The 58729-nt window shown below is 35.6% G+C and overlaps 5 protein-coding genes across 27 annotated transcripts; 2 read left to right on the top strand and 3 right to left on the bottom strand.

The window, feature by feature from the left end:
- Nucleotides 1-4063: 4063 nt before the first annotated feature.
- LOC128860234 (RNA polymerase II-associated protein 1) lies at nt 4064-10026 on the bottom strand. Of its 2 annotated transcripts, none has more exons than XM_054097615.1 (16): nt 9641-10026; nt 9284-9564; nt 8970-9207; nt 8394-8892; nt 8112-8322; nt 7771-8048; nt 7548-7714; nt 7330-7493; nt 7182-7264; nt 6033-6252; nt 5816-5967; nt 5218-5758; nt 5020-5155; nt 4723-4953; nt 4370-4557; nt 4064-4317 (listed from the first exon to the last, which is right to left on the bottom strand). In XM_054097615.1, exons 1-16 carry the CDS (start codon nt 9765-9767, stop codon nt 4153-4155), a joined length of 3681 nt encoding a protein of 1226 aa, XP_053953590.1. In that variant the 5' UTR covers nt 9768-10026; the 3' UTR covers nt 4064-4152. The 2 variants fall into 2 exon arrangements, with proteins under 2 accessions (XP_053953590.1, XP_053953589.1); XM_054097614.1 differs by having other exon boundaries at nt 4065-4317; nt 5020-5158.
- On the top strand, nt 6345-7295 carry LOC128860235 (general odorant-binding protein 69a). The gene is made up of 5 exons (XM_054097616.1): nt 6345-6466; nt 6559-6637; nt 6687-6778; nt 6845-6947; nt 7015-7295. Exons 1-5 carry the CDS (start codon nt 6398-6400, stop codon nt 7113-7115), a joined length of 444 nt encoding a protein of 147 aa, XP_053953591.1. The 5' UTR covers nt 6345-6397; the 3' UTR covers nt 7116-7295.
- Nucleotides 10027-13190: 3164 nt separating the features above from the next.
- Nucleotides 13191-14075, top strand: LOC128860786 (tigger transposable element-derived protein 6-like). Its single transcript, XM_054098531.1, has 2 exons — nt 13191-13791; nt 13849-14075. The coding sequence occupies exons 1-2, from the start codon at nt 13191-13193 to the stop codon at nt 14073-14075; spliced, it is 828 nt and encodes a 275-aa protein (XP_053954506.1).
- Nucleotides 14076-20998: 6923 nt separating this feature from the next.
- LOC128861301 (SET and MYND domain-containing protein 4) lies at nt 20999-25864 on the bottom strand. Its single transcript, XM_054099342.1, has 5 exons — nt 25313-25864; nt 25041-25223; nt 24590-24929; nt 22721-22842; nt 20999-22097 (listed from the first exon to the last, which is right to left on the bottom strand). Exons 1-5 carry the CDS (start codon nt 25671-25673, stop codon nt 21154-21156), a joined length of 1950 nt encoding a protein of 649 aa, XP_053955317.1. The 5' UTR covers nt 25674-25864; the 3' UTR covers nt 20999-21153.
- Nucleotides 25865-28027: 2163 nt separating this feature from the next.
- On the bottom strand, nt 28028-57534 carry LOC128862446 (calcium-binding mitochondrial carrier protein SCaMC-2). Of its 22 annotated transcripts, none has more exons than XM_054101068.1 (10): nt 57442-57520; nt 55077-55276; nt 54176-54256; nt 53538-54109; nt 52478-52604; nt 52317-52404; nt 51342-51453; nt 30319-30477; nt 29667-30234; nt 28028-29591 (listed from the first exon to the last, which is right to left on the bottom strand). In XM_054101068.1, exons 4-10 carry the CDS (start codon nt 54030-54032, stop codon nt 29365-29367), a joined length of 1776 nt encoding a protein of 591 aa, XP_053957043.1. In that variant the 5' UTR covers nt 54033-54109; nt 54176-54256; nt 55077-55276; nt 57442-57520; the 3' UTR covers nt 28028-29364. The 22 variants fall into 22 exon arrangements, with proteins under 22 accessions (XP_053957043.1, XP_053957047.1, XP_053957042.1 ...); XM_054101072.1 differs by having other exon boundaries at nt 55077-55242; nt 57442-57494; XM_054101067.1 differs by lacking the exon at nt 57442-57520 and adding an exon at nt 57150-57435.
- Between the last annotated feature and the right edge of the window lie 1195 nt (nt 57535-58729).

Below are 58729 nucleotides of genomic sequence, written 5' to 3'. Positions count from 1 at the left end.
GCGATGCCGGCTTGACCGAATGTTTTTTTGAAATGTCAAATTCATTTCCACCAGAGTTTGGCTAGCTGACGTCGGGAAAGGACGATACCGTGAATAGTTTAAAACAGATTGTGAGTACACCATGACTGGGCATCAGCTGAACTGTGTTCAAAAATATTGCACGTAATTCATGAACCATTAAAAACCAATAAAGAGACAAGAAATCGGATATTAAATTTCTTGAGCGCCAATTAAACAATTAAACAGAGGCAAAATAAATTAAAATTCGTTTCTGTGGCATCAGTCACGATGTCAGCTCATCTTCCGGTGAAGTTTATCAGAAGTGAACTGACCGACTCACTCATCATTATTATGTACCCTTATAGCGTTCGTAAAGATGGTAGGAAAAATGCGCGTTAGTGACGATGAAAATTGCGAACGATGTAGCGCTTCTTGAAGTAATTGAGGAATAATCTTTACTTGATAATTAAGTTCAGTATCTGTCCATGGCGGCTGCCGTAGCCGAAGGGGTGGTGCGTGACTACCATTCGGAATTCAGAGAGAACGTATGAAGAAAAAGTTTTTTTCTAATAGCGGCAGGCAATGGCAAACCTCCGAGTGTATTTCTGCCATGAAAGAGCTTCTCGTAAAAAATATCTGCAATTCGGAGTCGGCTTAAAACTGTAGGTCCCTCCATTTGTGGAACAACATCAAGACGCACACCACAAATACGAGGAGGAGCTCGGCTAAACACCCAAAAAGAGTGTACGCACCAATTATATATATATGTATGTATATGGGTATATCTATAAATTAGGATAAAAAAACAAGACAAACTGTAACTTGGACTAGTAATAAAAACGAAAGTATTGGGTGTTCGTGAAAAAACTAAGTTTTATTAAATGCCATTAAAAACAATGTTTTTGCTGGTACCAGCCCATTGTCAGGTCCAAAATACAATTCCACATCATTACTAAAGATGAATGAATACGGGCAGTGGAAAACCGCTCCCTATTCTCCTCCTTATGTAATTTGCGACCTATGACGGAATTCGCCGCTAAATATAGCATTTAAGAAATGTAAGTATGAAAGTCTAGAAGGACTCATAATAATAATTTCGCACAATCTCAATTATTGGAGGCAAATACATTAAGTTTTAGTCTTCACGAGTTTGATCAAATAATAAGCTTCTTTGCCGTATCAAATCTTTCTTTCGAGATGGGCTCCTACATGTAAGCCCATTTTCATAAAAACGCTACGAATGTACGCTAGTAATTATGCAAGGAGTGCTCTGATTTGCACAGGGTTTTTGGTATTTTGTAGCTTATCTCTCCTTCCAAAATACAAGCTTATTCCTCAAAAGTGATATTATCGCCTTCAAAGTAATCTTCATCAATTGCAATGCATTTATGCACTTTCTGGAACTCTATTTTCAGTATAGCCATTAGGGGCATCTTCGGTTTCTCCATTAACAGAAAAAGTTCACAGGTTCACACAAAAGTTCATGGTGAAAAATGCACGAGTTGTTTACCCACAAATCCTTTGTTTTTTGGTGATTGTCTCATAACGCCCAAACAATAGTCCTCATTAACTGTCTGGCCTTATGGCGAAAATCCGTGATATACAATACCATTGAAATCCATGAAATTCGTGAACATCGATTTCTGTTTTGCCTGTAAACGACGTGTTTTTTGTCTTAGTTCTTTCGGAGCTATTCACGCACTCGCCTGAAGTCTGCATTGCGTGTCGTACTTAGAAGCTCATGTCTCGCCTCCGGTAATGATGCGTTTTGGAAATCATGTCTTTGGCGATATCAACACGGTCCCTTTTTTGTATGAAGTTCAGATCCTTTGGGACCAACTTTGCAGCAGCATAGCGCAAACCGAAATCATTAACCACAATGTCCTGAACGGATCAATAAGCAATGTTCAACTGTTATTGATCAACTTTCATTTTATTTATGTTTTCAAAAGTGTTCGATGCCGGCGGCCTGCCACTACATTCGTCATCCTCAACGGATTCACGAACTCTTCTGAAGCGTTTATGTCACTTGTAAATGGCTGTTTTCTTTTGAGTATCATTGCCGAAACAGTTTACCAACATTGCTGAGGTTGGTGCGAAAACCTGAATGAATCCATTTTTAACGCAAAATTTAGTACAAACTGGTTGTTGTAAAGTCAAATCCATTACGAAGAAGAAAATCAAAACTGTAAAAAATACCTGCAGCGGTAGATTTACTGAAGACATTTTACAAAGGTCAAACAATGAGAAACAGCTTTTAACCTAAAAACCAAAAGTAAGAAAAAATCTTACAAAAAAATTGTTTCCAAAAATTTTGAATAAAAATATATACTTTTTCCTCAAACAAGTTTTTAAGTATACCTTATCCTAAAACATAATACTTAAAAAAGAAGTTAAAGAGAACCGTAGATGTCTCACTTCAAAAAGCTGTAAAATTATATAAAAAATTCCTAAACTATCAAAATTTTTGTTAGTTTGCTTATACTCAAGAATTTACAAAACCCAAAATAATTGGATCGCTTGGCACGGAATCCCTCATCTGTTGATCTATTGTGTTGCTCAATACTCTTTCGTGTTTGGGTGCTTGGCCGAGCTTCTCCTCCTAGTTTTAGTGTGCGTCTGCTTTATTATGTCCCCTCGGCAAATTAGTTTTATGAGGAACCTTTTCATGGCAGAAAAGTATATATATACAATACTTTACATATACATTCATATGTGCTATGATCAGAAGAAATTTGTGTGCATATATTTACATTAAAGATATGTATGTAATTATGTCATTTAGGCCGAGTTATTGACAAGGAAATTTGTGCAATTGGAATATATTAGATATCATGAAGATTTGGTGCGCTAAATGAATTCGAGTCGAATGTAACGCATGGCGCCTTGGCTTTCCATACTTCTCCCGGAAGATTTGTTCTCGCGTGTATATATATGATCTTTGCTCTTTAGCTAAAAACTGTACTCTAGGGTCAATTAATGTCAATTACTAATTGCCACTTAAAAAATCGAAAGAAACTTTTCCAACATACTTACCACGCCAACGCAATAATAATTAAATTTTCTTACAAGTGACGGGCGCATCTACAAGTTACACAATTAGAAAATACATGTGCAACTAATTAAAAAAAAAAAAAAAAAAACATTTAAACAAGTACATCAAATTGTCCATTTATGTTGTAACCAAAAGTTAATATTTCAATTTTTTCAAAATCAATGTATTTCTCAACAAGAATCAACATAATTTTATATACGATCAGTATGCGCCTTTATACAAATTTACTTTTAATCCACTTTTTAGTAAAATAAGCAGTTCTAGAAAATATCTTACATACATATAGTGTAGGGACCAGTATGCAAAAGCTCTTAAAAAATCGAAGTACACCTGCAAAAATTTTAAATGGTATATTACGGGAAGCGGCCGCCGTAGCCGCATGGGCTGGTGCGTGACTACCATTCGGAATTCAGAGAGAGAACGTAGGTTCGAATCTCGGTGAAACACCAAAATTAAGAAAACAAAAAGTTTTTTTCTAATAGCGGTCGCCCCTCGGCAGGCAATGACAAACCTCCGAATGTATTTCTGCCAAGAAAAAGCTCCCCATAAAAATATCTGCCGTTCGGAATCGGCTTAAAACTGTAGGTCCCTCCATTTGTGGAACAAAATCAAGACGCACGCCACAAATAGGAGGAGGAGCTCGGCCAAACACCCAAAAAGGGTGTACGCGGAAAGCCCGAAAGCGTGTTTTGAATTAAACCTCAAGTTTTTGCACATGGAGACTCTTTGAAATGCAGTTTTACATTAGAAATCAAAAATCATAGAAAAGTATATCGATGATAAGCAGACGCATGGTCTGGTATTTGAAGCGTGAACTCGAGTTCGTTGCAAATTCGAACTTGAAATAACAAATTTCGGCTGGCGGTGGTAATTAGAGACATGTATAAGATAATTTTTAAGCCAGGGCAGACACTTATGCTGTTAAGTTGTCTCTCAATTTCTCAAACCATTATTTACTTTTGAAGTACACGAATGTTTGTCGCTGTACTCGTAATGAGAAGCATAACAAATTAACATTTAGAACGGATCTAAACTATTTATTATCACTTTTCAATATATAATATAGTATATTGTAAAAAATTATGTGTAAGAGTTCCTTACTTATTAGAACCCGCTTTGAAATGTTCTACGTGGTATTTTGCAATCTTATATGGAATAGTGCCAGGACGCACATCGTTTGTAGTTAAAGCAAATGCATACGCTTTTATTAAGGATGTGTCTTCTTCGAAAGGCTCCAAGTAGGATCTTAAGCCATTAATGAGCTGCAATGGATTGAATTAAAATATTTGAAAATTGTACATGTCAACTATTTACCAAAGACTCATCACAGTTCAGGTAGCATAACGCCGGGGCGTAGTCCGACCACATACGCCTACGCCATTTGCTGTCATACTTCTGTGCCATTGGTACCAAAACTAAGGAGCCGAATAATTCGTCGCCGTAGCTGGTTGCTTGAAAGTGATCGGCAAATAAAGAGTACAGACTTTCGAATTTGCACTTTCCTGTAGGAAATTATTTGCAAGTAAATTATATGTTAAAATAGGTATAAGAAAATAGGTATGTGTAAATGCTAATTGAAATTAAATTACAAAATAGCTAACATTTCGAATACAGAGACACCATTTTATAGCCGGTTATTCATTCAAAATACAATGCTGATCTCTTACCTATGGAAGCCTTTTCAAAATCAAATTTCTGGTTTCTGTGTTTTTCATACAATCGCAGCAAATGTTTCCGCAGCAGGGGGCGCATCCTGTCTGTCAAAAATTCAGATTCGGGACCCATAAATGCAGTCATAGCGTACATTAGCTCTTCGGTAGGCGTTACAATTTCCAAATTGGAGCTCGACTCTTCCAGCTGGGTAACGAGGGTAAGAGTCATTTCTAAAACTTCGCGCTCTAGACAGGTAAATATTTGATAATACAAATCAATTTCTGTAAATATTTTTTTTTTTTAATAATTACCTGAGAAATCAACCGTTATTTTGTTTGGTGCATTGTCAATGTAGTTCTGTAGAATAATTTTGAAGAAAAAGTATGGCCAATCGTGTGATAAAATAGCACTTGTTTGCATTGATTTTGACAAACTCAAATTTGATGGCTCCTAAGTATATTTAGTCACTATTTAATTAATGAAATATTTTATAGAGCTTAAATACTCACCACAATAATGTAGTGCGACTGAACCAAGCCGATGAAAATTGTCTTCCATTTATCTAATGCAGACTCAGACACATTTATATATTTAGGATTAAATATAATCCTATCAAAAAGTTGTTCTATTTCTGAAATGTACTCCGCACCGAGACAACATACGTAACTATACACCAGCTGCAATATTTGAGACGAGTTGAAATGCGATAGCAAATTGCTGCAGCTTAGCAACTTATAAATGAATTTCACTTCAATTTTGGAGAAGAAATTGCTGCTGAGGTAATAGTTCAAGCCGGTAGACAGCAATGAGATATACTGTACAAAGGAATCCACTACTTGCGGTGTCAACAGAGCATCCATCAATAGTGCATGGGTTTGACCAATTTGAAGTTCCAAAAGACTCCACAAAGTGGACAGTAAATAAACAGCGTACGTTTGCGGAATAATCAGTTGTGGCCCATCTTCGTGTAGCAGTACTGCGCCCACGTTGGGTAATGCAGAATGCACAAAACGCCGATCGCCTGATTTGCGTAGAATTACTGAGGAGGTGCTGTTTGGATATAACACTAATTAAATTTCTTTGGTTAGCAAAATTAGCTTTACATACTTGAGCTGATATACACATTTTTTAAACGATTCAGAATGTAGAAAATCACGCAAATATTTCGCAATAAATTCCTGAAAGTACTTCTCTTCATCCCGTCGTAGGCCCCATATCACTACATTGAGACATGCGCTCAGAAGTGTAGCTTGGGAAAACTGGAACAAACAAAGTAAGTAAAAAGTATACCATATAAATATAGAAATAATAAACTAAATAATACCTCAGTCACATCACTTCGTGTTGCACGATAATACCAGGCGCAGCAACATTTGTTCAGCATTTCACTTAATATGCGATTTGACTTCGCACTGCAAGGCTCGCTGCTAATTGCCATTAATAAAGCAGACGCGTGTTGCCGAATCAAATATGGGCCGCCCACTTCGAACTTCAAGTAATTGCAATGCCACTGCAGCATATAATAAAAGGCGGAGTCCAAACAGCTATTCGAAGTAAAACAAGTAAAACCCGTTAAGTAACAACTGTGTGAATTTTTCATGATTTACTGCAATATATAAGAAAACATTTTAAATCGAAACACACAGCTTTGCTATCACAACCCACGTAAAATTTGCTGCACTCGACGCGATGAACTACAAACAGACACTATTTTTACTACTTGTTTACCAGTGCTACTTTTTGGCAAGAGTTAAAGCTGTGAGTGATTCTTTTTCAAATAATTGCAAGCGCCAGAATTAGAATTCTATAAATTAATAGGGCTTTATTTATTTTTCCCTTCTATGCCATAGTTAGAGATACCCCCACATATGAAGTCGGGCGCAAAGAAATTGTCCAATATATGCATGAAGGAAATGGGGCTCACGGAAGGTTCGTAGACATTTACTTGAATGTACAATTATTTATATCTCTTTGGCAGACATGTTTCAAGAAGTCAGGAAAACCGGCCAATTGCCCAGTGACAGCCGATTCAAGTGCTTTTTGCATTGTATGTTGGATAAAATTGGTTTGGTAAGTCATTTGATCTCAAAATAACATCTGAGCCCTATTTGTTAAACAAAGGTCGTGCATTCTTAGATTGATAAGGAAAATATTGTTCACTTGGACAATATTTTGGAATTACTACCCCCTGAATTTCTCCCGATAATAGAACAACTGCATACAACCTGTGGAACTAAAAGTAAGTCCATTGACCATAGCCAATATTTAATTTAATTAATTAATATTTCCTTCCAATTCCAAATAAGGTGGAGCCGATGGCTGTGAAACGGCGTTTTTGACAGTAGAATGCTACATTAACACGAATCCAGTAATTTTAAAACTTGTATTCGTAACCTTCTCCGATTGACATGCAAAGTTTAAGAAAGTGTGGATAAATAGATTAATGTAAATTTAAACTAAAAAGTATGCTCACCCATAAAGAGAATCGTCAATACGCAATAATAACAGACAACGTACAATTCGTAAACACTCAATTTGCACCTTTATCATCATATCCTTAAATATAAATATACAAATAAGTATTCTAATGCATATTAAATAGTTATTGGGAGTCAACATACTTGAATATCACCGCGGTAAGACAAATAGTTAGTCAGCATTTCAGAAAGCTTCATATTCATCAGTCTAACAGCGATCCCCAGATTTTGTGTAATTAAAACTCTTAAAAGTTTTAGACATAAGAATTGAGGACGATAATACAACTGTGACTCATCCACATTAGCTTCTGCAAGAATATTTTTAAAAATATTTTATTTGTTGTTTTGGAGAAAATACTAACCAAGACGTCCCAAGTCCGGCAAAAAATATTCAAACAGAGAATGCATCAGATCTTGGTTGGAAACAATTTTTCCTGCGATATCCTTGCTCGTTCGTGCCAATCGTATTAGAATTTGTAAACAAGAGGAAACTGTGCTGTTTTCGGGCTTGACGGCATGCAAAATAAAACTGAACACAAACGGTTAGCTTCTTAAAATGGTTGTTCTGAATCATCTTATACTCACTATATTCGTTGCAAAATGTTTGCTCGCATCAGACATTCGATTAAGTTTGTTTCTGCCAACTGAAAATCGCTCATAGAAGTATTACTATCACTTTCGTTTTCTTCGAAATCGGTTTGAAAAATTGACCGATTGCCTTGATCATTCATCTGCAATTGCTGCATTTGCTTTTGCAAGCTCTCTAAGGCATTTATATCTTTCATATCAGTCCCTGCGTCCACAGCATCTAATACGGGCTGCCAATGACAACTTGGATTGTCGAAGATGAAATCGAGCAAAATCTAGTTGTTAAAAGAAGCGTTCATGCAATTATTGTATGAATTCGAATTCGTAACGCAAGTTACCTCATCAGCCTCATTATAGAACAGACGCGCCAGAGCCTTTGAAACGATTTCGAGCATAGCTGGTGTGTTGTCATCAAATCCGAAGCGCAATAAAAAAAATATTTTGGAGATAGGTAATTCCAAAACACTGTCATAAAGGCCTTGATTGTAAATATTTAAGATACCCCCAATGGCTCTGAATGCATATATGCGTTGTTGCATAATATTTGATCTAGTTAAACATTGTATAATTATTGGATGTTATCAATGCAGGATGCAGTGCTCAATAGTCAACTGAATTACCGTGCTAAGCGAAACAATTCTTGAAGAGTGTACCCTGGTCGATTAGGTTCTTCTCCGTGAAAATAAAGTTCTCTATCATCCTTTTGAATCCCAGGTGTATTGTCTTCTGATGAACTTTTAGAAGCGGTTGTTTCAAGCAGGTATGGTAAGAGCACTCCCTTCCAATCGAAGCGAGCTTCAAACTGATCACCTGGCTTTACATTCGGAATGTGTTCTTCTATATCTCGCATCCACTTTAATTTATCTGTCTCAACCACGTCGAAGTGAATCCACTTTTCTGTGTCACTTTTTTGTAATATTTCAAGCGCAGCATTCGATGGAGACAGTACTGAGCTTATATCCATGTCGTTATTGTCGTTATAACGGTTCTTACCCATGTCGTCTTGCATATCCGTTTTTTCAGAGGCGTTACAGACAGTGGCAGTACTTCCACTTGCTTGATTGAAACAATTCAGCTTTTCTTTACGCTTTTTCCTCAATAAATCCAAAAGTGTGGGATCTAATGAATAGAATAAATAAATAAATTACTATTAGTTTTTATTAATGTATAAGCTCTTATGGAAAAATGTCAAATACCAATGGAATTTAAAAGCTTTTCTCGTTCAGCTAGTATATTATCTTCATTCATCTTGCTAAGAACAGCTAAATTTTCTTTATGAACTTCGGCCCCAATACTCGAATCACTGACTATTACACTTTTGTCTCCATAAATCTCAGATAGATCTTCAGGAGCTACCGACTCGTTGGTATTGATAGGCTGCTTTATAGCTCCACGATTACTCGCAAATAGACTCTTACCACATTGTAAAGGTTGCTAAAATAAGATAATTGCTTTATAAATAAAGCTATGGTTTGGGCGTCAGAGTGCAGTGTTATGACTTATGACTTACCTCTAAAGTGGCACTTTTTACTGTCGGAAAGCCAATCATTTCTTCACTATTTATTGTGTAGTTTTGCTTTGGAGCATTATATTTTTTTTCTACTACATCGCCAAGCACAACGTCGCTAAAATTATCTACCCTTTTTTCATCCAGATTTCCAACAATTTTCTCGTGTATTTCTCCCATGATTTCCTGTTTTACCGATGAAAGGGGCTGAATGTACTTAGGCAATTGTTGTACACTATCTTCCGCCATTTCTCTGGCCCTTAAAAAGAATGATTTCTTTGCATCTAATTTTAGGAATGGAGAGCAAATTATTTATTTTAAGTAAATACATACAGATGTATATATTTCACTAATATCTACCTCTTTTGACTTGGACACACTGTGCAGCCGGTTGCAATTTTGGATTCTTAGCGCGCTGTGATAAAAATTCATTCTGCATGCGCAATATATCATCTTCGGTTTCACCTCTCTGTGGTCTTTTTATCATATTTTCGCGACTTTTTAAAAAAGCAATATATGAAGATATTTCCTAAATCTCTTGAACCACACACCAACTATTCAAATAAACAAATAGCATATGGTTGCCTGGAGCTGCCAGATGTATTTTGTTCTAACAAAAATGTAAATATAAAATATGTAAATGTAGAGGTGCCATCCATAACGGCATACTTAACCGTAGTATTAATCATAACGATATTCTTGTCATCAAATATTGGTGTCATAGCAATAAGCAGCTGATATTTACAAATACTATCACTTATTTTTGTGATTCGAAGTGCAGAAACTAAAGAAAAGATAACAACATGTGTACCACAATACAACACAATGCAACTGGTTATGGTTATGGTTACGGCGAAAAATCAAAATTCAATTGGTCTCTACAGTTATAGTTATGACTACGGCGTCATTGCTGCAGTGCTGCCCATATATTGGTTGGACCAGCATATTTGGCGTTATGAGCCAAAAACCCGCTAACACGTAAGCCCGAGTAAGCAGATACAATATATCTTACCCATTGTACAGATACGAAAGTAAAAACGCTCTTAGCTGGTTGTCAACAAGAAAGATTAAATTTCGTAGAAAATCGTATCAAAAAGTTTAAAAGCATGTTATAATATATAGGAGGAAAAGAGCGTTTTTACATATATTTTTGTACATTCAAGTAAATACTAACAAAGTAGAAAATCTGGGAATTTAGATTTTTTCCGTATCAGCTGATTTCTTCTGTGCAGTCTTCTGATGCTTAAAAGTTGTAAGTTCCTAATACGTTTTAAAAATTAGAAATTGAATATGGAAGACCTTATTTTTTGAAGAATGAGTAGTTTATATTTAGGTTTTCTTTTAGCTATGAACATATACCACCGAGCTACAAAAATCAATGTTTTTTGTTAGCAAGGAAAAATTTTTTACTTAAAATATACCTTTTATATTCTATTATAGGCCTCTTCGTTTCATCCAGCGTTACCAAACGGCGAATGAATGAAGTAGTAGCTATAAATAAACATATCCTGTCAGCTGCCAAAAATTACATTTGTTTGTAAAGTAGTGAGTTATATGAGCAGAAGAGGACGAAAAATTTCCATATGAAAGCAACAACAGAGTTAGCGAGCAAGATTCGCCGTTGCCTGTTCTGAACGGCAAATGGTTTTTTTATGAAAAGGTATTTCTCTGCCTTTTGCTGGTTTTGTTATGCAGCGGTTTTCAGAAGACGCCACCTTTAGTATTCTGTTCACCGTCACGTGGCAGTCGAAGTTATTGTATACACACATTATCGACGGCGCTTCACAACGTAGGGACATCCAAATTTTTCGTGTCTGCAAATGTTGACGTAAAACCAACTTAATAAATATTTTGAAAGCGACAGCGACATTCATTAGCGACAAAACAGCTAATTTTGAAGAAATTAAACATGAACGACCAACAACGATTGCTAAAAATATAGAGATAACAAACACAGTTTATGAAGCGTATAACGAGCATGAATGGAGTGTTCGTCCAATTTATAAGACTCGGGAAAAGAAGGATTTTTCAGTGGAGGACTGCCCACTTCCTCCAACAAAACTTCACCTATATCCATTTTTAAGTCTGAAATATATCTTTGAAATTGTTAGTAATCTATTAATATATTGAAATTTACAACTAGCATATTAATAAATTTGGGTGCAAAATTACTAAAAACGGTAAGGTACATAAGCGCGATAAATAAATTTTAATAAAATAAACAGTTGTTCGTTTTGGCGTACACTTTTCAGTTAACATCTCTCCCCTTTCAAATTAAGATATCTCGTTTTAAGCAAAATCGTTTTTTTTTTTTTAGAAATAATATTATTTTATATGTTAAGATTCATCGAGCATTATTACATTTAAGTGTGCATAGTTGTTTTATCCTGTTTTGACTAAATAACGTGAGACTCATAAAAAGTTTTGCAAAATGCCATATTTCCTACTTCAGTGGCAACACTACCTTTTTGAGTTGTCGCTAGCAAAATTAGAAATAGATTTAATCCGGCGGCAACGACAATTTGCAGTTGCAGCCTGAAGTCGTGTTGCCGCTGCTGGTACCTCACATAAAAAATAATTTTTGTTGGAGATTTTGACTATATTATCACTTACTTAATGGCATAAGCTAAGAACTTCGTTCTAAATGTCTCCCATAATTTTTTTTAATGTCAAGGCAGGGAGTTTATCAGTAACTAGCATTTTTCAATAAACAAATATTCAAATAAGTTTTATCTTTTTCACAAAAAAATTACGATTGATTGGGTGCTTTTCTTTGTTTTATTACTTACTCAATGCTTCAACTAAACGTACGATTGGCTTGATTATGGCTCGATATGCCTCCCATGTGCAAACGGAGCCAAAACATATGCCTGTTCAAGATGTAGTCAAATATTTCACGATCGTTTTTTATTCCAGAGAATTATGTTATAGTATTTACGTTCCTTATGGATGTATATGCATGTATCCAAAGTTAGCAAAAAACTATTAGTACTAGTCTGGAACATTGAAATACAGTCGAACTTCTCTACAGTGAACTTCCATATAATGAAGCTCTCCTTATAATGAACTGGTTTCGAAGACACTGCTTTTTCGTTCTACTTTCGGTGTATTTTTGTCTCCTTATAATGAATTTCTATATAGTGAAGTTTTCTATATAATGAACAAATTTTACAGCTGGAAATTCAAGCGTCCTAAGTTTTTGTCTCCATATAGTGAATTTTTTCAAAAGTTTTGTGTTGCAAAAAATTACAGTTAGATGTGGACAAACTGTAATGAGGGGAATCCCAAAATTAAAACAGAAAAAGCTGAGCTATTACAGTTTTATTCAGTGATTGAAGTTAAAATGAGGCATCGAAGCAGCATTTCGCTTGAAAAAAAGTTATTAATGATTAACAAAGTTAATGAAGGAAAGAAAAAAAAAAAAGATATTGCCAATGAATTCGGAGTTCTTCCCAGCACTTTATCAAATATTTTAAAAAATAAGGAAGTGATTTTAAAAAATGCGGAGGATTTGGCAGTAAATACCAAACGCGAAAGACTTCGACCTTGTCATTTTGAGGATATTGACGAAGCAATGCTGAAATGGTTACTCGTTGCACGTGGTAAGAATCTCCCTTTATGTGGACCATTATTGAAGCAAAAGGCCAAAGATTTTGCGGAAGCACTAGGACACCACGAATTTGAGGCTAGTACAGGTTGGTTAGACAAGTTCAAAAGTCGGCATGGCGTTATTCAAAAGACATTATGTGGGGAAAGTGCTGACGCCAACATAGAAAACCGTGATGAATGGGTAACGAACGTCTTACCGAAATTAATTGAAAATTACAACATTAACGACATTTTTAATCCGAGGTGCTTCAAGGGAATAAAATCTTTAGGTGTCGATTATGAGTTTAACAAAAAAGCATGGATGACCAGTGAGATTTTTACGAAATGGATTGTAAAACTCGACAAAAAATTTTGTGATCAAAACAGAAAGGTGTTGTTTTTTGTTGATAACTGCACTGCCCACCCTAAAGATGTAAGAGACAAGTTGAGAAACATTCATCTCGCTTATTTTCCTCCCAACATGACTTCGTTACTGCAACCAATGGACCAAGGCATTCTCTACAATATGAAACAACATTACAGAAAACGAATTTTAACGAATATATTGACTCAAGTGGATGAGGGAAATTCTGTTATGGCCATAGACTTGCTGCAAGCAGTTCGAAATCTTAGCAATGTATGGAATGTCTATGTTAAACCAGAAACAATTGCCAACTGTTTTAAAAAGGCTGGATTTTCAAAAGATGCTATGCAGATTCCATTTGAGCATTGGGCTGAAGAGGACCTTCTTTCAATATCAGATTTGGCTGCTTTACAGTCTTCATTTAAAAAAGTAGCAAATATCGAAGCATCGTTTGATGACTACGTAAATGTTGATAATGGTGTGCAGACTTCGGACAACCCATCCGAAGAAGATATTCTCAACAGCATTTTTGAAAGTCGCGGAGTTCCAGCTGAACCTGGTAAGCATTTATCTTTTTATAGTCAAACAAAAATTTAATATGTAAATATTATTTCAGATAACGATGAACACGATTTGACCGTTGAAAAATTGGCAGAAACTGAGGAGGCATTACCTACGTTGATACAAGCTGCTTCATCCATTAGCGTAATTAGAACCTTTGTGGAAATGAGGAGTGACGTGCCGATTAATGTTTTCAACTCTCTACATGATTTGGAAGCTTTTATTGAAAATGAAAAATGGAAGGCTGTAATTCAAACCAAACTCACTGATTATTTTAAATAAAATTACATAAAAAATCAATGTTTCTTTATAATGAAGTTTCTATATAGTGAAGTGATTTTCAGGTCCCGTGCGAATTCACTATATGGAAGTTCGACTGTATATACATATATATTTTTGTTAAGCTCTTGTTAGGAAAGATATTCATATATGTACATACATACATATGTTATTCTTTTTAAAACGGAAGTTATTTTTGTTTTTGGTTTTTTTTATTATAATCTAGAAGATAATTTCATGGCATTTAATTTTTGAATATGGTATCCGGCAGCGACTTACAAGGCCCATTCGATTAGTCCAGTTTTGTCCGTATGACATCAATGGTGGCTTGAATATTGCAATAAATGGATTGTTTACGGCGCTGTATGGCAAGTTGTTCCATCTTGTTGGAACCAACTGTCGTCGATGTTTAACTGATTAATTTTTGGAAACGAAAATTCAGTCAGTATGGTTTTAAAGCGCTCGCCATTCACCGTAGACCGTAGCAGCAGATCCTTGCTCATTTCGAAAGAAATAAGGCCCGACGAGGCCAGCGTATAAACTGCAAGTAAAATTAACTACGCGAACAGATTAATTTTTTTTAGTAAATTTCCTCAATTTGGAAGCGATGTTATGGTCTTAAACGGCTTATGTTGACTTACCACACCTAACTGAACAGAAATGTCAAACCAGTTTGCCATCCTCAGCTGCTGTAGAATCGATATCGATAGTTTTCTGCGGCTAAAAAAATGTCCTATACATGTATGTATGTATATGTAAATATTTTTTCGTAAAATTCATATTGAACGAACTTTCCTAAGACGTTAAAAAAATTGTTCAATAAGTGAAAATAATTTAAATCAAGGTAAAGGCGGCCGCCGTAGCCGAATGGGTTGGTGCGTGATTACCATTCGGAATTCACCGAGAGGTCGTTAGTTCGAATCTCGGTGAAGGCAAAATTAATAAAAACATTTTTCTAATAGCGGTCGCCCCTCGGCAGGCAATGGCAAACCTCCGAGTGTATTTCAGCCATGAAAAAGCTCCTCATAAAAATATCTGCCGTTCGGAGTCGGCTTGAAACTGTAGGTCCCTCCATTTGTGGAACAACATGTGCCCATTTACACGATGTCTCCTCTGGAAGGGAAACATTTTATTCGGGGGTGAAGGACGGCCGCGGAAGAGAGAAGGGAATTTGTCTCCTGTACTGGCGACACGCTTTGTGCTTCTTATTCGTATTTCCAATCTTAAAGCAATTTTTGACAGTTGCTTCATTCGTTTTCTTCTTTCGTGGAAGAAAGTTCTAAGTTATGTGTTGGTTTTCAAGCAAACGGAAGATAACAACGATGGCAAACATACGAACGCTGCTTGGGAAATGCACAATTATTTTTGCTAGTAAAGTAGTATAATTTAAAATAGTTATGGGACATGTTTATGTTGATTTCTAATTTTTCGCTGCATTTCTAGATACTCAGTTTAATTTTAAGTTAATTATTTACATATGAAGTATTTTTAATTTAATTTTTTTTATTCAAGTATAAGAATTTATAAATATATTTCAATAAAAAAACAACAAATTATTTATTATTTAACCAGTTTGCATTTTTCATTCATATATTTAAGAAACTGTTGTCGAACGCTCTCTGCTTTACATGTAAGCGCGTGGTAGAATACATCCGAACCAGACGATGCTAAAGTATTAAATGTCAAAATGTCGCCGAAAACAATTTTGCCCGTGTGTCCGCGAATGAGACATGAAAAGAGAATTTCCAGTGTCTCCATTCCAGATGTCTCCGTGTGTAAATGGGGTGCATCAAGACGCACACCACAAATAGGAGGAGGAGCTCGGCCAAACACCTAACAGAAGTGTACGCGCCAATTATTTATTTTTTTTAAAGGATAAATACCTTTAAAATCTAAGCTTTCGTCATATTTAAGTTTGTTTAGTTTTAACCCATTAAATCCCAACCTTATATAAAACAATTTGTTTTAAATGCGTTTATAAAACGTTTATTGAAATAGTGTAATTAAGCTCCTTAAAGAAGAAAAACACGAAAAAAATCAAAGAAATACATTTTTTGGGCTGTACCCAATCGAGTACAATGGGGTAATATGTATATACATTGCCTGTATATGAAAATATGGAGTATTAAATAAAAAGACACTTTCAAAGACTTCCTTGGTTATTAGTTCGGTTAACAGTATGGAAGTTTTTGAAACATTCTCTCTCCACGCAAGGGGCTACATTGCATAACTCGCAAATCCATCGAATTCTTTGGTGACACTCCCTGCACCTCAGCTGATTCGATATCCTCTTGGGAAAATGGTTATATGAGGAACCAGCTATTGATGCCGTTGTCGATCGTTTTGAAGATATGTCCAACCAACAATTTCACGTTGGTATTGCAACAAGTTGCATTGACTCTTACTTGCCATTTTATAAAGCTTCCATGCGTTTACTACGCACGAGCTTATCATTGTGGTGAAAAGAGGCCACCACCATTTCTTTCCTCTAAACTTTATATAGTAAGTATTCAAAACTTGGTCGTGGAGGTCAACTCCTCCCATTTCTTAGTTGTATTACGCGGTGATGGGCATTCACCTTGCGCCTCTCTTGTCTTGACCATCGTTTGGCAGTATGTAAAGGTTCGATTCTATCAAAGTTTGTTCCCACTGTCACAACGCTATTGTCATTCCACTTCACAAAAAGTATTCCTGAGTCAGAACACCTACAAAATTTGATACAAAACAATTATTCAAAAAATCATTATGATAAACTTACATAAAATCAAACTCTCCCCGTTGCTTCTTTTGCAGTTCCTTGTTCGTTTTCAGAGGACATTTTTTGGTCCGCCGTTCACGAACAGTCCCAGTAGCCTTAAATCCTTGTTCTTTCAAAATTCTAAGAGGTCATATAATGTAAAAACGTTGTCGAAAAATACGATGTGATCGGTCGGATGTGGAATGTTTGCCAAAATATCAAGGACGACCCATGAACCTAATGGGAGACTTTCTTTCTGACGTTAAACCGTTTTCGCACCGCAATATGTGTCGAACTCATATAAATAACCACAGCTACTCGTGACCATACAATTTTTGAAACCAAAACGAACTGGCTTACCTCTTATGAATTGTTTTGCGGAATGGCTTCCAAAATACCTAACCATAGATTCGTCAACAGACAGCTTTTGGTGCATATAACCAAACTGACAAAATTGTTTACATAAAATTTGAGAGAGTGGTCTTTTCTTTGCCATTTTATCGCTAAAATCTAAATTAGAGTTATCAGTAAGATGCAAAAACTGTTTAGTTTTTTGAAAGCGATTTCGCGACATATTGTTGGCTGTAAAAGGTGTTCTGGTATCTTCATCCAGTTGCCAGTACATGCGTTCTCTTGGCATTAAGTGATAGGCCGCTATAGAGTAAAATTCCGATAAAAATTTTAAGATCCTCCTCATTTGAACAAAAATCATGCTTGTTATGCTGCAAGGCATATATTTTTGTTTGATCGATTATTAATTTTACCACCTCATCGTCAAAAATAGTTTCAAAAATTTCAACTGGGTTCTTAGTTACCAATAAAGAACACGCTTCAAGTTGGGATTGTTCGTAAAAATGCGTTTCTGGAATTCCCGCACTTGTTATTCTCTTTCTCCATTTTGGATTTAGATCTTTTGACAACTTTTGCCTTTTTTGTAAGCTTGCAAGTGGAATATCATCATCACTGTCACTGTCACTGCTCAAAAATAATTCAACTTCGCCCGGAACATCCCTTGGAATATCATCACTCAATATATTATCCTCTTCAATGTCCTCCTCATCTGTGTCCCAGTGGGTATTTGGCGGTATAATAGCGAAGTCGAAGTGAAGGTTGTGAAACCTCTTTCCGTAAAATTTTTTTACATCCATTACCAAATCTACATGAAATATGCACACAAAATATATATTAATGTTCCCACTGTACCCATGCGAGTACACTAGAATATAAACCTACCGAAATGCACTTTTCCACAACTTTTTTCATATTTTTGTTATAAAGTATACAAATTATATGTATTATGAATATTTCAACACTGAACTTTTTCCGTGATAACTTTAATTTTGTCAAACAGAGAGCTTATTGCAAACTAAACCATGAAATAATCAGATAAGCCTCAGCCGGCAACAGCCCTTATTGATAGAGGCAGTTGGCAGAGCTGCTACACCTTCTCGGCATGACTGGTTCGTTGCCAGATCTGTGGTGAATGAGGCCGCCATTCGATTTGCCATCAAATCTTTTGGCGACTACAAGTCGCCCGGACCAGATGGCATATTTCCTGCCATGCTGAAGGAGGGTGCAGAGTTCGTGACAGCAGCCCTGAAGAAAATCTTCTCGGCATGCCTGGCACTGGCTTACATACCACGCTCTTGGAGGATGGTGAGGGTCGCTTTCATCCCAAAGGTTGGAAAAGACGACTACACCAGCCCCAAAAGCTTTAGACCAATCAGCATGACCTCTTTCATGCTGAAAAGTCTCGAACGACTGGTGGAACTGCGCATACGTCAGAAGTCGCTGAAGGCTCACCCTCTATCTCTATTTCAGCATGCCTATCAGAGTGGAAAATCCTGCGAGTCGGCACTGCAAAACCTTGTTGCTAGGGTAGAGCTGGCCATCGACAGGAGGGACTACGCTATGGGTATCTTTTTAGACATAGAGGGGGCGTTTGATAATGCCACTTTTGATAGTATGTGTAACTCTGCTAGTAGGCACGGTGTAGACCGGGTGCTAGTAAATTGGATTCGTTCGATGCTGGCCCAAAGAATCGTTTCGGTGCGAGCAGAGGAAGATCTGCAGGTGTCATCTGGGGTTAACAAAGGCTGCCCCCAAGGCGGTGTGCTGTCTTCATTACTCTGGTGCATGGTAATCGATCCTCTACTCACCACCTTAAACGAGTCGGGAGTCTACGCACAAGCATATGCGGAGGATGTTGCTTGTTTGGTAACAGGCTCTTCGCTTATGAATATCTGCAGGAAAGTGCAGAAAACCCTGGATCGGATTGACACTTGGTGCTGTGCGAACGGGCTGTCGGCAAATCCCGCCAAGACTGGTATTGTCCTCTTTACCAGAAGGAGGAAGCTTGACGGACTCGTTCTGCCAAGGCTAAAAGGAGTCACAATCCAGCTATCCAAGGAAATTAAATATCTAGGAGTAATCCTCGATAGTAAGCTCCTATGGAAATCACTCGTTGAGACAAAGGCATCCAAAGCGCTGACAGCTTTCTGGCAGTGCAAAGGTGTCTTTGGGAAAACGTGGGGTCTCTCTCCTAGCAAGGTCCTATGGATCTATACGGCTATGACAAGACCCATTATTACCTATGCATCAGTGGTCTGGATGAGTAGACTATCCCTAGTGGGAGTCAGGAGGACCTTATCGAGACTACAGCGCACTGTGGCCATCTGTTGCACCGGAGCTTTTCCGACTACTTCAGGCCCGGCACTAGATGCTCTGATTGGTTTACCACCACTTGATGCTTTCATCCGAGGAGAGGCCCTGAAGGCCATCTGCAGACTAAAACACAGTGGGAACTGGTACGGCCCTTGTCCGGCATTGGAATACAGAGAAGGCATGGACATCGATCCAACGATTCTCTCCATGCCCCTTGACTCAATGCCATCAAGAGTCGTACTTGAAAAGAGATACAGTGTACTGCTACCAGAGGCTCAGTTGTGGGGAGACTCAGAAAATGAGCCCGGCAAACACTGTTTTCGCATTTTTACGGATGGCTCCAGGACCGAGCATGGCTCCGGCTCTGGGGTCTACGTGGAATCCAGCGGGACAAAACTGCACTTTGCTCTTGGAATGCATGCATCTGTGTTTCAAGCGGAGGTGTATGCAGTTCAAGAAGCGATGAACTTTGTTGTGGAAAAACGATGGAGAGGCAGACCAATATGTGTCTGCAGCGACAGCCAAGCAGCGCTTATGGCCTTAGACAGCCCTCAAACCACATCAGGGGTAGTGAAGTCCTGTAAATCCAGGCTGAACTATGTCGGCAGACATAATAGCCTGATGCTAACATGGGTCCCGGGACACGTGGGTATCGCGGGTAACGAGACCTCTGACTCCTTAGCTAAGATGGGCTCTGAAGCCAACTTCTTTGGCCCAGAGCCCGCTTTGCCACTCCCCTCTGCGGCCATCACGGCCACGGTTAGCAAATGGGTAACTACTACCCCCAAGCGAGCTTGGCAGGCTGAGAGAGGCTGCAGATGGACAAAACTGATGTTACCTGTCATGTCCGATCGACTGTCGCAAACCCTTCTGTCATTAAGCAGAGGGGAGTGCAGACGGCTGGTTGGACTGATGACGGGCCACTTTCTGTGGGCAAAGCACATGGAAAGGTTGGGCATCTCAGACAGTGTACTCTGCCCAGCTTGTGAAGAGGAGGATGAGACGTCGGACCACTTCCTGTGTGTCTGCCCCGCCTTCGCCCGAATCAGGTTTGAGGTCTTTGGCACTGATGTGTTAAGAAGCAGCCATCTTGGCTCCTTGGCACCACAAGATCTACTCAGATTTCTTCGGAGATCGGGTAGATTTAAAGAAAATTAAAAGGGAATCCAAGTGTAGTACAATGGACTCAATTAATGTCTGAGTGCTGCACTTGCTAGTTGTCCCGACAAAAAAAAAAAAAAAAAAAAAAAAAAAAAAAAAAAAAAAAACCATGAAAAGAAGAAAAAAAGCAAACGTGCACGAAAAGACAAGTGAATAACGGATAACGGGACTCAAAAAAAAGAAGGAGAAACATGTGTATTCCTTCTCAACATTGCTCTGTATTATAAAGTGGCGAGTACATTTAAAAATTTGTAAGCGTTGGCTTTTGACGTCGTTTCGAAAAAGATGCTTTTTCTGTACTCAAGCGAGTACAATGGGATCAAATGGGTTAATTTCAAGAGCCAAAAAAGTTTATTAGTTTTTAATTTTGTTATTTTTGGTCCAACATTAGAAATCTGGCTTAGTTTGAAATAAAGTTTATTTTACTGTTACTGTTATACACCGATACATATATTTTGATCTATGTTAGCATATACTAAGTACAAATATTTTTTAATTTATGCAAATGCACTTGACCGCTCATTTAAATGTATTGCCTCCATCAGCGAAGCACTTAATTAGTGAATGTTGTGCAATTATTGTGTCCTTGTGAGGTAAAACCGCGATTTCAAAAAACATTTCAATGCCTTCCTTAAATTGCTCAATTGCTTCCTGTGTCCTTTGATTGTGCATAGACTCCGCAGCTTTCCGATATAACTCTTCTATTTGAATCAGCTTTGCTACACTGGCTTTCAGTGAAATATTTTTTCGGCAACGTGGACACCTTACGTCCTTAGATATATCTTTTGGGAACTTTAAAACATTAATGCAATTCGCCGATGTGCATTTGAATCTGACCTGCTTATCAATTTTGTGTATTGTGGGCCAATTCTCTTGACAGGCCATGCATTTGCAGTCAAACAAGTAGCGCGCACGCAATGAACGTTGGCGCTCCTTTAAATTTGTTTTAGTGAAGATTGGACCGTAATTCTCAGCTATCACTTCGTTTGGTTGATGCGGCTTAATGGTAGTCAAAACCAATTTTTTCCCAAGGAAATAACGTGCAACACTTGGCCAACACTCATGATTGAAGTAGGCACCAGTGGCATAGATTGCCGCGCCAACATATACCACTTTAGAACCTTCAAAGCGGTGTTCATCGGTCACTTTTGTCTCAAAAACTTCATGAGCATTATATTGTAAGACTTGCAGCAGTCCAAGCAGAGCTGTGCCAACCTTCAATTCTACCGCTGTTGGATTCACACCCTCGCTTTTACGCCGCCCAAAGTATTCAGCCTTCTGCAAGCAGCGAAGTAAAAAGCCCGCCATTAAAGAACGTTGCAAGTAGTCTTCAGCTTGTCGGCTCTCAATATGGGAACACAGATTCTCATACATTGATGTGGCATCGCAAAGGGCTTTTTCTACATTGGGTGCTTGTGTAAAAACTCGTAAAGCCAAGTAGCAAAGTATCGACATGCCAGAACCTTTAAAAATAGTCGAGTGTTAAATGTATTTATGTACGAGTATGAATTGGAATATGAACTTTTGATAAAACAACTTATTTCGACATACTAAATAGTGTTCTCTCGCAGTCCGGCACAAAGTAGCTGGTTACCATATTTTATTCAGAGTTATGGTTTCAGAATCCACTTCAACAAAAATTTAAAAGAAACAAGCAGTACTTATGCATAGGTACATATGTATGTACATATACATGTGGATGTATCTGAATTCGGATGAAATCGAACCTAATATGTTCAAATGTGATTATGGATTTTACAAAACTAATATCATATCTACACAATATAATGCTACGCAATTTTTTAAGATCCAGAGCACTTACAAGATATTAACATATGTATGTATGTATAAGTAGTTTTGTTCAACTGAGCGGATTTTTCATTTTGAGAGCGGGCATTCCTGTCGGTCCCTAAACTATGTTGCACGTCGTTTTGTTAAAAGTTCACAGATTAAAAACAGTTGGTGAAAGTACGTGTACAAGTGGAATAAGAAACATTCACAACCACTGACATTGTGAACGAAATACAGGCTGGATGATTTGCATGCATATCTTACTTCGATAGAATTTATTTTTCATAAAACATACCTATAAAAAGGTCCATAAACTGACATTCAAAACGATGGTAACTGTCACATGCCTCTCCCATACACTGAGCTGAGCAGAAAGCAATCCCAGAGCAATGGACACATGGCACTGGAATAGTTAATCTGAAAATGTATGCGAGATATGAAAGATGTAAATATATACAAAAATATATTCACTAACACCAGTGTGTTCAGACAATCTAAAACCGTATCAGAATTGGGGCAAATAGAAATCTGGCGCGTTTAAATTCAGTTCTATTCAAAGATGACAGCATGACAGATGACGTGTCAGCCAGATAGTGGAAAATAAAGTTATTCCTTTTAAAATAACACAAAAATAAAAAGCAAAAATAATATACACTTGAAACCCAGCTGTCAAGAAAGTCTTTAATTATGTGTTTTAAAAAATGAAATGTGAATGAGTACTTTGTATGACTACCTATAATAGCTTGTGGTTTGCTTCTCATAACATGAATACATTTTCGAGCATCGAAGTCTTGGGGGATCTTGTGCCATAATCCATAATGTTTTTGAGCTCTGCTCGATCTTTTGAGTGTTTTTTGCAACTTCTTTCTTTAAATATGCCCACAAATTTTCTTTTAATTAGTAATGACAAATCTTCGATTGTATTTTCGGCATGAAAAAGCTCCTCATAAAACACTAAATCACTCACTCTCTTGCTGGATATGCATCCCCACACCATGACCGAGAGTTTGCCATACCATTGCTGTCGGTATAATATTCCACACTCTATTGGGAGCATCAGCATATCATATCATCCCAGCAGCTATCTGGTTGAGCTAGGTAGGTTCTACCAAAGGCTTCTTTCGAGCAATTCAATTTCACTTTTGATTGTACTTTTGCAAAACTTGCCGTACTGTTTCATGTAAACTTCGCCCCCACACTCATCTCTAAGCTCACTAACGCGATTTCTTGTCGTAATCTGCGAGCTTGCGGCTACTTTTCTCAAAATACGTTCGGGGCGGTCAGATATTTCCTCCACTCGCAGATTTTGGCTGCAGCCTTCCCCCCCCTCCCCACTTTTTATTATGTTATAAATAGTTTGTCGGGTTAAATAAAACATTTCTGATAACTTTTCCTATTGTAAAATTTGTAAAATTATATTGTAGTAGACCGACTGAGTCACCTCAAACGATGTCCGCTTTTCAGGCATTTTTGCCCTCGTTATAATTTAAGTACGATTTGATATTTTGTTCACCGATTCACTCTTATGATCATTTTATGGCCGATTGATGACTAATGCATGTGTTACAACTAAGTGAAATAACGGTATATCAAATCATCTTAGCAAACGATGCCGAAAATGTTTAGATATTTAAAAACCCTTTCTTGACAGCTGAGAGACGTACTTGTTTTGTTTCTGCATCTTTGTTTTTGTTTGCGCTGATGGACTCCAAAAGTTTACCGTTACTGCTAACTATGTACATAAGTTAATGAAATAATTTTGAAAGGATCTCCAAATTCAATAAGGAGCGATGGTTTTAGTGAAAGAAATGCAATGACTTGAATATTTTAGTATGTCAATACATTTTCTTGAACACTGTATGTATTTAGACAAGGTGATGAAAAATGTCTATTTAACGGCGCAAATGTTTGTTTATTTACTCATAAATCATCGCTTCTATGCAACTTGTTAAAGTGTGCTCAAAAAGTCAAAGCGAATCTTTTATAGGTGGTGTTGGTAAATCAGCTGATTTGTTTTTTTTTTTTCTTTCGCCGTGTCCATGTGGCTGTCACCCCGGAATGAAACAAGGTGAATTCATTATTCGTTTTCTAGTTTCCTAATACTTTGCTTTGACAATCAAACGTACAGAACATTATTGTTGGCCTAGCAAAATGTTGTACATACCTCTGAAAGCAATGATGGCAATGACTACCAGAAAAAGATGGCGACAAACATGCGGCAACTGGGTTCTCGTACAACACAACGTCACCCGTTTTTAAATTATCTCCAGCTACAATAAAACGACCTTTCTCCTTTGTCTCCACCAACTTCACCATATTAGAAGCACCACGCAAAGCGGGATTGTCTCCATTAGCGAGTGTTGGTGTTGCGAACACATCGTTTTTTTCGCACCGCTTTATGAGTGACAGTTCGGTTCCGAAGGAGTCTCGTAAGGAAATATTATTGCCCGACAGTTTCTCAGCAATCTTCAATGATATTTCGGATCGAGCCGATTCGCCCATTACTGAAAGGCAACATTACTAATGAGAATTTAGTTTAAGGAATAAGCGTTTATAGTTACTTAATTAAGACACTTCTTTAGATTTGACATAAGATGAGGAGTTGTGGCACTTACAAGCATAGGCTTTCGCCATTTTAATATAATAGTCCACGTTCTCCTTCAACTCCAGGCCATAGGAAGCAGCTAATTTGAGGTCATTTAGTGCAGCCTGACCATCTCCCAAATTAATTAGAACTGCGGCTCGGCAACGATAAGCCAAAGGCAAACTAAGCCCGTCATCAACACCTAGATCAACATCTATGATACAAAACAATAGTCAAATACATGCATAAGCATCTACATACATACACATATACATAAGCAGTATAATTGCAACACATGCTAACCTTTGGCTGGTGCACGCATAACGGCCAAATTAGAATGCATCAAAGCCTGTTTGAAATCACCCAACAAGTTGAACTTATCAGCTTGAACACGTCTTTGAACCGAAAATAGTCCATCTTTTCCCTTGTAGACGGGTGCAACATTTTCCAGCACGCCCAGCACCGTATCACAAACCTCCCGATCGCTGAATATCGATAGAATGCGTGCCTCGTTTGACTTTAATTGGCTAAAATAATGCTTCAGCCACTTTTCACTACAACCTTCTTTCACCTCTAAGAAGAACTCGTTGAAGAAACCCTTCTGATCAGACTGGACAGTGCGAGCACTGCATAACTGTTGGTAAGATGTATCTGCGATATCCATGCCCTCAGGTAGACAACACTTGTGGAATTATTGATATTTAAATCACTTCTCGAATTGCGAATATAATCCCTGACGAATATTTTAACTAAATTGACTAAATTAGCTATTTAGTAAGAGGTCAGCTTCACAGCTGCTTCTTTTGGCTTTCTTACTCAACTTCTGACATGGAAAGGCATGCACTTGCGTGTCTATGTAAATATCTAAAAATAAGTACGGTGCTTCGCGTTTGAAATTATTGTAAGCGAAATCAATTGTGAATAGAAAGATCTCCTAATTTATTCACAGATCCTAATTTAAGAGAAAATGCTGCTAAATTTTCGAAATAATTTGAGATTTAACTAAATTTGCTGTGTAAATATGTGCATGAAAGGTCCCGACTATGTATGGCCGGTATGAAAAGCTTTGCCAAATTGTGCCTTTCAGTTTTTAGATTCTACTAAAGTTCCGTGTCACCTACGAATATAACGTTTTTTTACAATTAAATTTCAATTTGAGAATTTCGAAATTCATACACCAAAAAGGCCTGATATTACTTGGAAGAAAGGGAAACAAAAATATTAATATTTCTTATAATGGAACATTGGCTGGGAGTCTATCACTTATTCTTAATTGATATGGATAAGTTTGCTACTATTAAAACTTGCGTTTGCTTTGGTAAATTTTTTTTTTAGTTAAGAATGCATTGGTAGCGTAAAAAGTTAAGACTTATTTCAAAAGGTGGTAAGAATATTGAAAACTGTTGTCGTAAAAGTTGGCCACTCGTGCGATCTGCAACAATCGCCTTCCTTTCTTCCTTTGTATGTATGTACGGTCTGTCTAATGGAAGCATGACCGTCATAATTTGGAAACTATTGTATTTGACCATTTCTATTATAACAAAATGCATTGTATGGGTTTATAACATTTATTATAAGCAAAATATTCAATAAATTGTATAGTCACCACCATTGGCTTGATGGCTTGACATCTCCGAGCTATATTTTGTGTTAATTTCTATGCAAGTGGTGGAGGTAATCGCTTCCAAATCAGACAAATTTGTCTTGATAAGCGTCCATATTTGTTTTCCTTTGAGTTTTTGCTCAACTATTGCCAAAAATTTTCAACAGGGTTGGCATCAGGAGACGACTATGAAGGCCAATATTCAATCTCATGTGGCTGTTTTCACTTTACACATCTTCGGCTTCCATGCTTGCGATCGTTGTCCGCATGTAAAATCCAAGGTTGGCTAATTCTTCTAAACATCTTCGCAGCTGATAGCAATGATGCTTTTTGGTAAATTTTATTCATCAAAGCTGCATTCAAATTGACGGTAAACACAAATAAACGATCCTATCCTTTTTCGGAGAAGCAGTCACGAGACTTAACTGAATGCTTAACAGTTCGTTGAAGTTGCCGATTATCAGCAAAACACCAGGACCGACGTATTCAACTACACAAAAGGAAGGTTTATCCGAGAATATTACGTTTGCTCTATTCCGTTCTGATTTTGCCTTAACCTATGCAAGTCCTTTTTCAATGTGCTCCGGAATTTGAGAGGTCTTCTGTACGTAAACATCCTCGAATCGTGTCTTTGGATACAGCAACATAACTTTTTCATAAAATTGCTTGAGCTTCACGCAACGATAAGTTGGGTTGTGTCACAAATCAGTGATTTTCTGATCTTGCTTTGGAGAGGTATATTTTTTGAAGCTCGTCCGACGAAGTTGTCCACGTTTCTAAATTCTGGCAAATAGAAACAACTTTATATTATTGGATTTTTAACCCTGCGTGTAAATATGTATAAATAAAAAAATGTCTGCCCTTATTTTATGTGCAATGGAGCTTATCCACCGTGTGAGATTTCTTCTAGAATAAATAATTAGCGCGTTTTTTAGGTGTTTGGTCGAGTTCCTCCTCCTATTTGTGGCGTGCGTCTTGAAGTTGTTCCACAAATGCCCTACAGTTTTAAGCCGAATCCGAACGGCAGATATTTTTTTGAGCTTTTGCATCGCGGAAATACACTTGGAGGTTTGCCATAGCCTGCCGGGGGGCGCCCTGCTCACTTGACGAAAAATTTGCAGTAACAACAAAATTATCGAGTAAGATTCGCCGCTAGTGAGTACGGTTATACCTCATAAAACTGATATAATTCCCCATTTTACAAACAAGTGTAAATTTAGGCATCTCTTTTTCCATGTTTTTTATGCCAACTGCTTCATCTATTCGTCGCTTGCTAACGCTAGGCGAAAGGAAGAGAGCTTTTGTATGAAAACGTTTGTAGGCTGAATGCTGGAGAGGTATTTAGGAAATTGCCTGTGACCATCTTAAATAACTTTACTCCAACAGTGGGAGGAATACAAAATTAAAGAAATCACTTTATTTTTAAATAATTAAACTTTTAATTTATTTGAAAGTTGAGTCCTGCGTAAATAACAAATAAGTCAAACAAAGAAAACATGCTTAAAATTACGCTATTGGTATTTAAAAAGATAGCTTCTCATTTAGAAATCGCACCTGCACAGTAGTATTAAGATATGATATATGAAATCAATAAATACAAATGCAGTTTGGCATAATCAAAGGCTAGATATAAAAATATGTTTAGACACATTGAATTGGTAATTGTTGTAACTTTTTATCTACATTCCACATGATAATAAACTTTACCGATTTGTGAAATCCTCTATGATAATTTACCATAAAAAATATTCTACAATAATCTCGTCATTTGTTTGCTATTATAACTATGTATGTATGTATGTATGTATGTATGCTTGTTTTAGTTTTGATTGAAGTGATTTCTTAAACTTATACATCTTTTCAGTTCTTTATGTTAAGAAGTTAGACTTATTGCGATGTTTTATAACTGCAGCCTCAAAAGTATGTATATTTTTTCCATAGCAATGCTAAATAAGTTATTAAATTCAACTACCTTAAAGATTTTAATATACATGAATCAGCCCAAATGGGAGCTGCTCTCTGCAGCCAGCCACTTAGCCTAAAGTTGTTAGTAGTATATTAGTATATGCATATCATATATGTATAGGATGTGTATGTAAAAATGGATCAATCGTCTGAAAATGTTGCTCTGTTAGTTATTTTTGCCAATCATAAAATACCTTACGAAAAAGAACTGCTTTCTCTTTTGGTGTTCTTTATTTAAAAAGGATTACATAATAACATACATACTGCGTACAAATATACCTAAACATTTTCACTTATATGCGCCAATTTTAATTTAAATAAATAATAAATTAAAATCTAGAATGTACATACATCTGTTCATTGTGTTCTGTTTGCATATATTCGTTTTTGTAAAAAATAGGATAGAAATAAATATTTAGCATTACATATGTATATAATCTATGATCTATTATTATATTACATTAGGTTTATATAAACTAAATTATATATTATATTTAAGTCAACGACTCTCATTCTTTTTTCATTGTTTCATTTTTTCCCTCATTTTTTCTTTTCGCAATTTGTTTATTAATTAGCAATTAGTATCACGCGGAGCATCTTTGCTAAATTATCACTACAATATTACTATCAGAAAAAATGAAATATACAAATGTAGCATTTAGTTATAGGCAGAGACTGGGAGTAAAAATACAACAGTACAATAGAGTGCTAGAGCATTCACAAAGGCTTCTGAGCCGGCGATATATAATACCACTAAAATCTTTACACTGATCTTAAGGTAGAGGGATCACGTCATATTCACACCTAAAGCACGGCTTGAATATTCGTACACCACATAGCTTATGGACACTGCGGGTAGCACTTTTATAAAATTTGGTGTAATGCCGCGGTACAAGCCAAATACGCCTTCATTGTGTATAATCTTACGAAACACACCGAACATGTTGTCATCGTTGATTGAACTCCTTTGCTTTAGTGGTATTCCCAGAGCTGGTTGCATATTTTTAGTGACAACTGTAACAGATAATATGGTTTCAATCATTTGCAAAGCAAAAATAAATTGACTAAATTAATAAATGTTTTCCTTGCCTTGCGCTTGAAGTCGTGTTCGTACTAGTGCCAATGGGTAGGAGCACACTTGTCCCAACGTGCTGGATGCACTGCCGCAAGCCAACAGCACCAGAAAGCTTGGTTGTTCCGTATTATGGCTGCTCAAATACTTTTTTTTCAAAGTTTCGTATACTGCCAGATCAATGCCTGCATAAGGAATAATGCCCAACATGTTCGGAATGTAACCACGATAAAAGCTTCGTACACCCTCTTGTAAATAGATTTTCTTCGCAGCGTCCACAATACCGGTATACTGGCCGGTTTTACGCAATGCTAGACGGGTTTTTAATACTTCCATTGGATATATGGCAGTTTGTGAAATACCACCCGCCGCTGCACCCGCCATGAAGCGTTCCCCGATCGTCATCTGGCGCTTTTCGTCGCCCCGGATTAGGCGCTTAATTTTCTCATATGCTGCAAACTTAATCGCACTCTCGGGGGCAATTTTTAAAACGTTAATGCCATTGCCACGCCACATACTGCGGGTGCCTCCTTCATGCAGCATGTACTTTAAACTATCAGAGATTCCGGTTTTATGTGTTTGAACCTGTTTGCGGAAAATTTAGGAATATTATTAAAATTAATTCACCGACATTCACTTGGATGATGAAGTAGATAAAAAAAGGCTTACCTGCAAGAACACTTTTATTCTATCTAATGGAGCTGTGCATGTGCGCGACACTGCACCCGCAACACCCCCGGCAGCCAAGTGACGCCACCACATGCCGGTTTGCATTTCACTTTGCGTGAAATCGTCAGGTACATTTAAATCTTCACCAATGTCAAGGTACTGCAAATAAAATTAAGAGACGCAAATTATTTATATGTATGTACATACATTCGTAGATTTCGGCTATAAGTAGTAGTAGCAGGTGTATGTATTATGATTAGTGTGTATGTCTATATACGAGAGTGTGTAATTGTCGCATCCTTTGTTAATGAGAAGCTTTTTCGTTATATGCAAAACTGTTTCTATAATTTGGTAGACACGAGCAACTGCACTCAACAACAGTGGCGGTAAATACGCACGCGGACATATATAATGTGTGACCATGGGTATATTTGTACTTGAAAAAAAAAAAAAAAAAAACAATATATATATACATATATCGAAATAATTTAAATACGCTATGTAAGCTGTGCATTACCAAATCCCTGCAGGAAAATCTGAACCAGTGAAACAAATTTCTGTTTGAGAATCACTTTGCGTGTCCTTCATATTACGGTTGTGCTTTCATAATTTGACTCCTGCAGCATACTGCATGTTGCCTCGAGCAGCAATAATGTAATTTTCGAATTTTAAAGTTAGAAGCGTCAATTTTGAATTATAACATAACAAAAAATTCAAAAATAATCTGGGTCCATTATCGGCAACAGCGCGAGTGGGACACAGTTTCGTCAGAAGAGGCACATAATTTCTATAAGTCATCGAAGTCCACCCATCACCCATTACCCGCCTCGTGAGACCCGCGTAGCTTTGGTTCAATTACGTTCTGGATATTGTAGCAGGCTAAACTCCTTCCTATCCTGATTGGACCTCCGATATGCTCAATATACAGTGAAGAACTTAAGTCTACACACCGCAGCATAAGAGTAATTTCTTATTTCCCAGAAGGTAGAAGCTGTTGATTTCGTTTCTTTTGGATTCATCCTTATACAAAAATTTACAAAAAGCTCTTCTAATATTTATTATATTATTAATATTCTAATATTTAGTAGGTCCACCACACCGTTATCCATCACTGCTTGAAGGCAGCAATACTAGCATCCATCATTTCTGTCTTTATCGAAGTCAGTTACTATACTTAGTTGCATTTTTCTCTCTAAAATCTCTCAACATGCTCTATCGGATTTAAATCCGGACTCTATGGCGGCGTATTTAGTTGTCTGGGTGCGTAGAGCCACTCTTTGCCAATTAATACAGTATGCTTAGGATCGTTGTCTTGTTGGTAAACCCAACCTTGCCAAGCATTCTAATGATGGCTTGCTAAAGTCCTAAGTATTTTCAATAAAGGTCATCTTTCCATTCAGGTATATCTGCTCAAACCATTACGCTTGACAGGAGGTATCATATTTTTCTTTTCAGTATCTGCATTACTTCTCCTTCATATTTTACCCCGGCCATGACTTTCATATTTATTGAACTTCGATTCCTCAGTAAATAAAACTTTAGATCAGAAATCCGTTCCCTTGCCAATATGTGCTCTTGCAAACTCAAACCGAAAGCAACGGTTGTTTTTTTTTTAAATCAGAGTATGTAATAGCAACGATGATTTATCAACTGAAATTTTCGAATAACGGTACAGCTATTATTCCAAAGTGTGCTTTGCTTGAGTGGAAACCAAAGCAGACTTTTGTCATACCGCTTCTTTTTAACACACTTTTATTAGGTCGGGTTGTATGTATGTATAGTATGTAACGGAATCTTTGAGCTTAATTTTCACTGGCTTCTAAAAATCTGATCGACTTGAAATTTTGCATACCTATCAAGGACCGATGACAATGCAATAATTTGATAAAAGTTTTCCATTATCCTTATTAGGATTGCCAGGATTAATATTTTCTTTTTTTTACTGTGGGCAAAAAGTAAGGTGAATTTGGTTGTAAAATGAAAAATCTTTATTTATTCTTGAAAATCAGTTTCTCAGGCTCCCTCCACGAAATAAGTTCTTCATCCCGATTACTTCTTTATCACGGCCGATAACTGCATAGCTTTAGACTCACAGTCGATAAGAAAGGAATTAAATATTATTATTATATTATTTATTCACTGACTGCAATGATAACAATAATTTTCATTCATAAAAAAAAATCGTTTAAAGAAACTAAACACGCTTTTATTGCTAATCGAACTAAAAAGTAGAAAATAAAAAATAGTTTAAAAAAACTAAAAAACACGCTTTTATTGCTAATCGAACTATAAAGTAGAAAATAAATTTTAATGACAAAGGGACCTATAATGAAGTAATAGCAAATCGAACGATCAGTCATAGTCAACTACCTCAGAACAGAATTATAACAAAAATTAAGATACAAATAGAGTAATTCAAATTGGAGTTAAAAGCGTGCGATGCATTTTGCTTCACTTTCATAACCTTCTGTACATAGGTAGTTGCCAATAGAATGATTGTAATATATACTATATCAAGCATCCCACGCTTTTAACTCTAATTTGAATTACTCTATTTGTATCTTAATTTTTGTTATAATTCTGTTCTGAGGTAGTTGACTATGACTGATCGTTCGATTTGCTATTACTTCATTATAGGTCCCTTTGTCATTAAAATTTATTTTCTACTTTTTAGTTCGATTAGCAATAAAAGCGTGTTTTTTAGTTTTTTTAAACTATTTTTTATTTCTTGTTATAAAGCACGTGAAATAAATTAATTTTTATAAATTTATGAATTCCGAAAAAACAAATTACATCAACAGTTTCTTCAATTGTTGTATATAACACCCCTCACCCTCTGGACCCAACCCATTAAAATAGCATGTTTCCTGGGACTACCGGTAGATGAGCTAGACGATGATCATCGGTGACTAGACCTGGATGAACTACTATAACAACAACAACAATAGGGCACAGTTTTGATTCTTTTCACCACTTCGCTACTAGTGGACTTCTCTGAAGGATATTATAGGATAAGTTACATATAATTAATTTGCTCTTACAAATCAACCTAAGCATATACGTAAATATTCGCAGGCACGAGGTGTTAATTAATAATAAATAAAATAAGTATATGCGCCAATTTTTATTATAAATATGTATTTACGGGTGTATGTACTTATGTAGGTATGTGTTTATTCATTTATTTGAATGAATATTTTCTCTAGAACGGCGGATAATTTAGTTAATATGTCTGTATATAAGTTTTCACACATAAGTACATGACAACACACGAGCCAGCCCATTAACTCGTTTCAAGACTTCCAATGAATTGTTGTATTTAGAATTAGTAAAAAACGCAAAAGCATTTTTCGCAGTAGATAATTGAAAGGCATGTCTGGTATTTATTTAGAAGCCCTTTTTATTTTATTTATTATTCGAATTTATATTCGAATAATTTTTTAATCGTATTAACGCAATAAAAAGTTAATGCCAAAATAAATGTGCAAAATAATTGTTTACTGTATCGTCATCATGTATTATCAAAGCAAAAAACAGATTCCATGTTGTCGTCCGACAGAATTCTAAAGTAACTTTTTACTACATATTTCCAGCTTTGACCGGAATTGATTTAAATCTAACTATGATACGAATATAAGCTGCTTCGGATTTTCCAGCCATTCAACGACTTGCCACATGCCAGTGAAACAATAAGTTATTTGTGCATACATATTCGTATATATATATACATATATAATTGGCGCGTACGCCCTTTTTTGGGTGTTTGGCCGAGCACCTCCTCCTATTTGTGGCGTGCGTCTTGATGTTATACCATAAATGGAGGGGCCTACAGTTTCAAGCCGATTCCGAACGGCAGATATTTTTATGAGGAACTTTTTCATGGCAAAAATACACTCAGAGGTTTGCCATTGCCTGCCGAGGGGCGACCGCTATTAGAAAAATGTTTTTCTTAATTTTGGTGTTTCACCGAGATTCGAACCAACGTTCGCTCTGTGAATTCCGAATGGTAATCACGCACCAACCCATTCGGCTACGGCGCCTACATATTCGTCTACCTACATAATATATATGCATGCATACTGTATACATATGTATGTATTAGACTATTTTTGTGAGTCACCAAATGCCTCATGAATTAAAACATGAAATATCAGTTACCATTGTATGGTTACATTGCACTTGGATGTACTGACCTAAGCCAGTAGTAAGTAGGCAAACTTGCTCAATTTGTTGTTGCTTTTCCCAGACATATTTTTCGCTAAGTGTACTGAGGTTGTTTGTTTGCATATTCATACACATTCATATATACATCTGTGAACATGAAAATCGCAGTACCCTTAAACAATTATTTTGAAGTCCTTTTTTTTCTATGAAGCATACAAAGGAAAATTTTAACATCAAATATCTACGAAGGATTAAGGGATTTCACGGTTCTTTATTGGCGTCGTTACGTTTTTAAGTGCAACATGGAAATGGCAGTGCCTTCAGTTTTTTAAGGTTATACAAGGACTATAAATGAAATTAGAAAAATTAAAACGAAAGTTTGCTGAGTTCTATTTACATATGTATATATTTCTTATGTTTTGACTATAGTGGGTGGAGCGAAACACTGCACCACAGAATAACGAAAGCAGATGGAAGATCTTACACAGAAATACCAACTATTCTTTCATGTTCAGCACAAATTATTTCAGATGCAATTAATATTGTGGAAAAGCCGGTAAAAGAGGAGGAAAACGAATAACTTCCCTGCAAGGCGATTGCAAAATTGTAAGGTGCTCCAAAGAGAATCCCATGAAATCAGAGAAGAGAACTTACATTTTTCTGACATGACTATACGTAGAAAATTACGATTAGCAGCTTACGAATAAAGCTGATACTATCTATCTATCTATCTGATACTATAAACTCCTGATACCAAAACACAAAGCAAAACGTTTGGAATCTAAAAGAAAACATCCCCGCTGACATGTTGCGTAACATTTTGTAGATTGGAAAAAAAAAAAATAATGGTATGGGAGGTTCCTCATATTACGCCGCAGGCCCCATACACAAAATTGATGGCACAATGGGCACCAATATATATATGAAAATAATGCAGAAAATTATGTTGCCCGATTGCAGAGAGGAAATGCCAATGAAATGGGTCTACCAGTAAGATAATGATCCTGAACACACAAGTCGGAAGGCCGATGATTAGTTTAAAGCAAATAAAATGGAGGGTGTGGAGTGGCCAGCTCAGTCATCCGACCTAAATTCCATAAAAAATTTGTGAGGGACTTAAAAAGAGCTGTACACAATGCCAAACCAAGTAACTTTGGGAAATTGTTGAATATTCCGAAAGAGCGATGCGAGCAATTGGTGGACTCAATGCCCCTCTTTTGTGCTGCCTTTGGGAAATTCAACTAAATATTAGTTTCAAATTTGTATCTGCAAACTTTGTCAATGTAGTTCACTAAACTTGGTCAGAATGCGTTACTTTATGACCATTGCTATATTATTTCTATGTTTTGTTATAAAAGGTTTTGTTTTTCGTTAAAGAATTAATTTAAAATGTGTTAGTTAAAGACTAGAATAATATTTCAAAATAATACTAAAAACTTTGTCATATCATAGATTAGAATTTTTTTAAGCAATATTCTTTAGTACTGCTATTTTCGTGTTCGCAGCTGTATGTACATTTGTATACAAATATCGTACGCGTGCTTACAATTGCTGCGTACCCCCTCATCTAACATTTGCCTTTAAAAGCTCTTGCTTGACGATTAAACTAGCGGGGCGTTTAAATAGCAATCAAACGAAAAACAAGTGCATACTCGAATTTAAATAAGTCGCCTTTGTTGTCATGCCCGCTCGGTTGAAATATGACATGTGTAAACATTCAAACGCGAATATTAATAAATATGAGCTTCTGTGTATGATTAAAATTAAATGGTAAAGTTTTTCAGAACTAAGTAGAGTAGAATGGGGTAAGATAGGTATGGGGGCACAATAGGTAGGTGGGGTTTTCGTCGCACTGTTTTTGCAGAGGTCACTCGTCTTATGTGAATTGAATACGTGGTGGGGAACAACGTTCGCGACTGTCATTTCGGCCGTCACCATTGATTAGTTATCCTAGTTCTGGAGTCGTTTAGTTTTTTGTGAGCTTTTCTCCGACATAGCATTTTTTTTATTCTACGGTGCAGTGCATTTAATGTATGTAAATATTTGTCAGGTGAGTTTTATTTAACGAAGAAAATAATGCTGAACACGAATAATGTGTTAGTTTTTTGATATTTTCGTTTTTAAAAAAAAATATCGAGACTAACATAAAACATGTGCTTGGGGGCACTATAGGTCAGCCGTCTGGGGGCATTACAGGTCACTACTTTTAATTGAATAAAATAAATTTTAATTGTTTTTGCAGCAAAATGGTGCGTAATTATGTGCGAAAAACGCCAAAACGAAGTGAAGAGGACGTAAAAAAACGCAATCGCGGCAGTCCGAGATGGCGCTAGTGTTCGATCAGCCTCTAAACAATTTAAAATTCCGTTCGAAACATTACGTGCCCGCGTGATGAATTAAAGAAAACTTCCTAACTTTTATAAAATGTGCAGTGTTCATACTCTATAAATAAAAGTTAAAACGTTAATTTCCAAGCCATGTACATTGTTCTTTTCCCCTCACATATAGTGACCTATCGTGCCCCCCTGATTTTGAAAATATCGAAAAAAAGTACCTTTGTCGTATTGAATGCAGCTTCCAAAATATTTAGCCAAACATAAGTCAGTATAACCAAAATGTTAGCAGATAAATAACCTTTCAAAATCTTGCTTATTTTTCAAAATCAATGCAAAAACACCGTAGCAAGAGCTCTCCAAAAAAAAAAAAAAAAATGACCTATCTTACCCCATTCTACTCTACTTAGGAAATTTGCACATCAACCTAGAAAATTAACCACATGACGCTTATGAAAGATGTTGCTGGACAAGTTTTTGAAACGATTTTCGTTATAGTTCCAATATTTTAGATTTATTTGAACGGATTTTCTAGTAAATGGGTTTGAAGTGATTAAAAGAAGTTACATTTGAAATAGCAAAAAAATAACAATTTAAGCGGGTATTGTTCTAATGGATGTGACGTTAGAGACATGAGAATGCGGAGGAGAAGGTTGCGAGCACATCTTCGGAAGTATTTCATATGGAAGAAAATTTTCAACATCCTATGACAAAATTGTCAAAAATTAACGCTATTTTTGAGCGACTTCAAACTTACACTTCATTTACTATAATTGAATGGGTTATAAAACTGCAAGCCCAGGAGTTTTCTAGAGATTCTGATTAAGAAGTTGAAAATTTTGATGAAATTTGTTAAATTTGTATAATTTTCGTACAAAGTTTGGAACTTTGCTTAATGAGGCTTTCTTTTATACAATGAACTATATTTTTATAAAAAATTTCCGAGTATTGTAAAGATAAAGTGGGATATTTATGTAAGCACAAGTGTGAATATAATTTTTTAGGTTCGTTGCCAAAGAATAAGCGTTGCGTTGCACGAAAGTGCATCATAAAGAAGTACCCATATTCCATCTTTTCCACCCGTTTACGGTTTTGTAGCTGGATACCGTTCAAGCGCATCCTATGACAGCAGCGCTACAATACCAAACATACCGAAAGACGTGCCTCGGTGTTTTCCAAAATATGTTTCGCTCTATATAATATTAAAGGGAACAGAGGACCACGTTATTTGCCGCACAAAATAATACAAAGGCCATGTTGGACAGGTCATAATGCTTGCTTTATTTATAACAGCAACTACCCCCCTTAAATGCAAATAAACTCTTTAGATACGAAGAAATTTATTATAACGTTTTGCTATACATTTTTCCGAAATCCTGAATACTAAAAAAAAATAAATTTCATCCTAATTTTAATAAAATATTCGACCAGGCAAAAAGAAAATTTGAAGTTTGTAGTTTTTTAATCGCTCAAAGCAAAAAAAAATTATATTTTTACAAAGTAGATGAATTCATGTTAGAAAATCTCAATTTAGATAATTACGTACGTGCTGCTAGACGATATCGAATTATACAGTAGTAACACACGAATGATTTGTCTGTTACGAAGGTTCGTTTCGAGATAGACAATTAGCCTGTAAGATATATTATATTTGATCGGCGACCGAGTTGGCTGTGAAGCAAAAAGTTCATTCGCTTGCTCAATGAAAAGAGACATATTGACATATTGCTTGTCTATTGTGTTAAGCCCAAAGTAGAGGTGCCATAAACATAACGCCATATCTTCAACCATAGTATTAACCATAACGATATTTATGTGATGTTGTGGTTATGACTACGGAATTATGGCATGTCACCTCTAATTGATTACAGTGTTGCCATATGTTGGTTCGATCAGCAAATGTAGGACGTTATGGTTATGGAACTTCTACTTTGGACAAACAGGGCATAATTCCCAGCAATTTGTGCCTAGTCCGTAGCACACACACACTGTACACAAATCCATAAACCATTATTTCGTTGCGATTGTCGTATTGTTAACATGCAAATCAAAAAAGCGGATGATGCGATTGCTCTTGTAATTATTTACATGAGCATTAAGAAAAAAGGCTCTTCGCCATACAGGACGGATTTTCTCCGAACTGCAACAAATCGCTGGGAATTGTGCTCTGTTTGTGCCAACCTTTAGCGTCTTACTGGCAAACCTAAAAACTGATAACAAGCTTATATGAAAGATATGGGAGAGTAGCATATTGATGACTGATTTGGTTTCCTTTTGAGATTAGATAGTTTGGATGCCAAAGTGCCTGCTTATTTTTGCCATGAGCTGTCTTTGATTCGACACTTCTCTGCTCGCTTACGAAAAATTTACTCGTGAAAGCAACAACGAAGTTATATGTTTATGCCTTATAAAACTGGTATAACTCACTGTATTCAATGCCTCCAATTTTCTTTTCTGATATTAGGTAAGTTTCATGATTAATACTCATTAAATAAATGCTGCTGGAGTGATACATTGACTGGATTAGAATCCGCTGTGTTCTAGTAACGTCCAGTAGCTAGTTTCATTACAGTGAATTAAATCGTCGAGAGCGTCAATGGGCGAATATCTCAAAGTTATAAAAAAAGAAACGAAAAATGTGCACAAAAGAGCACGAAAATTAATTCTAAAGAGAAAATGTTGTCACACATTTAAAGCTTATCAGTAAATATAAAGTAATCAGCTTATTGATGTTAAGTACATATTTAATGCCCTGCATGCACATACATACATATGTTTCATGTAAATAAAGGGTCTTTCTAAAGACATTTAAAAATTTAGATTCTTTCACATTTCACTATTTTTATTCAAATTACTGCTCCTAATGTTATATGTGAAAAATGGCATCATTTAAATGTCCATCTTGAGCACGTCTACAGTCGGTTCTCGAATGCTCAATTGTTTAGCATGTCGAGAGGTTGTTCAGCAAAACTTCACGCTGCAACGGCAATATTTTTAACAGAACGTCCAGTTTTTGCTGTGCCAGTTCTTTTTCTATCATCGACATTTGAAGTGAGTGAAGTCAACAATCACTCGAACGATTATTTCAACAAAAAAAATAGCGAATTTCGCGTTATGTTGTTCTTAAAGATTTGCCATTTTCATATTAAGTTTAAATAATTTTAACGTGTTGTTCTACCATATAAAATTGTACCTTTATCCACTCGACAAATGCCAAAGATGACAATAAAAAGTACCGTCTAGGAAATATCTACCCTTTTTTTACAATGTGAGGATATGGATGCTTCCGACACTGAACGGATATGGATGCTTCACACTCGAAAGCTCTCGTTATGTAGGTTCGCAATTGTTTCACTTTGGGTAAATTCAATTGTTACATTGGCATACTTATTCCATTGATTTAATATATCACATTACTTTTAATAGTGTTGAATTCTATAAGTAAGTTTCTACAAATTATTTTTAGTCATATATTTGTTATAAAAAATATGAAAGTAATTGCGTTTTTACACGTTGCTACTCATGCATGATTTATAAAGAAAAACTTTTAAATTGTAGTAAAAGTTAAACTTCTGATGCAAATTATATGGTCGGCAACACTGTTTCCATTTTGAGGCTTTGCTATTCGTTGAAAATCGTTTGTCTGATTGCAAATATTCAAGTACTAAAATAAAAATGAATTATTTTGCAAATTAATAACGTCGCCATAATTTAGGTCGATCGTGTCTTATTTCCACTGATAACAGATAATTCAAAGCATTTCTACTGCAGAGAGCCGCCAGTTTGTGAATTTTCATACATTTACGTCCCGATCAGACGCTTGTAAAAATTCTTATTAAAACTTTTCATTTATAGATTTTTAGAGCAGCATTTTTGCATATACAGTCGCGGTCACCTAACATACCCTCCAATTAGGAAACTCTGTTCAGATATTTGTAAATAAGTTGGTTTTAAAAGTTTTTATTTCCAGGTCTCCATAGACAAGCAAGTGCAGTGTCGGAACACCTACACGAGCAAGTGCACGTATTTTACTTCTGTAATTGCACGTGAGTTATAAACACGATGTAGAGATTACAGAAAGTGACACCTTCAAAATTTTACATTCTATCATTCTTGAGTTGGGATCATTTATTTATTTATCGTGAATTACTTGTGAATCTACAATTGCAAAAATATTTAGTGGATGGGAAGTGATTAGTCTGTGCAGGTTAGCTAATCGCGCGCGTCATATGAAAGTGCAATTGTAGTTTGTGGTGATTTCTAACAAGTTAAAACAAAGGTTTACTTCAGATTTTACTTAATTTGCATTGATTAAGAAATATGAAATAGAAGATGAATAAGAAGAACCCGAACCAAAAATTTCGATACATGTTGAGAGCCTCATTAAAAGAATAGTTGCAGAAAACCCTGAAATTTCATCAAGGGAGTCGATCGAAAGTTTGGACTTGGCAAGAAAACTGTGAACTTTTGGTTTAAAAAACGATGTTGCAAAAAACTACCTCTAATTTTAATTGCATATAAGAAAAAATACTTAAATTTGCGAAACAGTACTTAAACATACCCAACGCATTTTGGGACGAAGTGAATTCGAGTTGAGGAACTCAAAAAAATTAAACGGGTGTGGTGCAAAGTGCGTACAATCAACGGTAAAGCACGGACGCGGGGTTTTTTTGGTTTGGGGTTGTTTCTTAAAATGTGGTGTGGTTAATTTAATAAAAATCGAGCAGTCGAGCAGTTGACGTACTCAGCGAAAATTTCACAACAATCGCGAAAAAAATGCATTTGGTGTCGTTTAATTTCGCACAAAGTAACGACCATAAACACGCGTTTTTGAGAAAACGCAATCGAAAGCTGAGATGAGGTGTCAAAACCTGTACTTGCAGTAATTCAGAGCAAAGGTGGGAATACGAATTAATAAATTTAGTTTTGCCTGCTTTTACAAAATAATATTTATCGTTTGGCCTTTGGAAAAGGATATACACTTTGTTTTTGTTATTCAGGCACCTATAGAAATGTGATAATATCGTGTGAATTAATATTCGTTTATTTTAATAAATCGGCATTGAAATAACCACTGTGAAATTTATACGTTCATTTGGTGCCTAGTGTACCTATGTGCTTCTGTGTTGTTGGGGATGCATTTAAAAAATGTTAAATAATAAATGTTCATTAAAAGAAAACAATAATTTTTCTACTCTTTTAATGTAGATTAAATAAATACTCGCTTCATTTTTTATTTTTTAATTCAGCACTAATAAACTATTTATTTACAGATTTAATTATTTCCCTTAGGCAAAGAAGGGAAAACCCTCTTTAAGGGAATTCCAAAACTCCGTTGCCATCAGTAACTTAACTTTTTATTATTGAAGTATGATTCATATGTATGTATGAATGTCCACGGGGTTTCTTTTCAAGCTATTCATTGTCGTATAAATATTTTTGTTTTTATCTCAACCAAAAAATCGTTGACAAGCAAGAACAAAATTAGTAATTTCGCAAGGCACAGTGAACAGATAGTAGTAGTAGATTAAAAACAACAAGAGCAATGTGTTTGTTTCTGCTTTTAGCCCTCAAAATTTCGAAACCAATAAGCAATGCTTGACAGTGCAAAGTAATTTAAACAAAATTTGAAAAATAGAAAAGAAATAAATAGCAAAATCAAATCAGCTGCTCCACTGATACTAACTGTTCAATGTGCTTTGTCATTTCCGTCCTTTCTAATAAAGCTTTAGAGTGTTCTCATATGTTTACGTACCCGTGTCATAACGTCACGAAAGATTATAAAAAAATCTTTCAAGACATCACCATCGATGGCAATTTGGCAAGGATAATTATGGTGATCAGAAGGCCAGTTGTTATTGCCGCGCAGCATTTTCGCTATTTAATTAATTAAAAGAGTTTCACAAAACTCACAGCTTGCAACTTTCTTGGCTTACTTTTGCAAAAACCGTTTTAATTTTGTTATAAGAGATTACTGCACTGTGGTCACCAATGCACTTTTGCTTCCGTTTGAATGTACTATTTAGCTTTATAATGCACTTCTGTTGCTGTTTGCACTCATTCGTTTACCTTATCACTTTATTTGTTTCTTTTTGTTTTGGGTTTGTTCTCATCATATCAGCATGCACACAATTTAGTAAATTATGGAAGATTACACCCACGCCTTTGATTCACTGCCAATGCTTCCTTTTCGAATAAGAAGTGAAATGCCTGAAAAATAAACAAACGTTTCGAACACGATTTTCTTCGTTTTGTTACATAATCATGCAATCGCTAGTTAACTTCGAAACACGTCTTTTACTTCAGCATAACAAAATGAGACTGAGCTCGCTGCAATGCTGCAACTCAAGCACCAAGTATTATTATCTTTTCCATCTCACCAATACACAAGCAGGTAACGCCACTTGCTGAGTACAAAGTACAGCGTCTGACGATCAAAGACGCTCATGTAAAATTTCTATACCTGCTACACATGTACACAGGGCGCGGACAACTAAATAGAGCCAACATGATTGTTCATGCTTTATATGGGAAATATGTCATTATTTTCTTTGATATAATGCTAAATTGTTTCTGTGTTATAGAAATCTGACATTTCTTGGAGTGCGTGATTTAATGAATAAAATTATTTCGATTTTGCTTGATGTTTATAAACTAAACCAAATTCATATGTATGTATATTTATGAAATATATACATAAGTGTACATATGTATCTCTATATATAATTGGCACCCTTTTTTCCTGTGTTTGGTCGAGCTCCTTCTCCTATTTGTGTCTTCATTTTTTCTGCTATTCGAGGGACCTTCAGTTTTACGTCGCCTCCGAACGGCAAATGGTATTTTTATAAGAAGCTTCTTCATGACAGAAATACACTCGGAGGTTTGCTATTGTCTGCCGAGGGCGATCGCTGTGAGAAAAAACTTTTTATTTTATATTATTATTATTATTTGTATTCACATGATCGATTTCTAGCCTATTTCTACTGGCGAGAATTAACCTTAACCTTCCTTCTCATGTATATTTTTTTAAGATCATGTAAATTAACCATTTCGAACCTTCCGCCAAGATGTTAGCTTTCATTCCAGAAATTCAGATTTATCAGACTCTCTTTTCAGCGTTAAAAAGACAATACTTTAGGAACCGATAGCAACCGCCCGCCTTTATTGGCCCGGCACCACAACAAAAAGTATACCTTCGTCTGCGCGTGTCGATTCGGCGAGAGGAAGGCAAACGATGGGTTCATTATTAACCTGTTAAGTGATTATGTCGTATATATGCGTCAATTTCAAAAGTTCATTAATGTAGTTAATGTCGTATATGTGCGTCATGCCGAAAAACGAAATTGCATTTGCTATGAAATTTAGGGTTAATCAAAAAACGAAAATTTCCCTGTTATTTTGACATTATAAAGTAAGCATGAACACTGAATTTCCTGATAATCGTTATCGTACCGTTAGCTATCGCGCACGGTGAATCCAATATTTGGCTAAAACCGGTTTTGCATCGAAAGCCTTCCCTTGAAATTAATTCAGCACAGTAAATCGAGCTGTCTAAGAAAAACGAATCGCTTAACAGGTTAAAACATATACAGCTTTTATGCTGACATAACAAAAATAACCTTTCAAAATTTTAGCTCAACAAGGAGTCAGTCAACTTGGTATATCACCTCTAGTGAAAATTTGGGCTATAGATAAATCGAAGAGTAATAGTGAAGCCGCAAGTGCTATGCGTTACGTTCCTTGGCTTTCACGATTGAAATTCAAGGCAAAATACAATGACGTGAAATTCACACATAATAAAACTTGATTCTGTTTAGTGGTCCACAACCGTATGTACATACATCTACATACGAACAACCAAGCGAAATAAAAAACTTGTAGGGAGAAACGCATTATTAAATCACACAAGCCCCTTAAACGCGAATTCTTATTAAAAGGCAGGTCCAAAATCTTATCATTATTCTTTATATTATCATCATTAAGGGTTTAAATAAAGTTTAGTAATTTTCCGTACAGCAGGCATGCAATCAAATATCATTTGTTTAGACGCCTTCAATCGGCAACGCCAGAAGAGACTCTTTATCTGTTTAACAGAATATTAAAATTAGATCTGACATTTATGGGCGTGGCTAACTAAATTGCGATGCCATTTTTTCAATGCATTAAATTGGCCTTGAATTGCACTTTGCTTTCCAAGTGAACGCAACGAGTCATTGTAAAACATAATTTGCGCAAATAGAAGTTTTTTCAATATTGCATATTTTAATTCAAGTATTTTTAATAAACATACTCTTAAGTGCCACGCCCACATTCTTCCGACTAATAATACGCTTCCACCAAAGACAAGCCGCGAGTTTGCAAGTTTTGGGCTTGCTAGAATTTCAACTGTATCCACTGCGTGCTCGACGGTAATTGTGTTTAAACTGTAATTCGTTTGTTTACTTTTTATTGTGAAGTGCGAAATTCTAAAATGATGCGTACAAGCGTACAATTTAAATTATGTTAATTTTGATTGATTTTAAAATAATAGATAGTGAGGTGACGACATATTTGAAAAAGGACACGGGGAAAGGAAGGATAATAAATTGATTTGTGTATCCCGATGTAGAGATCTTTCTTGTGCATGTATGTGAGTCTAAATTTTAGACGCCTGCAGCCAATCAAATTGTCTCGACATTGACATGCTGCAAAACATTGTTGCCTTTGTTCGGTAAGAATGCAATTGCAAAAGAAAAAAATCACGTAAACATGAACACTATTGCCAACATTTAATGTTAAATCGCATACAACCCAACACAAACACGCTGTGAAAGATGAATTTGAAATGGGACTTAAGATATTTGTACGGAATTCGGCAAATGCTTTGGTTGGTGTTTGCGCTTAAGGGGGAAGTCTACTGTGAATTTTTCAAAAAATCGATTTTTTTTTATTAGCTTAAAAAATACTTTGAACCCTCTTAAATAAGGTACAATATGTGTTACAGCTGGCTAAATTTTTCTTCGTTGAAATTTCGACCTTTTTCCGAAGCGCTCCAAAGCTTTAAACGCTGAAAACTGAAACTTTAAACGCATTTTTCTCGAAACTAAGTTTTTGTATACGGTGTACACGATATCTCGAGTTCTGATAAATGAATCAGCTTAAAAATTTAATTATATATTCTCTGTAATAGTGTCTCTCGTCTGACATAGGATTTTTTTGATATCGTTATTTGTTAAATTGTTATAAACAATAGTAACACCAATTTTAGGCAAAAAAAAAGAAAAAAATTTCAAGAATTTTTTTTTCAACGCCAAAATTTTTTATCGACATAATCCTACGTCAGACGAGAGTCAATACTATGTATATGATAACAATATTTTGTTTTTTTGTTTTAGATCACCGAAACGTAAGATTTCATGTACACCGTTTAGGCACCTAAGAAAAGTGGACCTGCGCTTGCAGAAGTGCCACAGCGGCCATTTTGACTTAAAATTTTTTTTTCAAAAACTTAAATATATAATAAAGATAAGAGTTTAAATAGATTTTATGTACGAGCAATATTTTGTTAGAAATAAAATCCGGAAAATAAGCCTGTTTTTTCCCTTGTCACAGTAGACTTCCCCCTTAAATACGTTAGCAGCAGCAAACCCAAAATTAAGCTGCGGTGGAAACGTTTTATAACAGACACACAATCACGGCCACCTGTACTCGTATATGTAATAATTGTACGTTTATATGTCTATATATACACCGAGCTCCTCCTTCTATTTGTGGGGTGCGTCTTGATATTTCTCCACAAATGGATTGCTCGTTTAAGGGGTTACATGGGTTTCGTGGGTTCAAAAAATCGATTTTGTTTTTTGGCTTATTAATTTCTACATCTCAAGAATAATATCCTAAATTTTCAAGTCGAATTTTGAATCCGAATAATAGCTTCGGAGATAGAGCCTTTGGAAGGTGTGCGGTCCAAGCCACTTTTATCGTTACTCAAAACTTATAACGCGTTTTTCTCGGAACCGTGTTTTCAAAGTCGGTTGTCAAATGTTCTCGAAAACTACTCGACCGATCTTGATGGAATTTTACAGGTGTTCGAGATACAATTTACTCGTGCTTGGACGAAGGATTTTTTTTTTGTTATTTAAAAAATAACAAAATGTCTAGCAAATTTGACAGAAATTTTAATTTTTATGGAAAAATGTCTGCCAAAATTTCAATTTTTACTTTATTTTTCTTTCCTTCGTCCAAGCACGAGTTTATGGTCTTAACTAAAACACTTATTTTTGTTTTTTCATTTTCGATGATCCTGTCAGGAGTTATACTGACAACGCGGACGCACCTTTTTTTCGCGGGGTCCCCGGAAATGTCGTCACAATGGAGGAGTTTTCATTTTTTTGTTTGAAAATTTCAGAAATTATTCTTTAAATATGTATCTATAAGACAGAAAAAAGTGTGAATTAAATAAATAATTTTTTACATAGAAAAAAAAAATATTGAAAATAGGCCTTTTTTACCCAAGGGGTTACTTAAGGTATTGAGAAATAAACAGGTTGCAATCATTTCGATATTGAAAGATTTTGACTAAACTATAGTAAATAAAAAAAAAATTGCTCCTATTGAATGTTCTGAATTCCATTTGCTGTTAGATGAATGGTTTAGTCTATTTTTTTACTATATTTTATTGTTGATGAAGCCGTTATGCTTATAACTTTTAAATTACCCTATTATTAATCAATTATTAACGGTTCATTCGATAACATTCGATTTTTGACATTTCCTAACAAAGGGTAGCTTTTAAGAAGGATGGAAAATAAATTCCTTTTGGTAAAAATAGTACCAAAATAGTACTTTTTTTACTTAAGTGTATTATTGTATTATTGTAGCAGCATAAACATTCCCCATACATATACGGGCAATGCTGCTGAAGTGACAGTCCTTGGCCAGATATAAATCCGGGACCTTAAAATTAAATTAATCTATGAATTTTATTTTTAAATTTATTATAGATCGCGGAGTTGCGAATTTCGCCATTGTGAAGCTTTCATGTTACCTAACTAAAATAGGGTCATAATGAATTATTTTATTAGGTGATACATCGTAAATTTAATTGACTAAACACAAACTTTGAACATAATGACAACCTAGCAAACGTAAGCTCGGAGTTTTGACCCCCAAGTCACAATTTTTCTTACATTACTAACTACCTGTACTTATATAAATTAATTATTATTATATGAAGAGGGCTTTTTTATCTTGAACTTATTTGTGTAAATATTTAATTAATTTCCTTTGGAAAATCTTCATCCGCCCATGTGAAAGAAAGCTAATTGGAAACATGTTCCGTCAATCGCAGCTTTCTTATCATAAAGCCTACAATGTATTCGATCTCGTCCACGTGAATACTATCCAACTCTCGAGAGTTGCTTCAAAATCAATTTATTATAAGTAAGTTTTTTAAACTCTCCACTGATGTGTAACTTAGACGAAGCTAAGTAGTTTCTTCAGTGAGCACGTTGCCACGAGCAGCCAAACTTGCGGTGTTGCGGGCTGTGATTAATTGCCAAGTAGGACTTCCGAAATTTATATTTTAAATTTACCGTACTCAAATTGTCAAAAAGTCTATTTTTCACACGCATTGCCCCAAAAAATGCTCTATAATGTCCTGATTAAGCGAGTTATCAGGATGCATTCCATGCCATACTGGTACTGGGCAGGCCAATACAAACCCCTGCGCAAGTTTTTGCTCATAAGTCCACCATTTTGACAACGAAATGTTTTCCCCTACAAATTTTACTTCTCCTCGACTTTTATTCAAAATTTCTAGAGTTAGTAATTCAGTGTCTTGCGAAGGGAACCTATTTGTCAAGAGGCTGCCAGAAAGCTGCTTATTGAGCAAACCTTTTATTATTGAATTATGTAAATTGTTAACCGCAATAAAAAAATAAAAGGCAATGAAAATTTTATTTATAAACAATTTTTTATTCTATTCAAATTTTCGAAAAGAAGTTTGTGCAAACTTTTTGGGACAGCTTAGAACTCTATTTGCTTATTTACATTTATTAATACGCTTACTTGAAAAAATACCTGCACTTGAAAAAATAAAAAAATATTGACTATTCTTCAAGACTTTTATCAAGAAAAATGCTTTTTGTTATTCTGTGCAAATATTGATAAGTCTGAAAGCTTTGTTGTGTAGCGCTTTTCCCCACAATGTGGTGAATATTGTAATGTAAAGTTCTTGTGAATTTTATTGGTTATAGTTGACGCGTTATTCTGGTACATTTGCGCTCTGAATACCCTACCAGCTTAAACTCCTGTTTATTCAGAATTGGCCCCGACATATATTGCCCAGCATAAGACAAAAAAATGATATTGAATCTAAAATATATCTTAATGAGATCACCTTCATTATCATTGTTTGGCGCTACATCTCCTGATGATCCTTGGCCTGTAAGATAATTTGTCTCCAAGCTTGTCTTTAACTTGCTCCTTCCCAGTTTCTGATTCCCATATTTGTCAGTTCTTCTCTTTTTCATCCCTCCACCTCACTCCACGTCCTTGGTCTCGAAAACTTGTTGGCTATGTCTCATACAATTTTGTAAGTACTCCTTCCTTCTCCACACATGCAACGTGTCCTGCTCATCTAATTATCTGCGACTCAATAAGTGTTACTATGTTCGCGCCCCGTATCAATTCATTTTGTGGTACAGACAGGAATAAAACAGTAAAGTACGTAGACACCCTTTGAACGGGCATCTTTAATTGAATGCTACAAGCGAGCTGGACATTAACTTAACGGCCCACGTCTTTGCCTATACTGATGGCATTGCTATAGCGTGCAGAAATATATGCAGACTGGAAGAATGCCTAGGAATCATAAACGCGGCTATAAGGAAGATTTGACTTTAAATCGGTGACAAGGGATTTTTTTAATATATTTCGATGATTAGAAAAATTCAGGTTCCTAACTCTTTAAAAACACAACACAACAACTTTCTACTCGAATTTCTAAATTAAAGCCGAGTTGAAGAAAAGAGATCAACTACTCTAATCACACCACCTTCTAGTTTACGTAAGTATAGGCACATGCGTGCTCTGCTAAATGCCTGTTTACGTGCACGCACATCCCTACAACTACTGTCTGCCTTACAGTACCAAGAAGCAAACAAATATAAAAAGTAAAACAGCTGAATACATTCGAACATTTTTTACCAGTTTTTTAATGTTTGAAAGAAATGAAAAGGCAATTGACAGTTCGAGGCACATATGAACAGTTTTGAGCACAATAAAGACATTTATTTATGTTGTGCTTTGAAAAGATAGTTCGATAAGTATGTGGGAATTCCTATAAATTCGAATCATTCCAAGCACATGCGTACAATTCGGGTGGTTACAGCGATGTCAAACCCTAGCTCCCATGAACCATTAGCGAAAGCCAAGCGAATCAACCTCGAAACCAAAGAAATCATTGGTTGCCACAGCCACAAGCCAAGAACAGACCGTTAACCGACTCTCAGGGAATTTGCAAGAGTCAGCTGATTGGCTGACAATAACAGCGATTTGTTTATGTAAACCCTGAGATTGTGTTGGTGGTATATGGAAAAAAAAATCAATTGGACGAGTATGAATACGTGTGAAATGGGCGGACAGAATTCTGTCGCCGAGTACCACCCTACACTACACCATGACATGGGGCCAAAATTATATATGAATGCCAAAAATGAAATGATAATTTGCATTCTAAGTGTTTTGTTGACTACCACAGTAATAAGCCAAGAGACCAAGCCGAAATTTCTAAGCCAAAATAATAATGCTTTATTTATGGTTTTGATATCTAATGAGTAAAAAGTACCCTGTTAACTTAATTGGTAATTTCGCGAATAATGATTCAATCATTAAAGATATTTCCACTTGTGACACTCCCTTGCAAAAGTTTGCAGTGTTTTGTTACGTCTCTTCTGAACACTTCATCCATCTGACTGTAAGATCATTGAAAACATGTTCCGTCAATTCCGCTTTCTTATAATGAAGCGTACAATGTATTCGATCGCGTCCTCGTGGAGACCATCCAACTCTTCTCCCTGTTGTGACTCATCAGAAAGAAATTTTTTTTGATTCTCTACTGATGTGCCACTCAGGCGAGCCACTCAGCTCCTTCAGTTTGCACGTTAACAGGGGTTTGTTCTGTTTAAATTTATGTATTCTTAAAGCAACCTACTAAGTACTTCCGCAACCTATTAGAAATTAATTGTCAAAGGGTCTGCATTTCGTGAGCATAAAAAAATTAAAATGTCCTGGTTTAAGCGGATATCACTCATTTGATGATTCCACACTAAGGTAACACTTTATTAACCATTAATATGTGATGAATGATGCAATGTTTGCAACTGGACGGACTTTCAGTATTTAAAAGTTAGGATATGAATAAAGCGCAGTGCTCAATTTTCCCTGAGACGTTGTTACATCCTTACAATTTTATGCTAATGTACATACATATATTTATAACTACAAACCTGCCATAACATGAATGAAAACTTATGAAATACTTACAGTAGAATGCCGCCAGAATTTTATCAAATCGTGAATGTCAGTGGATGGTGCCAGCAATAAGAAATCACGCCATTCATTAAAGCTAATATTTAAACTGCCGTCTTGATCCATTCTGAATGATTAATTGCAAGATAAAAAACGTTATAAATATATTGGAAACACATTTAGAAACAGCAGAAGTGGATAAATAAAAATTAAAGAGCATGCAAATGCAAAAAATTAACTTTAACCGATACATACATACATATTTACATTCAGACACTGAACAAGTTCACGTCACATTCACTTCACTTAATCTACACATGATCTCACCTTAAAACTGAGAATTTGTGATATTTTGTCCTAATAGGGAACGAAAAATGCAAACATCAAATGTAGCCAAGCTTAGGAATATTATGAACTAAAGAAATTTCGATGTTGTACTTATTTGTGACTTCATTTAGTACAGAAAATTTTATTGGTAATTTATTCAGCAATTTTCATGTTTACTGTTGTCATAAGTCGGCTCTATGGCAAGCTGCCTTGAAACTATTCAAAGCAGGCTAAGTAACTCTTCTCAGATCAAATAGTTTACATTTTCTTTTACATATGCATGTATTTGGAAAAGTTAATAAGTGTTGATATGTCTGGACTTACCCTAAATCTTTTGGTCGAACTAAAAATAGCTAAAAGGTATTATGTTTGGGGTGTATAATGTTAAAGGCCAAAATCCTTTTTATGACAAAATGAGATTTTGGATCTAATGTGATTTATAAATGATAACAAATGAATGTTTTTTGTAAAATATTTGCTGAAATTGGAATCCAACAACTGCGTTGACATACAGTATATTTGCAAACTGTTGCCAATCTTTGCAAGATTTTACTAAATATGATAAATAGTTAATCTACAACTAAGCAAACTGATACAAACAGTTAAAAATAAATAAATGAATTATGTTATCGCTCGATTCTAATAACTTCAGTAAAAACCTACCGTGACAGTAGATTCGTTGCCTCTTCCGGGTCAACTTCTATTCCTAAATCCTTGAAAGCGTCTATTAGTTCTTCTAAGTCCACGGTACCTAGAAAAATATATAGTCTTAAAGCAAATGCAATATCTAAACAAAAATTAGATTCCGTATAGGTAAAACATACCATCTTTATTTTTATCCAAATGCGAAAACTGAAGCCGTAAATTCTTTTCGTGTTCCCGCACATAGAAAACAAATTCTGCAAGCCCGACATCGCCACTTTGATTTATATCTGATTGCTCCAGAAATTTCTTCGATAAAAAAATAATAATAATTTAAAATAAAAGCACAAAAAACAAAAAAATATAGTAGTTTTAAAAGCACAACTGCAGGCAATCGGAATTAAAATATATATGTATGCTAGAAGTAAAAAGTTCTAAATATTTTATGCCAGGGATTTTTAGTGAGCATCTCACGGTGTGTACATTGCAGTAGTCCATACATACTATAGAGTTTTGGTATTTTGCGTTTGATGAAGTCAGTTGTGTGTTATAGGGTTCAAGAATAAAGATGAAAATGAGAAAAAATTGATGCCTTCTTCAATAACACTACGACCAAGGAGAAAATCAGATCCAATGATTCTAACAATTCAATTCAAGTAAACAAAAAATAAATAATTGGCGCTTACATTTCTCTTAGGTGTTTGGCCGAGCTCGTTCTCCTGTTTGTGGCGAGCGCCTTGATGTTGTTGCACAAACTGAGGGACCTACAGATTTAAGCGGACTGCAAACGGTAAATGGTTTTTATGAGGAGCTTTTTCATGACAGAAATACACTCGGAGGTTTCCCATAGCCGCCGTTTGGCAGGCATCGTTCTTAGAAACAACTTTTTCTATAAGTTTGCTTTTTCATGCACGAAAATTTGAACATAGAAGCCAATCGTTAAACATGTTAGTAAAATCATAGAAATCGTCGAGTCGGACCGACATGGCTATATTGACTAGGTATTGAAGTTTAGTCAGAAAACTGCTTGAAGGAAACATGAAAAACGAAATAAAGCGAAAGATCGTTAGGAACATTTTACTTCACCTAATATTGTAAAAGTAGGCATATACATATAAATTTATGTATGCCTTATATTAAATAGCCCGATGTACATCTAAGTACATCTTATACAGCTATGGAGACCTTGAGTTGTGCTTTTGTACTTGTTTGACTATGCACATATGTTACTCTGCAACGTACCTCAGCGTAGACACTTGAGAGGCCAAACTCGCGCAATGCTTCAGAAAGATCATGAATATCTATTCGCCCGTTTCCATCTCGATCAAGGCGCTTGAACAGCTTCTCCAACCTTTCCTCGTCTTCTTGTGGCAACTCAGTGGCCACTTGAGCGTGGGCATTACCACCACTGGTAAGAAATTGTGGGAACGATGCTGATGTCGTATTATCATGGCATTTAGTTTGATGACTCGATGGGGTAGGATTCTGATGGTGTGAGTCGGTGGTGTTTAGTACACTCTGAATGGGTATCAATTTTGGATGGTTATGACTGCCTACCAAGTGAGATGTATTCGCTGTGCTCTGACTGCATGTTGCTCCAGAATTTGTAGCTACATTTGTGGAGTTTTGAAAAGAGGATGATGATGAATTATGAGCCTTATACGAAATCTTATTCTGATCCTGGTTCTGGGTTATATTGTTTGTTACAATATTCTTCTCTTCGTCTTTATCCACCATTATAGTTACCAATCCAGTTATATAACTCGATTTTCTCCGATAAATTGAATCCGTACTGGTTTCCGATAATATCTTTACTAGAAAGAGTGTATACATTAAATATGTACCTTTATATTTAAATACATTTAGCATGGGGCACTCACATTGGTATATATTTTTTTTGAATTAGGAATGGACCCTCTTTGAAGCCAGTTTTTTGAGTCTTCGAATGCAAGCTGTATATTCTAAAGATAAGTGATTATATGCAATAGTATGCGTGCTCTCGAAATGAGAGTACACGACAATAAATTTATGTTTATAAAGAACATGCTTAAGAAATCAAGAGCTCACAATTAATATTACAATACCTATGTATATTCCACCTTTCTTGAATAATTACTCCATCGAGATATGGGGATTTAAAGGCAATACAGATTGTGTTTTTTTTTGTTTTTTTAACTAATTGGCACTCATACATTCATTCAGTTTTATATAGATAGATTTTTTTAATGAGACAAGAAATCAATTAAAACTTCGAATTTTATAATTTTCGGACAAAGTGATTTCATTCACATGTCTTATATTTTCCAAGGCAATTTTCTAATTATTATTTTTTTTTTGCAGCATTGAACATGAGCTCATCAAGTGAAAATTATCAAAGCTTCAGCAATACCGGAGCGTAATTGGATAAATAAATTGCATGCGTGTATGTGAAACTGCCGTAGTGAAAGCACATTAATGTCTTCCCAAAGTGTTTCGTATTGATACAACATAAAACTTATCACATAATTATAGTACCATATTACGGATTAATTTTCACTGAACAAACTACGAAGGGATTTCAATATATTTGGCCTTCCAAAATTAAACTATGCACGTATATCATACCCACACCTAGCCGCAGGTAAATTTTGCCCACGGTATATTTGCACAGAAATAACACCAATATATGCGTATGCACATATATGCTTGACGGACAGATGGACAGAAATCAACAGCTGATTATTTCACATAGTTCTCGATAACTTGTTTTATCGAAGTGCTACCAGACAAATAATTACTTACTACGCTAAGGCTGTGTACGAGTTCGTCAAAATTTTAGTACATGAACTAACGCTGATTTCTCTTTTCGCAATAAAGCCAAATTTTTCCGTCTGTGCAAGAGCTGCCAAATTTTTGATTTCTTTTCTCAGCATATTCACTCATACGAATGTGTGGCCTTTTCTAAACTCTACAAAAAGTGAGGGTGAGCCATTTTTGGTTAGCTGTGTACAAAAATTCGTCAAAATAAATAGTAGTACGAAAACTTAAATTTTTATAAAACATGAAGTAAATCGTATATATATATATATATACTATTATATGTCATTATAAAAGGTGGTGAAAAATTAATCATCCAATATTGTTTTCGAATAACATTTATTAAACAAAAAAGAAAAAAAAAAAATTAAGACACGTTATTTGCGAAAATTATACACCCTTCGAAGGGGGAATAGGATGATTTTGAGCCACCTTATATATACACATATATAGTTTGAACAAATATTGAATTTTTATTGTTCTATTCTTATATGAAATATGCAACATTTTCAAAGGGTGTATGGTAAAATTTTAGTAGTGTCGGCATTAAACGGGGCAGTTTTTTCGTGAATCAAACATACAATGAAGTGAAAATGAGTGAAAATTATAATAAACCGAAGCGTGCTGTGCTGGGATGCGAAAATAAGTTTTGTGTTTTGCTCATGCTGGAGTTGCACATCAACCGAATAAAGATAATTTAACGATGACACTACTATTTTTCACTTTTAGTTATTTTAAGAAGAGATAATCTAACACGGCAAGTTTTCCAATATTTATAATTCTTAAAATGCAAGAATTTTCAAAATCGCGCGTCTGAATCAAAACGATTCGCTTTGTTTACTTTCAGCTTTTCAGGCAAAAGATGACAACTGGTTCTACGCTCGAAAAACGAACTTTTTTCATTTTTTCGCTTATACGTGACCTGGTGTTATTCGTGTACGACTTCAATCAAGAAAAACGGCAACTAAACTGTGCAAGTTCGTTTGAAACCTCAATATTGGCTTTAAGCAATGAATGAGATGAGTATTTTTCTAATGACTTTGGGAATGTTAGAAATACAATAGACTTTGAGGCATTGCTTCACGATCGTTAGAAAAGCTGTAAATAAAAAAATCGTTACATACTTAAAGTCTATCATATTTGATTTGAGCACAATAGTTTAAGCCTGAGAAATGATTTGCATTTGTACATTCAATTATATATATATGTAATAGCAATTAATTTTATATTACTTTTAAAGCATGAGCAAAAACAATATAATTTTATTGTCAATTTTTTCCAATATTTGATTGGCTCATATTACTCGTATCTAATTATTTTTTAAGTAAAAATAATATGCCCAAGAACCCTTTTTCAGTCTTTAAAGTTTATAAAAATAACAAGACAATTTATATACTTCTGATTTAATTATTAAACAATTAATTTTTCTAAATTTAAAATGTGGAGTTTTAGTATTTTATCGGAAATATTTCATTCATTTTTAAAAGGCATAGTTTAAGCATGATTTATTAAAAAAAATCAAAACATTTTCGTAGTGGGATGCCAGATACTGTAAAATTTAATCATTCAACCCTTGAAAAAGCAGCATAACTTGTGTACACAATCAATTTTTTAAAATCACATCGGCAGCCAAGGCGAATCCACACAAGGTGACTTCAGTAGAGCAGTTGATCTTTTTGCGATACACTGATTTGAATGTCGTTGTTGACTTATTCGTTTGTTTACATTCTCATTGAAACTTCAACGAACACACCACCATAGTGCAAGAACAAAATACATGCAAATGTTATTGTGGCACCACCGATGTCACCTTCTATGAATTCGCCTTGTTTGCAGCGTTCAATTCGGAAGACCTACTTTCGAAACACAAATGAAACTCTTTAAGCATGCTTCAAAATTTTTCCCAACTTTCACCAGCCATAGTATTTTTTATTAAATATATACACAAATGCAGTGTGTCCCAATGCGCACTGAGACTAAATTACGACTATGCATTCGTATAAATATGTTTTTAGAAGCTTAAATGAAAAAGCACCAAACCCACTTCAAAATACGCACTGCAATATCTTTAGTTTCGGAAATTTCAATAATGCTATTATGAAGTTATTACACTGAAAATTTGCGAATTAATTTTAAACAAAAAGTGATGCTCCAATTTCACTTCGTTTGTACCACTTCCGCGCACAATAGAATGGCTACAACACCTGACTACAAGCCTGTGCCGCGGGTTTTTTCAATGGAATTTTTTTGCACACTGCTTTATACGCAAATAATGCACACGACTTGACTTTCATTAGAAAGGTTTTCCGTCTGATTCTAACTTTTCTTATTGCTTTGGCTCAACACTTACTATTTATTTCACACAAATTTCTTTCGCATTTTATTCATCGTTTCCTTCGCCAGAGAACGTCTAAAATATTTTACACGTTCTCTGTCGTCGTTTTAAGCCTAGCCACCACATTAGTGCTGCCATATTACATATAAATTTATGCTCTCAAAAATGTAATAACAGCGTTTCTTAATGCGTTCCGAATCATCAGAATTCTTCTATTACAATTCGATTCAGTTTACTGACTTGATGATTTATTTTCGTGTTATATTCGTTACAAGAATTAAAGTAATATGTAAAATTGTTATTTAATTATAAGCAAATTATATTTGTGTTATTTAAATAAATATAAATGTAAACGTAAAAAAAAAACAAATAAATTTAAATACAGCTTTTATTAATAGTTACGTATTTTTCACTGTAAATCCAACACTGTTTAATAGGTAAAGGAAATTTAAAACATTTCATTGAAGTGAAGTAATATATAACCGAATATTATGAATGATAGAATACAAGAATTCGCCATTCCAGGCTGTGATATCAGCACAGAAAGTAAATAAACAAAAGAAGAAAAAAATAAGCAAAAATAGGTGGAAAGCTGAGAATAGGATACATCGTGGTATAGAGCAAGGAAAAAGCATGCAATTGGATGCTTTATTATTATTTGTACTTTCACAATTTAAAACGTGGGATTTCATTTTTATTATTTTGTTTAATTTAAGAATCAAAATACTCATGGGGGGATTTCGAAAAAAATAACCTTGCACAACTCTGTTTATATTCTGTTTTGACAAACATCAAATGCCAAATTCGTCAAGAACAACGTTATAAAGGGTGATCAGATTGGAGGTACTTTTTCCCAATAGGGGTTTTTTGACAGGTCAGGGCGACTACTGTCCAACTAAATACATAATTTTCTAATTTTGGAATCAAGAGGGTTTATCGGAGCAGTAAAGTTCTGTAGACGACATATTAAGAATGCTACTGCCGTGCAAGGTCTCCTCAATGACTTCTTACACAATTCGAACTAAACGACAAGGGGCCGGTGACGTGGATTGGGTAGACAGGAAAATCATTTGAGATAGCGAAAGACCAAATAACCAGATCAGCTTTTTTAGCGCACCCAGTTCCAGTGGCCGAACTGCGAAACACTTGTGATGTATCTAGTATGACCCTGGGAGCGGTTTTGGCAATGAACCACAACAGCACTTGGCAGCCACTGCGAATTCGAAGAAACTCTCGCCTTTACAGCGGAATTACAGCGCTGACAGCGATAGAGCTGACAGCAGTATACGAAACCATTCAATAT

The sequence above is a fragment of the Anastrepha ludens genome, chromosome 4 (assembly GCF_028408465.1).
Source record: "Anastrepha ludens isolate Willacy chromosome 4, idAnaLude1.1, whole genome shotgun sequence".
Lineage (NCBI taxonomy): Eukaryota > Metazoa > Arthropoda > Insecta > Diptera > Tephritidae > Anastrepha > Anastrepha ludens.
This window is presented reverse-complemented; position numbering and strand designations above follow the sequence as displayed.

Excerpts from the sequence above, each read along its gene's own strand:
- LOC128861301 (XM_054099342.1), bottom strand. The coding sequence starts at position 25,673 with ATGGATATCGCAGATACATCTTACCAACAGTTATGCAGTGCTCGCACT. Across the intron at positions 24,930-25,040 it reads AATGGCGAAAGCCTATGCTT|TAATGGGCGAATCGGCTCGA; the intron begins GTAAGTGCCACA and ends GTTGCCTTTCAG. Across the intron at positions 22,843-24,589 it reads TGCCATCATTGCTTTCAGAG|ATTAACTATTCCAGTGCCAT; the intron begins GTATGTACAACA and ends ATACATTTTCAG.
- LOC128860234 (XM_054097614.1), bottom strand. The coding sequence starts at position 9,767 with ATGATAAAAAGACCACAGAGAGGTGAAACCGAAGATGATATATTGCGC. Across the intron at positions 8,049-8,111 it reads TCTATAATGAGGCTGATGAG|ATTTTGCTCGATTTCATCTT; the intron begins GTAACTTGCGTT and ends TTTAACAACTAG. Across the intron at positions 5,968-6,032 it reads CACGAAGTGATGTGACTGAG|TTTTCCCAAGCTACACTTCT; the intron begins GTATTATTTAGT and ends TGTTTGTTCCAG.
- LOC128860786 (XM_054098531.1), top strand. The coding sequence starts at position 13,191 with ATGACCAGTGAGATTTTTACGAAATGGATTGTAAAACTCGACAAAAAA. Across the intron at positions 13,792-13,848 it reads CGGAGTTCCAGCTGAACCTG|ATAACGATGAACACGATTTG; the intron begins GTAAGCATTTAT and ends ATATTATTTCAG.
- LOC128862446 (XM_054101087.1), bottom strand. Across the intron at positions 51,454-51,653 it reads CACAAATTCTCAGTTTTAAG|AATGGATCAAGACGGCAGTT; the intron begins GTGAGATCATGT and ends TTAATCATTCAG. Across the intron at positions 30,478-51,341 it reads AATTCTGGCGGCATTCTACT|TACCTTGACATTGGTGAAGA; the intron begins GTAAGTATTTCA and ends TTTTATTTGCAG.
- LOC128860235 (XM_054097616.1), top strand. The coding sequence starts at position 6,398 with ATGAACTACAAACAGACACTATTTTTACTACTTGTTTACCAGTGCTAC. Across the intron at positions 6,779-6,844 it reads TGTTGGATAAAATTGGTTTG|ATTGATAAGGAAAATATTGT; the intron begins GTAAGTCATTTG and ends GTGCATTCTTAG. Across the intron at positions 6,948-7,014 it reads TACAACCTGTGGAACTAAAA|GTGGAGCCGATGGCTGTGAA; the intron begins GTAAGTCCATTG and ends ATTCCAAATAAG.